This window comes from Peromyscus maniculatus, chromosome 14 (assembly GCF_049852395.1).
Source record: "Peromyscus maniculatus bairdii isolate BWxNUB_F1_BW_parent chromosome 14, HU_Pman_BW_mat_3.1, whole genome shotgun sequence".
Classification (NCBI taxonomy): Eukaryota; Metazoa; Chordata; class Mammalia; order Rodentia; family Cricetidae; genus Peromyscus; species Peromyscus maniculatus.
This window is the reverse complement of record NC_134865.1, coordinates 44680681-44752152: the sequence shown is the minus strand read 5'-3', so window position 1 is coordinate 44752152 and position 71472 is coordinate 44680681. Positions and strand designations below refer to the sequence as shown.

General features: G+C 43.5%; 2 protein-coding genes across 4 annotated transcripts in view; both read left to right on the top strand.

The window, feature by feature from the left end:
- The window catches only part of LOC102918219 (dehydrogenase/reductase SDR family member 7), an 18284-nt gene extending 1869 nt beyond the window's left edge, over positions 1-16415 (top strand). Inside the window, exons 2-7 of the mRNA XM_006992721.4 lie at positions 4785-4937; positions 7501-7607; positions 8706-8945; positions 13859-13981; positions 14821-15036; positions 16151-16415. Coding sequence (XP_006992783.1) covers positions 4785-4937; positions 7501-7607; positions 8706-8945; positions 13859-13981; positions 14821-15036; positions 16151-16195 — 884 coding nt within the window. The 3' untranslated portion in view covers positions 16196-16415. The remainder of the gene's footprint in view (positions 1-4784; positions 4938-7500; positions 7608-8705; positions 8946-13858; positions 13982-14820; positions 15037-16150) is intronic.
- A 19382-nt stretch (positions 16416-35797) lies between these two features.
- LOC102918527 (dehydrogenase/reductase SDR family member 7-like) lies at positions 35798-57942 on the top strand. Of its 3 annotated transcripts, XM_015986340.3 has the most exons (8): positions 35800-35958; positions 42390-42545; positions 47290-47396; positions 48054-48293; positions 52076-52198; positions 53175-53390; positions 54709-54785; positions 57563-57942. In XM_015986340.3, exons 1-7 carry the CDS (start codon positions 35835-35837, stop codon positions 54748-54750), a joined length of 1008 nt encoding a protein of 335 aa, XP_015841826.1. In that variant the 5' UTR covers positions 35800-35834; the 3' UTR covers positions 54751-54785; positions 57563-57942. The 3 variants fall into 3 exon arrangements, with proteins under 3 accessions (XP_076406981.1, XP_076406980.1, XP_015841826.1); XM_076550866.1 differs by lacking the exon at positions 48054-48293 and having other exon boundaries at positions 35798-35958; XM_076550865.1 differs by lacking the exon at positions 54709-54785 and having other exon boundaries at positions 35799-35958; positions 57563-57717.
- The last annotated feature ends 13530 nt before the right edge of the window (positions 57943-71472 follow it).

Sequence of the window (71472 nt, the reverse complement as noted above, 5' to 3'; positions counted from 1 at the left end):
AGTAAAATTACATATAACAAAACAGTAGTCAAGCAAGATTTATAGTTACAATATCTAGTCTATTTGTATTTGGCAAATTTAAAGAAAATATTCTATCATCTATCCCATATTTGTGAGTCTAAAGTTTCATATTTAATTTGCCCTTTATCATAACAAAGGAAAACTATAATTATAACTATCTAGTCTTCAACTCCATCAAAGACCCCAGAAGGATATAATAGTAATATCTGAATAAACAGGAAGTACATTGTAGGCAACTTCTAAACTTCAAGAAATGACAGACATCTGACTGCCTGGACAGTCATCCAAAGTTCCTCTGTAACACTGAGGCATCTATCTTCAGCCTACAGGCCTAGAGTCTCTGGCAGACTTTTCAGTGAAGCAGGAAATTTGAAGGACTGTTTCATCTATTGGCAAGGTTCATCAGTTGCTTTACTCTGTGTCCTGCGGAATGTCTGGCAGTTTCTTCTGTAAAACAGGAACCTGAAGGACCATCTTACCTTGTTTTGGCAAAGTTCAGTGGTCATTTTCCTATGGGTCTTGCATGCCCAGTTTATATAATATATTGTCAAGCAGTCCAGGCAAAAGCAGTTTCTTGCCCAAATTGCTAGCCTTTTCCACTTTGAAAGCAAACTCCATAACAAGTTTCTTGGATGTCCATCATTCTCTTTGAAGTAATTGGTGCTGTCCAGAAAAATCTAAGTTTTAAAAACATTTTAAATGCCATAATCTGTAGGTCTTTGAAGTGTTTGAAGATTATCTATCTAATTGAAATATATCTCTGTATACCTAAAAAACTTACTAACATGACTATAAGTTTGATTATTATAGATGACTACTAATCTGTATTTCTTAATAATATATTACAATTTTAAATGAGTTGCATAAACATAATGTCTTAAAAAAAGAATAGAGATATACATACAGTATAACAAAATTGACCCTGAATTTGTATTAATAAACCAAAATCCATACCAATGTAAAGTATTTTGAAATTAACAGTTGTTTTTTAGATTAAAGTAGATTTAATAATCTACTTTTTTTTCATCATCTCTATATCATATCCCCCTTTAAATAAAAACAAACATTCATAAACAATATTTTGGAAATTTGGGTGTAGCTTTCTATGCTACTTCCTGCTGATTGGTGACACTGGCAATCTTATGGTGATCCTGAGCAAATTTAGAATTATGGTCAAGTCTTGATTGTCGTAGTCTGTGTGGCTACATCATCTCAGCCAGTTGTCTTGAAGCTGTTCTGGATATTGGATCATCTGGAGACCTCTCAGGGGTTCTTCCTTGATGGAACCATATTAACCTGGAAGGAATCCACAACTTCTCATCTGCTGTGGAAACAGAAGCAAAACCTCTTTTCCAAAGCAACATGTCTTTAAACCCTAATTTTGAAGTTAAGATAATATATATATATATATATATATATATATATATATATATATATATTATATATATATGTTGGTTTAACTTAGCAGCCCCTACAATCAAATGTCTCCCTGCAGTTAAAGACCCCAAAGACAACACAATAATATACATATCCAGACTCTCTGTGTATTTTTCATCTTTACGTGCCTTTTTTTTTTCTATTTCTTTTTAAAGGACTTTATCCTTTTCTTCTCTCTCCCAAGCCTATGTATATTTTTAAACACACTGTAACCGGTTTAGAGGTTTTTTTTTTTTCTATCTGAATCTATTTTATTGTGTATCTTTAATCCTTTTCTGACCAGGAGAGTTTTCAAATTGCTAAGCTGCGTGGCTAGGACCGAAGTGGCTGCTCAGCTTTTCAACATGGCACCGGTACCAATGAGCCTCGCTTACCTCCCCAATTCTGGGAAGCAATGTTAAGTAGCATGCCTGTGTTTTTAAGCTCAAGGCTGTGCTCCCAAGCCCCCAGGCAGCAGCTGAGAGAAGCCTCTTTGTATTGTGGCCTGTGAGAGACCTCAGGAGTCTGCCATGTTGCTGCTGAAGCCCGCCTGGCCAGGAGACACGTCTCTATACCTCAGCCTGTAATGAGACCTGAATTAGGAAGCTGTTCTTGGCTCTGTTTTAGAATCTTTTTTTTTTTTTTTTAACTCTCAGGTTTTATGTGGAAATTCTTGCCAAACATCCGGGCGCCAATTGTAGACAGATGAATCTCTCCCACTCTGCCTGTTCCCGAATAACCAGTCAGAGGCTTAATATTAATTACAAACTGTTTGGTCTATGGCTCAGGCTTATTGCTAGTTAGCTCTAACATCTTAAATTAACCCATTTCTATTAATCTATATTTTGCCATTACCAGTCTGCTGGCATCTTGCTCCTTGAGCAGCTGGATGGCATCTGTCCTGCCCCTGCCCCTCTTCTTCCTGTCTCTCTGCTTGAATTTCCAGCCTGGCTTACCATAGGTCAAAGCAGTTTCTTTATTAATCAGTGGTAGCAACATATATTCACAGTGTACAGAGAGACCATCCTACAGCAAAAAGCTTTGCTTACATAATTTGGTTATTTACAGGACAAGTTATATGTGTTCAAATGTCTAAGAAACTGTTGAGTTTTAAAATACTATCTCTGTTTAGGGCTTTGACTGTAGTTGGATGGTATAATACATATGTCTATTATGCTTTGACAATAGTTGGATGATATAGTACATATATCTATTATGCTCACAGCATGGGTTCAGTCCTCAGCACTAGGGAACTAAATTGACCATATCTGAATTTGTACACCATAGGGTAGCAGACAGTGGGGGTTCTGTTTCTGCCAGGGTTCTTAGTATTTATTCAATTGATATGTATTTATGGAGTCCTTTCTATGTTCTAGTCTCTGCAAAGTGTTAGGCCACTACTGTGAAGGAGGACAGGGTCTCAGCCTCAATGGATTTAACAGACCTCATCTGTGGTTTCACTTCAGAAATTAGAGTTATGAAACTACAAAGTGGGGGTAACTTACTCCCGAAAAGCTTAGTTTTCTGAAGAACTCAGACTCCGTGAAGTTCTCATGAGGGTTTTAATATGGAATTGTGTTACGCTCGTAGACAAGAATGAAATAAGGCAAGCCTGGATAGCCTTATTACCCCCTGTCACAGGACAAACTAGAGTCCCGAAGAGACCAGGCATGGGGCCTGGTGAGTGTAACAGGGCCCCAGACCTTAGCACACCTGACTCCATGATGGAAGGACCATTCAGGCTGTAAAACTCAGCATGTAGACAGCACCACCTGCCAAAACTAAAACAATGACCTAATGCATCAAAGCCCATAGTTCTGGGAAAGTCTCTAAAGGTACCCACCTTGCCTTTTGGCTTCTCTAGTTCTGCTTCTGGCTAACTGTTCTTGTTGAGTGAAGTATGTCAACCCAGGACACGGTTTTTGTCCTGAAAAGTTTTCCCTGAGAAAGGCTCAGGGCTACACTGGGATCCTGAACATCCTGTGTAGTTGCCGGCCAGCCAATAAAGACTTCCTTTTGGTTTAAACCCAGAGCAAGCAGTCTGCTCTGGTAGATACCCCACAACCGGGAGACCGGCCATTAAAGCTGCTTGCTGCATGAGCTTGATGAGCCGAGTTCCGTCCTGGAAGCCACAAAAAGCTGGAAGAAAAGAACTGCCTTCTCCAGTTGTCTCCTGACCGCCAACATGCACAGAAGGCATGCGTGCATAGGCCCTGTCATGTGCTCACCTGTCATGTGTGCATACGCTCTGTCATGCTCACATACGCCCTGTCATGTGCATGCCCACACAATAGTAATCATGATGATGAAATTTAAAAAAATTAAGTCCAGGAAGAGAACTAGGGCACGGTATTACACCACGGTGACCCTGGCACTTATGATGTGGAGGCAGGGGGATGAAGAAATATGTGTTTCAGGCAAACATAGCAAGATACTGTCTAAGCAAGGACAAAAACCCAAGGTGATTATGTCATCCTCTTGAGCACCCTAGGGTGTTTCAAAGGCCTCACCTGTGGTTTCACTTCAGAAATTAGAGTTATGAAACTACAAAGTGGGTGGGAACTTCAGAATCCTTTATCCAAATCTCCCATTTAATAGAGAAAGCAATGAGTTTCTAGTCACTAGCTTTGATTTTCTTTGTCAAATAAATGGGTAAATTGAGACTTAGAGTGAAACTGTGTGGTTATGAGTCTTAGAGTCTTAGCTACTAATAGATTCTGGTACAGTCACCCGGATTCCAAAATATACAGTGTACCGTATAGATGACTAATTAATAACATGGTTTGTGTTCACCATTTTTAAGGAAACTCTGGTAGAAGATGCTTTCTTAGAATTCTTCCATTCTATTTCTTTTTTTTTTTTTCCTCCTGGAGCTGAGGACCGAACCCAGGGCCTCGTGCTTGCTAGGCAAGCACTCCACCACTGAGCTAAATCCCCAACCCCACATTCTATTTCTTTACTTATTTATTTTGTTGTTTGTTTCTTTGAGACAAGGTCTCTGCCTATTAAGCTGGCTCCAACGACTATGTAGCCAAGTAAGTACGGCCTTGAAGTTCTTTCCTCTTGTCTCCACGTTCAAAGTTCTGGGAGAACAGACATACACCACCACGCCTGGTTTATGGAGGTGCTAGAGACTGCTCCCAGACTGTGTGTACTCGAGGCAAGCATCCCGACAGCTGGGTCGATCCCCCACACTTGAACTTTTATGCTGCACATATTAGCCCTTCATAGTTAGTAGCGGTATATTAAAAAGTTTACTTATTTCGTTCATGTTTTACTACTCTTTGGCATATGGATATCATTCACCATATTCTGGCTCCCCTGTAACCCTCCTCCTTCCTCCGCAGAATGGGAGCTGACTGACATGGTGGTGTGGGTGACTGGAGCGTCCAGTGGCATTGGCGAGGAGCTGGCTTTCCAGTTGTCTAAACTGGGCGTCTCTCTGGTGCTGTCAGCCAGAAGGGTGCAGGAGCTGGAGCGGGTGAAGAGACGGTGCCTGGGTGAGTCAATTCCCGACAACAGCCGTGCGCCCTAGAAGTGAGAATCCAAACTCAAGTGCAGCTTCGGGAAGGGAGGGGAGGTGGGACTGTCCTGTGCAGCCCGCGCCGCCTCCGGAGTGTCGCGTGCACAGTCCGGCCTCCTCTTCTGCTACCTCCTTACCTTCTTTTCTGCCACCCTTCCACTGTGCTTTTCTACCAACTTTTGATGTCGAGGGGCGCGTAAGCACCAACCAGTTCTTAAGTGCTGCTGGATTTTAATGATCGAACGACTTACATCTTTGCTTTAGGAGAAGAGGCTGTTATCCACAGTGTTCCTGTGTGCAACCAATGAAACGTAGTCAGGAATGATCCTTATTAGGTTTTGCTTTATGTCAGATAGTAAAGTCCTGGGCGGGAGTGTGTGTGTGTGTGTGTGTGTGTGTGTGTGTGTGTGTGTGTGTGTGTGTGTGTTAGGATGATGAATAAAAAGAAAGGAAAGAAGAAATATGGTTTAAAAATGAACCTGAGGTAATACCTCCCTCTATATACACACAACAGATGACACTGTTAATATTGTCATTGGCTTGAGTTTTAATGTAGTCATGTTCACTTTAATGGTAGCCTCAGGGAGTGTTTAGCATTTAGTACTTTAATATAGTCTTAAATATACGTGTGCCTCTGCATGCGTGTGTGTGTGTGTGTGTGTGTGTGTGTGTGTGTAATCTCTGCCTGTTACTCTTTCACTTTTTTCTTTTATTTTGCTGACTGCATTCGCCCAATGATAAGAGTTCTTTGCCCCAGTAAATAATGTCACAAGGTTCTTTTCATGACGTTGTTTTCAAAAGCCTCTTGTGTTTTAGTTCTGTGCATTTTTTTTTTTTTTTTTTTTTTTTTAGGTAACGGTCATTGGTCCTGTGCCTCTGTGACTTGTAAGGCCTGCCCTAGCAGAGAGGATAAACCACATCAGCAGTGCTGAGGTGGTTTGAGGACCACTGGCCCCTTTTCTCTGTGTGGTCACTGGTGCAAGCCTTTCCATTTTTTAAAAGTTTAAAAGTTTTATGGTGTTTTTTCATCTCTTTGCCCACGAGACTTCTGTTCCGCTCACGGTCTATGTACTTGCTACTTTTTTCTTACTGGCATTTATTACTTTAGATTCAAGTTAAAGTCCAGAATAATTCATTCCAACTGTTCCACTGGTGACCAGAAATAGAAAGGATCAATTATGTCCCTGACTTAGTTAGGGTTTCTATTGCTGTGATGAGACACCGTGATCACGGCAACTCTTATAAAGGGAAACATTTAATTGGGGTGGCTTACAGTTCAGAGGTTCAGTCCATTATCATCATAACAGGGAGCATGGTGGCGTGCAGGCAGATGAGGTGCTGGAGTAGTAGCTGAGAATCCTACCACTTGCAGGCAACAGGAAGTTGACTGAGACATTGAGCAGTATCCTGAGCATAGGAGACCTCAAAGCCTACCCCTACAGTGACACACTTCCTCCAACAAGGCCACACCCACTCCAACAAACCACACCTCCTAACAGCGCCACTCCCTGCGAGCTTATGGGGGCCAATTACATTCAAACCATCACAGTCTCAGAATGTTTTTAGGTAGGAATTGTATGAAGGACTGAGTACTTTTCCCTATATACCTCTTAGAATCCTTGGCCTAGGGAGAGAAGCTTCTACCTCCCATCACACTGCTGGCCTTCTCAGCTTCTTCTAGATTTATAGTATGGACTTAAAAGATTTAGTTTTAATTGCATGTATGTGTGTCCGTCTGTGCATGTGAGTGCAGGTGCTCTTGCAGGAGCCGGCTCTCCCTGGAGCTGTAATTATAGATGGTTGTGAGACGGGTGCTAGGAATTGAACTCAGGTGCTCTGCCAATGCAGTGCACGCTCTTAACCACGGAGCCATCTCTCCAGCCCTAAGCTGCTGTTTTAAATGTGGGTGCACGAGCTATTGAACTTGACGAGTCTATTGATAAAAGTAACTCTATACTTGTAAAAAAAAAAAAAAAAAACCCGTGGTATAATTTTTCTTTCTTTCTTTTTTTTTTTTTTTTTTGTGGGTGGAGTTACTGTTTCTTTTTGATGTGCAACCTATGCTGGCCTCAAGACCCAGTCTACCTGGCTCCATGCTCTGAGTGCATTGCAGTTGTGGACCACTGTGTGCAATCTACTAGTATAATATAATATATTTTGAGACAAGGTCCTACCACATAGCCTCTGCTCATCTGGAACTTGCTGTGTAGACCAGAATAAACTCAAGTTTCTGCAGTTTGCCTCTGCCTTCCAAGAGTGGGGACTCTAGCTGCGTCGTCACATCCAGTTCATTCTTTGCAAAGTCCCTCTGTGTGTAGTCAAGGGGAAGGAAGCACGCTGTACTGCTTCCGGTCAGCTAAACCGCTGGTCTGAGACGGCGGCATAACATCACTGGTCCGCTTTCCTGCTCAGTGAGGGGTGCTTTGAGTCACCTAGAATGAGTTCATTGCCACCTTCCTGTGGGATAGAGGTTAAACTGAACTGTTGAGTTCAGTGGAACTGGGGAGTGTCTTGCTTACTGTTCGTGTGTCTTTTTTCAGAGAACAGCAGTTTAAAAGAAAAAGAAATACTGGTGTTGCCCCTGGACCTGACCGACACAGGTTCCCACGAGGCAGCCACCAAAGCCGTTCTGCAGGAGTTTGGTAAAGTAAGTTGCATTTTATATCCATGAAGCATGGATGGCGTCGCTTATCTGTCTTTGAAAAAAAAAAAAAAGACAAACTAGCTGGGCGCACGCCTTTAATCCCAGCACTCAGGAGGCAGAGCCAGGCAGATCTCTGTGAGTTTGAGGCCAGCCTGCAGAGTGAGTTCCAGGAAAGGCGCAAAACTACACAGAGAAACCCTGTCTTGGAGGGAAAACAAACAAACAAACAAAAAACCAGCAACAGAGATTTCCAGCTGTGGATCCCCTTCAAAGGGAAGGAGACAGACAGAGCGCATGTGGTGAGGTCAGGCCTAGGCTTAGCTTCTCCTCCTCCTCCTCCTCCTCCTCCTCCTCCTCCTCCTCCTCCTCCTCCTCCTCCTCCTCCTTCTTCTCCTTCTTTTTCTTCTCCTCCTCCTCCTTCTAAGATTTATTAATTTATTATGTACACAGAAGAGGGTGCCAGATCTCATTACAGATGGCTGTGAGCCACCATATGTGTGCTGGGAATTGAACTCAGGACCTCTGGAAGAGCAGTTGGTGCTCTTAACCTCTGAGCCATCTCTCCAACCCCTAGGCTTAGCTCCTTAACCGTTGGCTGTTGGGCTTCAGCTCCTTAGCACTTCTCCCTTCCCAAGAACAAATTCTCTATGAAGAATGAGAGAAGTTAACATCTGCTGATGCTTTTCTTTTCCCCGCTACTTGTTACTTTACTTCGAATGGAGAGTCTATGGGTGAATTCTTGCTTTTTCTCCTTCCTTCCTTCCTTCCTTCCTTCCTTCCTTCCTTCCTTCCTTCCTTCCTTCCTTCCTTCCTTCCTTCTTTCCCCTCCTTCCCTTCCTCTCTCCACCCCCCTTGACACAGGCTTGATGTAGCTCTCTTCTGGAACTCACTCTGTAGACCAAGTTGGCCTTGAACTCAGAGATCTGCCTGCTTCTTCCTCTCAAGTGCTGAGATCAAAAGTCTGCGCCACCACACCTGGCTTTGCTTATTTTATTTTTTTAGCTTCCACTAGAACCACATCACTGTCCCTTTTACTATTCAAGTTAATAACACAATCATTTTCTTAGGCTATCTCTAAGTACCCATTTTCTGATTTTTTAGATTGACATTTTGGTCAACAACAGTGGAAGAAGCCAACGTTCCTTAGTTCTAGAAACCAACCTGGATGTCTTCAAGGAGCTGATCAATCTGAACTACTTAGGGACGGTGTCCTTGACCAAGTGTGTTCTGCCTCACATGGTAGAGAGGAAACAAGGGAAGATTGTTACTGTGAACAGCATTGCGGGAATTGCTTCTGTGCCCCTTTCCAGTGGGTACTGTGCCAGCAAGCATGCTCTTCGGGTAAGACAGCCCAGACTCTGTGCATGACCTCTGTGTGTGCATGACCTCTGTATGTGCATGACCTCTGTGTGTGCATGACCTCTGTGTGTGCATGACCTCTGTGTGTGCATGACCTCTGTGTGCATATGACCTCTGTGTACACATGACCTCTGTGTGTGTTTGGGCCATAAGACTTTCAGTGAATATGCTGATTAAACCTGGGCTGTAAACGTGAGACTGAAACAAGAGAGCTTGACATCTCCCCTTAGATAAAAGAACAACCCTTTAGTCACTCCTGCCTAGAACTCCGTAACAGCTTGGCACACACTGTACCAGACCCTGGGGATGTAAGGATGAGACACGGGTTCTTCCTTTAGGATAATCTGCTCAGGATTTCACATTTCCTCTGACTCAACCTGTGCCCTCATGGTAATGAGGCTCTACCACTGGTTCCTCCCGCACGCGTTTTAGGATGTGTTTTTGTTGTCCCGTGTCTGTGACTTCTTTTCATCCCCCTTTCCTTGGTCTTTATGTCACCTTGTGCATGCACGTTAGAGACAGGTCCTGCAGCCGGGTGGTCGGTCCTGGGCCGGTCTTACTTGGGGAGCATGTGACTCTACTTCTTATGGTCTCTTTGGAAGAAGACCATCTGATCAGGGCAGTGAATAGGCTTGATTTGTATTCTATATCTGATGAGGCATAAACAGCAGAACTGAATGAATTTTTAATTTCGGCTTACAAGTAAATGTGAAGAAATAGTGAATTCAGTATGACAATAAGGCATTACTAAACGTTATAGCTCATGTCTCAGAAGGAGAATTTTAATGGCACATTTTACCCCTGGCCGAATGAGAGACAGTGACGCAGGTCATCATGCTTTCATGGAAACGGAAGTCGTGGTTCGGCAGGACCCATCTCTGCCGTACAGAACAGGTAGCGTCAGGTGATGAAGGGCTGCATCTGGGAGGCTTTCCTCGGACTTAGTAAGGGGCTGTCAATCAACCTCCCCTAGAGACAGTCCCATCTCAGACGGGCAGATGCAGTGGAGTACAGACCCCGCCGGTTGGTTGTTGGCACTTGGTCTAAGACATGCAGGATGCTTTCAGTAGAGCACAGTTGGAGCTGTCTAGTCTGCCCACTGAGACTCTCTGTTTTGAATTCTGGGCAGAATTCTCCGACAAAAAGCAGGCAGGTAGAGCAGTAGCTCTGTACCCAAATGCTGAGACTAGGAGGCTTTTTTGTTTGTTTGTTTTGAGACTGTCTCTGGGCTGGAGAGATGGCTCAGCCATTAAAGGCTAGGCTCACAACCAAAAAAATATATAAGAGACTGTCTCTTGTAGCACAGGCTGATCTTGAGCTCTATACCCTCCCTGCCTTTATCACCCAAGAGCTGGGATCACGGGTACGCACCACCATGTCCCAGGAGGCCTTTTTTTAAAGAACACATTTCCTTCTCATATTCCCGGATGTTACAGTGAACTTTTTCTTTTTTCTTTTTTAATTTTCTTTTTTTAAAGAAAGTATTTTTATTTTGTGTCTATGCACCACATGCATGCAGTACCCAAGGAAACCAGAAGAGGGCACTGGATTCCCTGGAACTGCAGTTACGCATAGCTGTAAGTGTTGTGCCCAGGTCGCAAGACCCCCAAGCAAGACCACCACAGAGCCAATATCCATACAAGCACACAGAGGTTTTTAATAGCAAAACAAGCAAGCTTGATCCGCGTCCAATGTCCGACACAGCAGGTGGAGGAGAACGGCCCTGAGTACTCACTTTGAGGGGTTTATATAGGAAAGGTTTACATGCAGTTTGGGATTGGACAAGGGGGCTAGGGGTGAGGCAGTTCTTTGAAGTTACTGGCTGAACTATAAGCATGAGGTTACTGATGGCTAACAGGATTCAGGGGAATCTACAGAGACATAAATGTTTACTCCCTATGTCCTGCTTTTGTTGAACCCAGGAGATATACATTCAGATTTATTGTTCCAGTCCCACTCTCCTCTAAGGTCAACTTCTGGTCAGTTGAGCCCATTACTCCCCATATCTTGTTTTGCCAAGCCAAGGATACATAGATTTATTGTCCCAGCCTTAAGTTCGACTTCTGGTCACTTTTAAAACTGCTGGTCAGCAAATACCTTTGGGGAGGGGAGGGGGAAGTGTCTCTCAAGATGGCTACTGACTTTTCCCTTTCATAAGCTGCCACGTAGGTGCTTGGGGACCAGACCTACAAGAGCAACAAGTGTTCTTCACCACTGAGCTCTCTCTCCCTCTCTAACAGTGAACTTTTTTTTTTAAATTTTTCGAGACAGGGTTTCTCTGTGTAGCTTTGCACCTTTCCTGCAACTCACTTGGTAGCCCAGGATGGCCTTGAACTCACAGAGATCCGCCTGGCTCTGCCTCCGGAGTGCTGGGATTAATTAAAGGTGTGTGCCACCACCGCCTGGCTAACAGTGAATTTTTAATCACTGTGTGTACATGATATGATAGGAAAGGATTCAGTGTCGTGCTGGTTGCTTGGTTCCCTCTGTCTTGCTACGGAGGGAAAATATTAAATGTACAGGAGTTCTTCATTCCTTTACCAAGCATTTTGTTTTGGAGCCTCTCTGAGGTAGGCACTGTGTGAGTGTTGTATGATACCATTTCTGGGAAGACATGAATAACATCTGCTCCCCCCAGATAGGGATCCCATGACAGACCAAAGTACAGATACTATCAAAGTCCAGCTTGGTGAACCAATGAGTTGTATTGGAATGACTTTAGGATATGGGTGAGGGGTTACTTACAGGAGCAGAAATGACCAAAGACAGCTGCATCGTGAAGTCCACCCCGGCATGAGTGACAGCTCACAACAACTGGGACCCTGGTGCACACTGCACAGCCTGCAGGCAGCTCAGCAGGTTGAAGAGTTTCTTCTCCAGGGAGCTCAGTTGGTCTAAGCCTTTCCTAGACAGCTCGGCTTGCCTGACATTGACTCTCAACAGTCCCGACAGCTTATATATGCTTAGGGTGGGAGGGGCCTAGTGAATCTGCTCAGTTTCAGGGACTTCCTGAAGCTATTTTGAGTTGTTTGCTTTCTGAATTTAAGGAGCTTTGCTGCGGGATGGAATGCTTCGTTCCCTCCTTAGAACATTCTGTTTCACCTCCTTTCAAACATTCTACATCTGAAGAGGCTTCCCTCCAAAGTGGAAGGTTTTAACCCCACAGGAAACTCTTATGTAACAGCCAGTCTGTCAGCAGGAAACCCCTCCGCTTCTGTGCTTGTTAGGAGTCAGTACTTAAGAGCTGACAGATACTTAATGGTCTTCGATTGTGCAGGAATGGATCACAATCTTTCTTTTTAGGGTCCTAAGTACTGCTTTGTTTGTTTGTTTTGCCCCATCCCCCCACTCCCCACCCCCATCCCCCAACCCCTGCCCCTCAACCCCACCAGTCTCCTGGGGCACATGTTGGCCTCTCACTCCCTTATTTGCTGAGGATAGCTTTGAACATCTGATCCCCTTGCTCTCCCTTTCTACTGAGGGGTAACAAGTGCGAGCCACCATACCCAACATCTGGTCTTTTAACATAATGCAGGAACATTGCCTAATTAAGGAAAAGAAATAAGGGGAAGCAAATATCTGCTTATTTCTGTTGCATTGGAAATGGCCTGTATCTTCAAGTGCAGATTCATCTTGGTCCTTGGAAGGTCCTGCAGTAGGTGGTCACCTCATATCTATACTAGTCTTATATCAGTCATTGGCTAGACAATGACTAATTCTACACTGAAATTGAAGTAGATCCCCCCTTCCCACTGCCCTGCCCTTGGAACAGTGGGGGCTTCCTTCCAGAACCTGCATTAGGCACAAACCACACCCAAATACCTGTTTTCACAGAGAGATCTTTTATTAAGTGGGGAAAAAAAAGTTAAAGTGGCTGCGTTCTGACTCAGGCAGAAAAAGAGCAGCAAATGACCTACAGGTGTAATTTTTAAGAGGGAAAAAAGGGAGATCTGTGTTAGAATGGGCTAGGATGGAGGTGTGTGTTAGGATAGACTAGGATGGAGGTGTGTGTTAGGATAGACTAGGATGGAGGTGTGTGTTAGGATAGACTAGGATGGAGGTGTGTGTTAGGATAGACTAGCATGGAGGTCTGTGTTAGGATAGACTAGGATGGAGGTGTGTGTTAGGATAGACTAGCATGGAGGTGTGTGTTAGGATAGACTAGCATGGAGGTCTGTGTTAGGATAGACTAGCATGGAGGTGTGTGTTAGGATAGACTAGCATGGAGGTGTGTGTTAGGATAGACTAGGATGGAGGTCTGTGTTAGGATAGACTAGCATGGAGGTCTGTGTTAGGATAGACTAGGATGGAGGTCTGTGTTAGGAAAGACAGGATGGAGGTCTGTGTTAGGATAGACTAGGATGGAGGTCTGTGTTAGGAAAGACAGGATGGAGGTCTGTGTTAGGATAGACTAGCATGGAGGTGTGTGTTAGGATAGACTAGGATGGAGGTGTGTGTTAGGATAGACAGGATGGAGGTGTGTGTTAGGATAGACTAGGATGGAGGTGTGTGTGAGGATAGACTAGGATGGAGGTGTGTGTTAGGATAGACAGGATGGAGGTCTGTGTTAGGATAGACAGGATGGAGGTGTGTGTTAGGATAGACTAGGATGGAGGTCTGTGTGAGGATAGACTAGGATGTGGTGGTAAAAGATAAGGGATGAAGGATGGAAAGGGAGCCGGGCATTTGTCCCTGAGGGATGAAGGATCACCTCTGGATAGAGGGGAGACAGACATGGCCCATAGAAAATAGGCTGTTTATAAAGGTAAGGGGGACCCCCTGTATTAGGAGTGTTTAATTTTAATTGGGCATGTATTTGGATAACATATTATACTTGCTTTTTTCTTTACTTTATCCTTTCTCTTTTTTTTATGTTCTTGTTTTGTGGTTCTTAGGGCTTTTTCAATGCTCTCCAATGTGAGCTTATCAATTATCCAGGAATAACATTTTGCAACGTTTACCCTGGGCCTGTGCAGTCCGACATTGTGAAGAATGCCCTAACTGAAGAAGTAACTAAGGTAAAATTCTAGAAGGGAAATAATTGAGTCCTATACTAGTCACGTTTGCTTAATCTTATAAGTCAGGGGCCAATTCAGGGCTACTCGTGAACTGTTCACAGAAAGCGACAGCGTTAAGAAAAGTGTTTAAGGGTTTGGGAATTGAGCTCAGTGGTAGAGCGCTTGCCTAGCAAATGCAAGGCCCTGGGTTCGGTCCTCAGCTCCGGGGGGGGGGGGGGGGGGGCGGGGGGGGGCGGGGGGGCGGGGCTCGGGGGTAAAGAGAAAAAAAAAAGTGTTCAAGTTACTTGGTAGTATTTCAGTGTCTCATTTTAACAATGGCTAGTGACATTGCCAGAGCGTCCCTTATAAGTTCGCCATTATAGATCCACTACTCTTATTAAGAAAGTCCTTTTATCTTTTTCTATTTCTTCCCTATTATGCCACTTGTTAAATATAAGTTATTTTTATGTTGTGTGGTGCTAGGGATTGAAGCCAGGATCTTATCCATTCTAGATAATCATCTCTGGACTGTACAGCCTTAGCCCCTAATGGAAATCTTGGTAATTTGATACTTCTAAAAATGTGATAATAAAGTAGACATTGGTGCCCTATTCTGAGATAATTATAATTAAAGGTAAAGAGCCTTTAGCATCTGCAATCTTATCTGATGAATGCATGACTTGGGCTCTTTGAAATATCATAAATTATAAACGTCCAGTACCTCCTATGAAGACTCCCAGTTGACAGACAGGTCACAGCCTGAAAGAGTCTCACTGCTGGATGACCTCTGGGTCCTTCTTGGTAAACATTCTCATGGAACAGTTTGGAATCTTCAGTACTCACTTCTGTTTGACTTGCAGCCCATGAAAAATGGTATAGATCAGTCTTACAAGATGCCAACGAGCCGCTGTGTCCAGCTGATGCTGATCTCCATGGCCAACGATTTGAAGGAAGTCTGGATCTCTGATCACCCTGTCTTATTGGGGGCATACGTATGGCAGTATATGCCAACCTGGGCCTTATGGCTGACCTCCAAATTGGGGAAGAAAAGAATACAAAACTTTAAGGATGGTTTGGTAAGAGCAATTTATAGATTTCTTCGCAGTATGTATGAATCCTGTGAAAATCCTGTTTTCCAAGTTCTTAAAGATTTTTTTTTCTGACTCCGTACCAGTCTCATGATTAAAATACAGAGAATGTGAAACATATTCTGTACCCACACAGTATATTTGATGGCTTGCCACATGATTTCTAGTCTGGAAGAGTCAAATTTTTATAAGGTAAAAGTCAAAACGAAGGCTGCCAGTCTCTCTTCTTCACTCATGGTCAGGTTTCAAAAAGTCCCTCACTCTGTCTGTTTCATGTTTTACTTGCTTTATGACTATTTCTAAATAAGCTGAGCACTTCTTATTTCCAGGCACCATTTCTGGATGATGATTACATCCAGGGCAGTAGCCACACTTCATCTTAGATTATCATTTTTTGTCTGTCTTTGTGCCAATTCTTGGATGAGCAAATGCTTACCCTTCCCAAAGAAAAGCCACATTTAGGGGTAAACAAGTTGCTTTGTTTTATCTTGTAAACAGTGTATTAAAAGTTCATAAGTGATTTTAGAGTAACATCCAAATACTTCTTTTCTTTTTCCTTTCTTCCTTTTTTTCCTCCCTCCCTCCTTCTGTCCGTCCGTCCGTCCATCCATCCGTCCCTTCCTCCCTCCTTCCTTCCTTTCTCATTACATATTTCTGGCTACCCTTGACATCCCTACATAAACCAAAACTGGCCTCGAACTCACAGAGACCCGCCTGCCTCTGCCTCCCAAGTGCTGGGATTAAAGGCGTGCACCACCACAATCAGCCAGATATTTCAATTCTAGGCACTCTGACCTATTGTGCACACGGTTAGGCTATCTATCAGTAGGTATGATCCAGAGGAGTAACAACAAGAGTACTTATTATTTAAGTAATTCTTGCCACGTGGAGCAGATAAAAATACTAAGCCCTAGGGCAATATTTGCATGCAGATCAAGAGTTTGGGCTGTGATATTTTACTTCTAATTAAAGTGTTTGCCCAAGGATTGCAAAGATCACTCTTGGTGAATGATGATACAGTACATACAATTGATTACACAGAGGAGCTTGGTTGTCAAACATAAGAAGAAGGTCTAGTTCATGTTACGTCATTCTTTTACAGGACCCAGACTTGTCTTATATACTCGGGAAGACGAAGAAGGATTGAAACAGCCCCTTGGGATGTCTGAGCCACTTGTTGAGAATGACAGACCGCATAAGTACAGTAAGCGTCACACAGAAGGAGGGTCAGTGACTGCTTTCTGGGTTAATTTTTTTTATACAAATATCTATTCACTATGTAATGAATAATAAATATACCTTGCCCTGTATCTTGCAAATGTGTATGAACATGCGTTACCTGCTTGAATAAAGTAATAGTCACAGTACTTTAGCACGCAGACTTAGAATCCTGGTTAGCAAACCTCACCCAGCAGTTAGAGCTGTTTTGGTCAACCTTGTCTTAATTCACTTGTGCTTCTAAATGAAATACCACTGACTGGCTCCCCGCAGACCATGCTAATTCGCCTTTCACAGTTCTGGGGGCAGGGAAGTCCACGATCAAGACATCAGCAGCACCGGAGTCCTGTGATTCTGGCTCCAAGGTGGTGGTATGCTGCTGTGTCCTCCAGAGGGAAGTGCTGTGTCCTGACCTGGCGGAAGATTTGGAAGGGCAGGGCAACTCCCTTCATCAGGCTCATTGCTTTGCTTGTCTCTTTTTCGTTTTCCGAACTGAGGGCTGAATCTCGGGCCTTTACACATGCAAGGCATATGCTCTGCCACTGAGCTGGACCTTTAGCCCATTTAAAAAAAAATCTTGTGTATCTGATATATGTGTGAGTACAGGTATGCGCATACCACCAGGTGCATGTGGCGGTCAGAAGATAACCTGAGTATCAGCCTCCAACCTTCCACCTTGTTTCAGATGGGGCTTCCTGTTTCCTGCTGCATACAGTAGCTGAGCTGGCCTGAGAACTTCCGGGAGTTCTTTCTCCAGCTCTCATCTCACCATCAGCGCACTGAGACAACACATTCATTGATGAGGCTGGTTTTAGATGAGCGCTATAGATCTAAGCTCATGCTCTCGTGCCTCTGTGACAACTTCTCAGGTTCTCGTGAGTCCCAGGTTCTCGTGAGTCTCAGGTTCTGGTGCCTCTGTGACAGTGTCTCAGGTTCTCTTGCCTCCATGGCAAGCCATTTCCCCAGTCCTATTTCTCATTCATTTTTCACTTTTGTCTTGAGACAGAGTGTCACTAATTTGTTAGAACTGGCCTTGACCTTGACCTGTATCATAGTCAACAGTCAAGCTTGCATTCTTCCTGCCATAGCTTATCATGGGGCTAGGATTAGAAGCCAGCGCCACCAGGCCTTATCACTCAGCCCTTTTTATAAAAGCACCCAATCCCACTCATGACTCAGTCTGCTCTGACAGGCCATATCTTTTGCTCTACCCTTGCACTGGGATTTTTCAACATCAATTTCGAAGAGAACAAACGTGATTCAAAACACAGCAATGAGTTATTGCACACAAAGTGGGCTGCTAGGCAGTACGTGGAGGTAAAGAATTATTTGGAACAATCCTTCATCCAAAAGCTTCCAGTGTCTTAAGGAGAGTGGGGAGGGACAAATGACTAGCTGGCAGCAGCCAGTAGGATGCATAGCGGCCTGGGATATGCATCATTATTAAACATCTGTGATATACCATTTGGCACACTGGACCACTTCCCTCACTCCACATAGCAGCCACTAAAGTAGGTGATGTTTTCTAACTTTTATATCCTCAAGAGATGCTTAAGGCAACGGCGTGTAACTTCTTCAAGATCCCAAAGCTATTTAGGCACAAGTAAACACCCCAGGAAGAACCCACTGGCAACTCCTCATTGGGATTACCATCAATTTTATTTTAGCATTCAGCACCGAACAGTCCAAAGTAAACACAGGCTAGGATCGAAAGGCAACGGAAAGCCACGGCTGTTTACCAGCACTTTGCCGTTCAGCTGGGATCGAATAGCACACATACCACAACTGTAGAATAGTTGTTAAGGCATGTGGGAGGCCACTCCAGGGCTATCCTTGGGAAAGGGAGAAGGTGACACACGGATATACTCCACAAAGTACAGTCGGTAGAAACGCTGGAATAAACACACACACAGAGTTCATCCCAGAAGCATAAAGCAGTACGGTTTGCCAGAACATGAGTAGACCACAGGCTCATCTCGTGAGAGAGCATGCAGTAGCAGAACCCTCGTATTCCTACTGCAGCTGTGTTATTAGTTGCTTAGGATGGGATGGCAATGGGGTGTGCCATGTGTACACAAGTAAGAAATGAGAGGGGACTGTTGTATGACCAGTGATAAAAATGGGAGTCATGATTTATTGCGCACACTGCATCTTAGGTAAAAAATGAGAACACTACCATGTAGTTGTTTTCTCCTTCCTTCCTTCCTTCCTTCCTTCCTTCCTTCCTTCCTTCCTTCCTTCCTTCCTTCCTTCCTTCCTTCCTTTCTTTCTTTCTTTCTTTCTTTCTTTCTTTCTTTCTTTCTTTCTTTCTTTCTTTCTTTCCTCTTTGGGGGCTCACCACCCAGCTCCCAAATAAATACACAGAGATGTATCCTTACTTATGAATGCCCACCCTTAGATTGGCTTGTTTCTAGCCAGCTTTTCTCACTTAAATTATCCCATTTCTCTTTAACTACATTTTGCCTCTGGGCTTTTTGCCTTTCTTTATTCTATATATCTTTGTTTTCTTCTTAGTCTGTGATTGGCTGTGTGGCTCAGTGGCCGGCCCCAGGCTGGCATCTTCCTTCATTCTCCTTTTCCCACTCCTCTTCTTCTTCTCCTCCTCCTCCTCCTTCTTCTATTTATTCCCTCTGCTTGCCAGCCCTGCCTATCCTTTCTCTTGCCTAGCTACTGGTCGTTCCGGTCTTTATTAGACCATGAGGTGTTTTAGACAGACAAAGTAACACAGCTTCACAAATGCAACCTAAAAGAAGGCAACACACCTTTGCATCATTAAACAAATATTCCACAGCATTAACAAATGTAACACGTCTTAAACTAATACTCCATAATAGTAGCATGCAAGAAATAATAGCACATATGTCATATGTTAGGAAAATTCGTCATGGTAGGGGAATAATTGAAGTTGTGGTGTGATTGTCTCAATGATCTTGAAGGAAGGGCATAGAGACAGATAAAGAGTAGTTACTTCATCTTATTTCCAGGTTAGCATTCCTCACTGAAGGAAGTCAGGGCAGGAACTGAAGCAGAGACCACGAAGAAATATTGCTTACTGGCCCATCCTCTGGCTTATGCCCAGTTAGCTTTCTTACACATCTCAGGGATGGTGCTGCCCACAGTATCCTGAACCCTTCCATGTCGATCATTAATCAAGACAGTCTTTTACAGACATGGCCACAGGCTAATTTCATGGAGGCAGTTCTTCAGTTAAGAGTCCCTCTTCCCAGAGTTGTATGTAGGTTGATGATCGGTTCTATAAAGTGGAAAAAAACAAACCCAAACCAAACAAAAACCAAAACTAAGATAGACCAAAAACAAACAACACAGCAACAAAAACAAAACAAACAAAAACCTAACCAGGACAGGAGGATTATTTTGTCCACAGTGCTTGGCTGGTATTGTGCCAGATGTATTTGCAGTGTGTGAAGCAGATGCTGGGCAGGCATTCTTTGCCTCCAGAGAACAGACCAAGGAGGAGAGGCTTGAAAAGAAAAACACCGTGGTCAGTTTGCAGCACTCTTTCTAGGAATGTGCATACAGATCAACTCGAAGAGTTTGTGCAGTTTCCCACGGCTTATGATTTGCAAACCCGAGTGCTTGGCATGCTTCTCCCTTCTCCCTGCCAGGTGTGCATGCTGTACAGGGTCAACACGTTTATGGATCATTATCATTTAAAAAACAATTTCCCTTGCACAGCTGAGGGCCAACCCCAGGGTCTAGCTCATGCCAGCAAGTGCTTCAGTCAGGACTGTGTCTCCCAGCCGCCCAAAGCGCCAACAATTATCTTTCATGGCCCTTTGAAATGGAGGGAAGGACTCACTGGGCCATCCGTGAAAGTGAGGCATAATTGTTGCTATGCAACGGGACAAATTGGGCAAACGGGCACCGTGTGAGACTCACAAGTTGCCACTTTGAGGATTGGTTTGCATAACCAGTTAGTGATTTGAGACCGCAGTTTACTTCTACCCCTGTCCTGAGGAACAGTGAATACACTACACTGAACATACATAAAGTGTCCACTTGGGGAGATCTGACCTATACATACATTTGCTGGCCTGGAAAGATGGCTCAGTAGTTAAAAGTACTGGTTGTTCTTCCACAGAACCTGGTTCAGATCCCAACACCCCCATAGCAGCTCACCACAGTCTGTGACTCCAGTTCCAGGGGATCCAATGCCCTCTTCTGGCTTCTGTGAGTTCACGTGGTGCGCTTACCTGCAGGCAAAACACCCAAGCACATAAAATAAAAAACAATCTTTAAAGGCCACCAGCAAGGCTATAACTACATCAAGAGGGCTAACTTATCCACCAGCCTGTAAAGTTCAACCTGTAAAGTTCTGCTGTGTCCTTGTGAATGGCTTCCAGTTGGAGGTTCCGTTGTGTGTGTGTGGGGGGCAGGTAGACACTGAAACCTATTGTTATTTGGGTAAGAAATTTATTAAAAGCGTTATTCACTCTATAAACAGCACAATGTCAAAGGCTCTTTGAAAAAAAAAAAGCCAATGGGGCACAGTCTTTTCTTATACATTTAAGAGGAAGGGGGAATATATATATATTCATCACATGGCTGATGGGCAGTCCATAGTACATGCTTGGTGGTCAGATTATCTGCGATTCTCGTCTGGTGGGGGGTTGAGGGTGCATAAAAGCGGGCGGGTGCTGAGTGGGAGTAGGGTTTGTTGGCCTGCAGCCCATATCAGCTAGGAAGGTGAGGAGAGTAGGAGTCCAGAGGGGAAAAAATTAATGGAATTGCTTTCCAATTGCTATGCCCAGATCGTGACCCCCCAGAGAGACCAGAAGAGCATACTGGGACGCAAGAGCAAGGCTTTATTGGGGAGCAATACAAGCCTAGGCAGGGACCCAGGCAAGCGCATCCAACGTCGACATGGCTATCCCCCTCCTGCTGTAAAGCCTCCACTCCACGGCTCCCTGATGAGCAGGGGCCTGGCCCTGAACCTACCTGTGGTGCTCACAGGCCACCTGGCCCACTCAGCAATGCCCCGGGTCCCTTCAGTAGCCCCTGGGCTGTGCAGCTGCGGCCTGCCAGACTCATTGCAGTGCATCCCCACCCTATTCCTGCGCTCTGGTCAGAGAGCCAGGAAGCAACGGGGGAGTTCTGTTCATCTGTCACAGTTCCATCAAAGGGACTTCCATCCCTTCTGCTGGCCCTGCGGCCCAGGAGTTGCAATGCATACACAAGCTCAGGCATAAAACAGCATGAAAACGCCTATATGTGGCCACACTTTTTACACACTTGTACATTTATATAGGTAGGACATTCCAACAGAAAGGTAAACAAAACTTTTTACAACATAAGACAACAAAACAGCTCTCCTAGCACCTGCAGACAAAAACCAAAAAGATGACAGCCTCATGCTGGTCCGTGGGAGCACCCCATGTCGTCTATAATACAGGTATGGGGTTCTACTACAGATGTGGGGTTCTCTGTCCCCGCTAAACCCACTAATGGGGTCTGAAACATCTTTCAGTCCCTTGTGATCACTGTCTGCAATGCATTAGCAAATGAATGATGAGCAGAAATACAACAAATCACACTGATGAACAAGACAGGCAGAAAGGAAGAACAAGGGCCCTTAAAAAAGTTCCGAGGCTGACAGATGGTCCAAGAAGACAGGTGTATGGAGAGGGAGCCTCGATTATGCCAAAGACCGTACAGATGGGACCTTATGGATGGGACCTTACAGATGGGATAGGGACAAGTCAACAGAGTCTCCCGATCCCCAGAGTTCTCGGATACACAGAAGGGACCTCATGGGTCCCTGGCAAAGTGGCCTTAACAGATCCCCGGGGTGCAACAGAGGGTCTCTGGCCTTTCATGTTAAGATACACAGAGCCAAGGACTATATGGATGGAACCATGAAACTCTAAAAAGAGTTCCCAGTCCCCTTCATGGGTTTCACAAAACATGAAGTGTCCTCTGATGAGGGGACTGTGGGAATCCTGCGTCTTTACGAGGGGTCTGGATGTCTCCCAACTCCTCCAGGGTCACCTTACAGGTGCGTCCGCCAAGGTGAGATCTTATCAGATTCAACTGCCAGCTTCGGATAAGAAAATTAAAGTAAAAAGGAACACAAAGACAAAAAAAATTGAGCACTGTTACCAATCGGTGCAGACAGACCTCCAGAACCCTTAGGGGTCCTGGTGGGGGTCTCTAGGGATCCTGGATGAGCCCCCAAATGCTGTGCCCAGATCGTGACCCCCAGAGAGACCACCAAAGATGAGCATACCGGAATGCAAAAGCAAGGCTTTATTGGGGAGCAATACAAGCCTAGGCAGGGACTTTGTCCAACACATCCAACACTGTGGAGGCTGGAGGAGGTGCCCGCCCCTCTGCAAGCTCAGTTTTTAAAGGCAAAACCCACAAGGTTACATCAGTTAGGAGTGCTAGTACAGGTACAATTCTGATTGGCTTGTTTCTGGGGACGTTCCAGAAACTTTATCTTTATCTTACTGCTAGATAGGTGGCTGTTTGTCAGCATTTCGTTTTGGCTGCATTGGGACATTTTATGGTTAAACAATCACCATGGAGACCAGGATTGGGACATGCCAATGGTCACACAGTCACCATCACATGATTAACTTGTTATTCTGTACTTTGTACTTCCAGGTTCCTGCAACTTGGGTCAACTGTGGGAACTCAAAACCTAAACCTAAAATAGAGATTCTTAAAACTGGAGGCCTTATTTTAAAAATGGAGGAGCTTTGATCTCACATTTCCCCCTTCTCATGTGCCTAATGGAACCCAATCATGGGTTTGGGGCAGTTAGCTCATAAGTATCCTTTTCTAATAATGACCATGTATAGTTGGCCATCTTGCCTCTATGCCAGGGGGTTTCATTTTGACCCAGTATTTCAGCCTTTTCTGAACAGGGAACATGGGATGACATATTCTCTTCTGGAACTGCTTTGAGCTTTGTCAGGGCCCCCAAAAGGCTGGAAGGCTGGTCAAAGGCTGGGCGATGGGATATTCGTCAGAAGCATGTGGCTCTCTGACCCTGTAGAGACAGGGAACAATCACATTGGCTGGGCTGGTCCACGTCAGCTTTTAGCAAGTCCAGAGCTCACAGTCGTCTGGAGCAGTGGAGTCAGCAACTGAAACTTGGAGGTGTCTGCCAGCCAAGTAGAAATCTGTTGAGACAAACTTGATCTAGGAACAGAATTTATGAACTTATTTGGAACACTTAGGCCCACATCCTTAGTAATTGGGAAGATCAGGAATCCCAAGACCAGGAGAGAGGAAAAATACCATCCTTAGGAATAAGCTGTACTTATCTGGGGTCCTTCTGACCTCTGTGAAGTGGACCCAAGTTTTATGACTCTTTTAATCCTCTGAGACCTACACAAACTATCTTATAAAATGACATAAAAATTTTAGATACATTAGTATTACCAATCTGTACTGAAATCCATATCATAGACAAAGCAGGTAATGAGTATCTGTAAAACAGCAGGAGTGGACTCATACCTTTGAGCCCCAACAAGAACTACAGATTACAATAAGCTGTGTCCCCTCTTATATTTTGTAATCCCTTGCCCAGCAGATGGAACCAATTGTGTGCTTTGCAATTGTATAGATTTGCTTGTGTTGTGTACCCAGAGTTCACCAAAGACCACCAAGAGACCGAATCCAATGCAAAAACAAAGCGTCTTTGTATTGTTATGAGTTAACTCAGGATTCTCCATCTGTTTGACGCAGCAGCAGAGCAGGAGAGACCCTGAGTAGCAATGTGGGTTTTTAAAGCAAAGGGAGCTTGGGTCTACAGACTACATAGGAACAGACTCAGGATTGGTTGTGGTTACAGTTACCATTTTTGGGCGGGTCTGGACAAGTCTCAAGGTTTGTCCTTGAGCTGCCATGGAGGCTGACTGGCCTAGCACGTACTGACTGTGGGGGCTGATTCAGGAGCCCAGGCTCTGTCCTTGAGCTGCCATGGAGGCTGACTGGCTTAGCACATACTGACTATGGGGGCTGGCTCAGTGGTCCGGGCTCTGTCCTTGACTCATGCACGTAGTTCTAAGTTGGTGAGAGATCAAAGATGATAAATAATTGGCTGAACCTTGAGCAGTCAGGGTACGTGTAGAAAGGGAGCTACTGCAAGGACTATGTCTTTTGCTCATGGCCCTCCCAGAAACTGCTTGCTCAAGTCTCAGGAAACTGAAATGGAGGCCTGATCTCTGAGAGAAGACTGAGCAGCCTGTTATGGCATCTGCTTGGTCCTTTCACTTGCAACTTATGTAAAATTAATGAGCTAGGGGTTATAGGCCTGGAGATTTTTCTTTCTTTCTCTTTTTGGTGTGACAGAGTCTTGCTCTATACCCTAGGCCAGCCTTGAACTTGTGACAGTCCTTCTGCTTGAGATCTCTGAGCACTGGGATTACAAGCATACACTGTCCTGTCTAGCTTTAGAAGTTCCTATTTTCAGAAGATTTAAAACTATTGGTTCAGTTTCTTAAATGACAGCAAGGCATTCAGATTGTCTATTTCATTTCAGTTGAATGTTAATCATTTGAAAGAATGAATAAACAACAACAAAAAATACTTCAGTATCCATTTACCAATATTAAATTGGTAAACACAATTTTCTTCCTTGGCAATTTTTTCAACTAAATGAGAGTTAAGCTTATTTCACTTTAAAGGAAAAGTAGTAAGCCAGGCGGCGGCGGCGGCGGCGGCAGCGCACGCCTTTAATCCCAGCACTCAGGGGGCAGAACCAGGCAGATCTCTATGAGTTCAAGGCTGGCCTGGACTACAGAGCGAGATCCAGGAGAGGCACCAAACAGAAACCCTGTCTCAAAAAACAAAACAAAACAACAACAACAACAAAAGGGAAAGCAGTGATTTGAATGAGATGTCTCCTATGAGTCTCACGCTGGTAGGAGAGGACTGGGAGGTGTGGTCTTTCTGGAGGAGGTATGTCAGTAGGGGTCAACTTTGAGGTTTGAGAAGTCTCTAGCTATTCCCCGTATGTTCTTTGCTTCCTGTTTGTGATTGGAAATGTAAGCTCTTAGGGGCTGCTCTGACGCCTGCTGCCTGCATTCCACCATCATGGATTATCATCCCTCTGTGTTTTAGTTTGGGTTTTATGTCTCTGAAGAGACACCGTGACCACGGCAACTCTTATAAAGGAAAATATTGAATTGGATCTGGCTTACAGTCCAGAGGTTTTAGTCTATTATCATTGGCAGGTAGCATGGTGGCGTGCAGGCAGACATGGTGCTGGAGAGGTAGCTGAGAGTCCTACGTTTTGATCAGCAGGCAGCAGAAAGAGGGACACTGGGCCTGGCTTGAGCATCTGAAATTTCAAAAGTCCCCATAGTCTATCACAGTCTCAGCAATGTTTAAAAGTTCAAATCTCTTCTGAGATTCATGCAGTCTTTTAACTGCAATCCCCTGTAAAAATCAAAATCAAAAAGCAGATCACATACTTCCAACATATAGCAGCACAGGATATACATTACCATTGCAAAATGTAGGGAAGGGAGCATAGTGAGGAAATACTGGACCAAAGCAAGACTGAAAACCAGCTGGGCAAACCCCAAACTCCGCATCTCCATGTCTGATGTCAAAATGCTCTTTAGATCTCCAACTCCGTTCAGCTTTGCTGACTGCAACACACTTCTTTCTCTTGGGCTAGTTCCACTTCCTGTGAGCAGCTCTCCTCGTCAGGTATCCCATGACTCTGGCATCTCTAACGTCTTGGGATCCCCAAAGCAATCCAGGCTTCAGCTTCACAGTTTCATGCAATGGCCTCTCTAGGCCTCCATTCAGGGACAGCCCTGACACATGCCTGACCTCATCCTTAGTCTCAGGGGCAAATTCCACAGCCTCATTCTTCTATCCTTAACTCCAGAACCATGTGGATGAAGCTGCCATGTTCTGCTGCTTACTGGGGCTGAAACATGGCCCCCTTGTTCAATTACATCTTCACCAGCTTTCTGTCCTTGACTCCCTAAGCTTGGCTGTCCTGGCCTTGAACTCAGATCCACCAGCCTCTGCCTTTTCAGTGCTGGCGTTAAAGGTGGACACCACCATGGCCAGCCCTAAACTTCCCTTTAGTTCGTTTTCACAAGTTGGAAGCTTAGCTGGGTGGGGTCTTGCTCTAAGGTCACCACTCCCTTTATTCCACTTAGCATCAGGCTTTTCTTTAACCTGTTTACACTTCCTGGGGCTCCCTTTCTCTTCAAATGGTCCACTTTGTATTTTTCCTTGCTCAGCTTGCTCCTTTTCATTATAGCTCTGCATGAGCCTGGCCACTAGTAACCACATGACACAGTCCACGCTAGGCTGTTTTGAAATCTCTGCAAACATAATTAACCTAAAACTCTACAATTTGGCCTTAGGAAGGTTTTTTTTTTTTTTTTTTTTTTTTTTTTTTTTTTTTTTTTTTTGACAAGGCCAGAAGGCAGCCACATTCTTCACCAAAATATCGCAAGAATGATCTCTAAGCCACATACTAAAATTCTTCTCCTCTGAAATATTTTGTGTGTGTGGGGGGGGCACAGTTCAAATCACCTTCAGTAACACTGTCTTCCATGCTCTTACTAGAATGGTCCATCAGGCCCTGCCTAAAGTGTCCCATAGCTTCTCCAGTCCAAAGTCCCAAAGTGTTCTCCAGACAAAAGCATGATCAGGCCTGTCACAGCAGTACCCCAGTCCTTGGTACCAACTTTCATCTAAGTTAGGGTTTTTATTGCTGTGAAGGGACACCATGATCTCGGAAACTCTTATAAAGGAAAACATTTAATCAGGGCTGGCTTACAGTTCAGAAGTTTTGTCCATTATTGTCACAGAAGGAAACATGGTGGCCTGCAGGCAGACATGGTGCTGGAGAGGTAGCTGAGACCTGGATCCACCAGCAGCAGGAAGAGAGTGACACTGGGCCTGGCCTGAGCATTTGAAACCTCAAAGCCCACCCCTAGTGATACATGCCCTCCAACAAGGCCACACCTACTTCAACAAGGCCACACCTCCTAATGGGGGCCATGTTCATTGAAACTGCCACACCTGTAAACCCAAAATAAATGCTTATATACGTTGCTTTGGTCTTGATGTTTTATCATAATAATCAAAAAGTAACTGATAAAGAAGGACCTGCAAAATTGGTGTTTATGGGGGAGAGACGGCTCAGTGGTTAAGAACACTGACTGCTCTTCCAGAGGACCCAGGTTCAATTCCCAGCACCCACATGGCAGCTCACAACTGGTCTGTAACTCGAAGATCTCACACTCTCACACAGACATCCCAGCAGACAAAACACCAATGCACATAAAATAAAAGTAAATAAATTATTTTTTTAAAAAAGAGGAAATAAAAAATTAATGTTTGTTCTGTGTCATACTAAAAAGAGATCTCACTGACAGCAGTGGCTGGCACAGGAGGTAATCAAGAGACACAAGGAACTCTGTAGGACAAAATGGTCCATTAGATGGACTGAGAAAGAAGAAGCTTCAAGTTTCGTCATAGTAATTGCAGTCCCCCCTATACCTGGCTTCAGACAGGTTGCAGCCAGTGGTGGAGCCTAATCAAACCAGTTGGTGGATTTTTCATCAGAACTGTCAGCTCACCAATAATGACACGGAGACTTATTATTGATTATGGAATCTTGACCGGTAGCTTAGGCTTGTTTCTAACTAGCTCTTATAACTTAAATTAACCCGTATCTTTTAATCTACATTCTTTTACGTCTCTCTGTCACCCTTACTTTGTAATGCCCATGCTGTTGGCTCTGAGTCCTGGTATCTCTACCTTTCTTTTTCCCAGCATCCTCTGTGCCTGAAAATACTGCCTAGCTATTGGACACTTAGCTCTTATTAAAGCAATCACAGTGACATATCTTACACATAGTCAGTGTAAAGGAATATTCCAGAATAGGTGGACACCTCTACATCATGATTTTGTCAGCACTGCAATTGATTGTGGTAAAATAATGAACACATCAGGCTTTGTAACACCATGACTAAAGTTCTTATCTAGAGTAAATAATACAGAAATAGGTCTTAGATCTCCCAAACATCAGTGCTGAGAATTCTCCCCACCTCACTCCACCTCTTCATTGCTGAGGATTTTAAATGTTAACTTTATTATTGTTTCTACATTTTATTTATCTTGATGTGGGTTGGGGAAGGAATGTGCCAGCATGTCTATGTAGAGGAGTCTGTTTCTTTTTCCATCATGTGGGTCCCAGGGATCAAACTCAGATTGTCAGGCTTAGTGGCAAGTATCCTTGCCCCCAGAACCACCTTACCCCCCTGAGTCTACCTTTAAAACAGGACAGGAACTACAGCTGTAACACGAAGATAAATTATTCAGATTGTTTGTCTTAGGGTTTCGATTGTGTGAAGAGACACCATGACCACGGCAACTCTTTTTTTTTTTTAAAGATTTATTTATTTATTATGTATACAGCATATATGACTGCAGGTCAGAAGAGGGCACCAGATCTCATTACAGATGGTTGTGAGCCACCATGTGGTTGCTGGGAATTGAACTCAGGACCTCTGGGAGAGCAGTCAGTGCTCTTAACCTCTGAGCCATCTCTCCAGCCCCAACGGCAACTCTTATAAGGAAAGTATTTAGTTGGGGTGGCTCATTTACAGTTTCAGAGGTTCAGTCCATTATCACCATGGTGGGGAGTTTGGTGGTGGACAGGCTGATGTGGTGCTGGAGAAGTGGCTGACAGTCCTACATCTTGCAGGCAACAGGAAGTTGCTGCGGGCCGCAGGAAGATATCATAAGAACTCAGCTGGTTATGGCAAAGTCACTACCCAGAGGGATCAGGGAATTCCTCCAGAGGAAGCCAAATCCCAAGGAGTTTTGGTGTTATTTGACTTATTTTATATCAGCTGCCTTCTCTTATGAAAATCATGTGTGCCTTCATAGTTTTCCCAAAGAAGGGCTAACAGTGTGGACTGATCACTCTCTGGACATACACATTCCAGGTGTTTGGAGAACTGACTCAGGAAAGGCTTTCTCTGGAATCAGATATCTCCCTTGGCCACTTTCAAGGACTAGCAGTAATAACACTCCACATGCAAGTCTCCTGATTTAAGATAAATTCCACAAGGAGACACTGCCTAAGTCAGGTGGGCATTAAGTAATAGCTTTACACAATTTAGCTTAGATCCTCCTTTCTTACATCCTTACTAACTTTATAGACCTTTAACTCCTTACCTAACCACTTCTAGGAATATTTAGCTAACTTTCTGTGCTGACAGCTATGCTCAGCCAGAACTCCAGTTCAAGCCTTCCTGTAGTTATCATCATTGGCAGTATCCGGCCAGGTCCATCCCCAGGTGGAGGAAAGTACCTTATCAGAGACACCTCTGTATTCTCTAAGAACAGACTTAAGCATCCAGGCTACCTGTTTGAGAAGGCCTGGCGGATGTGCCAGTTAAGCTTTACTTCCTCCTTTCCCAAACCTTACCTCTAGTTCCAGATTTCCCTTTAACTATCACCAGAGGCATCCAGCTGTATACAGGTTGCCTAGCGACCAAGCACACTTTCCCCCACCCTGCAGAAAAACAGCAGATAGCTTGGACAGATAGGAGCCACAGGAAAAAAGAAGACAGTTTTATTTTCTCCCATTGACCTAGCAACTTATAGATTCTTAACATTTTCTACCAATCACATTTAAGATTATAGTTGAGCACATACGATCCCTCTTCTTAGATATTACCTGAATTTAGCCTTTAGTTAATTCATTTCCCCATTGGTCACTTCCCTTTGGGGTTGCAAATGATAATTAACGGTTATTGCCTCTCAGTGTGATTCTTATCACCCCTCCGTTTGACCCTGGAAGCCTGGCTTTACATACCAGGACTTCCAGGGCACAAGAGAAGGAGAAGAGAAAAGAGAATGGAAGAACTAGATGGGTAAGAACTTGAGAGGAACAAACTGAGATGGGGAAGAACCAGGTTGTAGGGCTAGAAGAGAGGACTAGAGGAACGAGATGGAAGATGAGGAAGAGTCAGATGGGGAAGTACTAGCTGGGTAAGAACAAGCTGAAAAGGACCTAGATGAGTCAGAGTTAAGACGAGAGAATTAAGATAGAACTTAGAGGGAGCAATAGATAAGTATAGAGAGAAATCAGGCAAGAAAGGAGCTAGACATGAGAACAGAACTGAAGCTGTGTATAAAGGATGTTATGCCAGAGGAATTAAAGCAAGTGGACTATACAGCTTGGTGTGCTAAGATTGTATTTCCCGAAAATAGTCCTCGCCATTAGTAGTTCTCTCTCCTGAGCCCCTGGGATGTATAATATTAAGGCTGGTCCCTCTAATATTATACAAGAGGAAGTCTACTGAGACACTGGGCAGTATTCTGAGCACAGGAAACCTCAAAGCCCTCCACAGCGACACACTTCCTCTAACAAGGCCACACCCACTCCATCAAAGCCACACCTCCTAACAGTGCCACTCCCTGTGAGATTATGGGGCCAGTGACGTTCAAACTGCCACTGTTTTATTTAAATCTATTAGTAGGCATGCTTTTGTTTTTGTCATCATCATTATTATTAATTTGTCACTGCTGGTATTCAATGGTTACAACCTAACGCTACCTTTCTTTTAACCTACCCTACCACAAGATTATTTCTTCAGATCATTCTTTGTGTCCCACTACGTTCTTAATATAAAATCACTAGTATGTGTTTTGCTTTGTGTCTTTTTAATTCAAAAGGTTATATTCCCCAGAAGCACTCTGTGAAAACAAACATGATCGTGGCTTACCTGTCCCTCCCTCTTCCTGAGATCAATGGGGGGGACTCATCTCATTTAAATCTTGTATTCTAATCTTGAAACATTTGTGTCTTCTAGGATAGGTAACAATTTCCAACTATGACACAGGCATGCCAGCCAACTCCTATGACTGGAAATCCAAAGCTTCTCCAACTAATGCGTACAACAGGGAGAGCATCTCCCAGTTACCTGTTGACCGCACAGAAGCTTAATGGAAAGCTTGATTATTGCTGTTTTAGTCGGGATTTCTATTGCTGTGATGAAACACCATACCAAAAAGCAAGTTGGGGAAGAAAGGGTTTATTTGCTTACACTTCCAGATCATAGTCCATCATTGGAGGAAGTTAGAACAGGAACTCAAGCAGGCAGGAACCTGGAGGCAGGAGCTGATACAGAGGCCATGGAGGGGTGCTGCTTACTGGCTTGCTCCCCGGCTTTCTCAGCCTGTTTTCTTACAGAACCCAGGACCACCAGCCCAGGGAGGGCACCACCCACCATGAGCTATCCCCCCCCCCCCCCCCGGCCTCCATTATTCACTAATTGAGAAAATTCCTTACAGCTGGATCTTGTGGAGGCATTTCCTAAACGAGGCTTCTTCCTCTCTGATGACTCTACACACAAAACCAGCCAGTATAATTACCCCTTCTGCTCCCTTGAAAGATATGTTGGATGTCAACACTTGATGTCTTAGGGTTTCTGTTGCTGTGAAGAGACACCACAACCCCGCGGCCACTCTTCCAAAGGAAAACATTTTAATGGAGGCTGGCTTACAGTGCGGAGGTTTTTAGGCCATTGTCATCATGGCAGGAAGCATGGCAGCGCACAGGAAGACATGGTGCTGGAGAGGAGGAGCTGAGTTCTACATCTGGATCGGCAGGCAGCAGGAAGAGAGACACTGGGCCTGGCTTAAGCATTTGAAACCTCAGAGGCCACCCCCAGTGACACACTTCCTCCAACAAGGCCACGCCTATTCCAACTAGGCCACACCTACTCCAACTAGGCCACACCTCCTGGTGGTGCCACTCCCTGGAGACCAGGCATTCAAACACAATCAGGAGGGGGCTTCTATTCAAACCACCACACTTAGGGGAAGCCTTGAGGATGGACACTAGGAAACTGGGTCAGCAGGTTCTCGAGATTAACAGGTAAAAGACAGTAGGAAGATGACCAGCTTACCTGGGCCAGAGACAGAATATGGGGAGAGGAGAACCAAAGGATGGAAGGGCTCCAGGGCCCCTATAAAAGGTCAGTCCAGAGTCCACGGACAGAGGGCAGCCCTGTGCCCCGCCCTTCTGGACCGGGAGCTTTGCTCTTTGCTTCTGATTCAGTAAGTACGTGGTTTTCCCCTCTCCTGAGTGAGAGTATTTACTTCGTTTGGCTCTGATAAGAACCTGGAAACCTGAAGCAGATATGGAAATCAAAAACCCATTTCCCCGCTGGAGGGCTGGGGGTTTGAAATGATTTTTGGTAGCTTAGGATACGTTTCCATCCTCTTAGTTCAGATTGATCAGTTTAGACAAAAAACCAAGAAGCGTCGTGGGGTGGAGTGTGGGATGTTGGTGACTGATGGGCACACAACTTCAGATAAACAAGTCCAGGCCTGAACTTGAAAGTGTCTTACTTGGCTGGATAGGAGGGAAGGGGGCAGGGCAGGCCTTCTGGCAGAGAAAACTTTCACCAGGTCTTTGCATCAGTTAGGAGGGTGAGGGAGAAGTTGGAAGTGGGTTATCTGCCCGTTGGGGTCCGTGTAGCTCCTAGTCTCTTACTATGCCCCCCAATTAGGTGTTATATCTTACACAAAACCAAAACAGAAATGGGCTACTTAGCAAGGATACTACAAATAGATTCAATAAGACAAATTGTCCTAACCATGTAAGAACAATTTGTGTGTGTGTGTGTGTGTGTGTGTGTGTGTGTGTGTGTGTGTGTGTGTGTGTTTGTGTCAGGGGTCAGGGCCCGGGGAAGGGGAAGGGGGGCAAGGTCTCTCTTTGTACTCCTGCTGTCCTGGAACTTGCTCTGTAGACCAGGCTGGCTTCAAACTCACAGAGATCCACCTGCCTCTGCCTCACAAGTGCTGGAATTAAAGGCGTGCACCACCACCGCCAGGCTAAGAAATTAGTAGGTGTCTTTACGGTCCCTTAAAAGACAGGCATGGACTGCTCTAGATAATGGTGCCTTTATAACACATGTGCCCATTTGTCTTACATAGGTAAATGAAGTCTGGAAGTAAAAACGCAATCCTAAGAGCCTATTGATTCTATTGCTGTAATAATCCAGGAAGTAAAACCTCGACACCGCCCTTCTCTAACAAAGGACAGGCTCAGTCTGAGAAAAAGATTAGCACACACCTCCTTGCCATGGATATAAATACCTTCTGTCATTCACTGGCATGTCCTCAGGAAAGAAGTCTACCCTGCCTAGACTGGACTCCAGTGGAACCCCATCTATCTGTCCCTCCTGAGTCCTTACAGCCTCAGTACCACTCTCAGGATCCTAGGATGCATTCTAACACAGCTTAACCCCCCTACCTGCTACGAACAAGCAAAAACAAACAAGAAAACCTCTTAAAGGTCTAAGAAATAAAATCTGTCGGTTTGTTTTCAAAACTGCTCGGTGTGCTTTGAATGTCCCGTACAGATATTCCTGGACTTCTGCTGGAGTCGGATGCTCTGACAACCCCCACCCCCAACTACTAAATTACCCCTCCCAGCCAAACTAGACATTTAGAGTAAAAAATTATTAACCCCCAAACTCCCCTGCAAAGTCATGTGTCCGACAAGCGTTAAAATAAACAGGTTGTAAAATATTTGGACTCCCACACAGTTTTTATTGAGGGGGAAAAAAAAGAAAGGTAAACCAATGGAATGTAAGATTATAGCCTGATTACTCAATGAGGGAAGGTTTTACTCATGCATTCAGGGTTATTGAGATCATTTCCTGACTCAATCAGTGCCCTTACTTGACATTGTGGTCTGTGTCTGACTTTGCAAAGCCAAAACGTAACCCATCTCTAAGGGAGGATGGTTATTCTTGCTAAAAGTTTCTTTGGACACATAAAAAAAAAGTACTGCTTCTATAGAGCCGAGTCCACTTCTAATTCATGTCTAGCCCTAAGTTTTCTTCGTGGTTTGGCATGCTTCCTTGCTTCCCTGTAGGCACTGACTGTTGCTACAAGACACACCCAGTAATTAGAACCTCACACTATTTTCCTTTAATGTAGTCCATCACCTGACTCCTTTTAAAATTTATATTTTCTGCTTTGCTGCATTTTTGATATATAGCTCTACATGTAACTATCACTACATCTTGGGTGTGTTTTTTAACAGTCCAAGAGATCTCTCTTTAAGAGCTAAATGACGTAAGCAACTCTACCGCAAGGCTTACTGGCCCTTGGCATCCTACATCAGCGCAAACAACCCGGTGCCATTATTAAAGAACCTTGACACCTTAACACCTAATGTAGACACCTTGACACCAGGGACAAGGAACCCGGCAGTCCTCCAAGGTACTGCGCTCTGTCTGTCAGACTCTGACTTATGTCCCCATGATTTAGTAACATTGTAGTCTCTCGCACCCTAGAATAAAGAGGCTCTGCTAGTTTTGGGTGCTCATCTGAGCGGAAGTTATTTGAGCGCTTCATTTGCTTAACAAGTCTTGACCTAACAATGGGTTTAGACATTCCAGCAGGTGGAGAAATGAGAGCTTCGCTTCACAGTTGACTCCGACCTGTCACTCCGCCAGCTGAAGGAAAGGTTCCTGCCTCTGTCTGAACCAGGCAGGTTGCCTTTTCCTTCAGTGTGCAGAGCTAACTTATTACTAGCAACCAAATAGTTCGCACTGCAGGCAACCAGGAACACCATCATTCCACGCCTTGGTGTCAGTTGTACCCTGGGTTCTAGTGTGTGTGTGGGGGAATTACATTGGCTTTGAAAGACCCAGAGGAGCCCTTGTATCTCGGTCATACCCAAGCCCATGTCCCTCCTTCAACTACTCTAACCTCCAACATGGGGGTTGTCTCCCTTCCGCATTCTGGGGCTTGGTTGATTGGTTGGCTGGTTGGCTGGTTGGCTTTTTTAAATAATCCACTGCCTTCTGGAATGCTGACTGCCCTGTTTGAGTTGACCTCGTGCAGCTCTTACACAAGTAATCAGAGCTGCAGTGAGTTCATGAGTGCAATGGCCCTGTCATATTTAGAAGACACATCATATTTTTTTTCAAAGATCCTGAAGATAGAAAAAAAAAAGTCTACTAGCAATGCACCCATTTTCCGGAATAACGTAGGTTTTGCGCAGTCCGTCTAGTTAAGAAAAAGTCTCTGGCGGGATGGAGGCTGCTGGGAGTACTGGGGCACCTACCCAGCCCTGGCAGAACCCTGGGTTCCATCTCCTGCAGGGGCAGGGGAATGAGAAGAGCGGCGAGCTCTGGGCCTCTAAAGTTTGGATATTTTTCTTCTACCAAAGTACAGACAAAGTCTTGAGAAGAATTCACCCGCAAAACAACTCTGAAAGTGACTTCTTCCTGCTATTGACGAACTCTTCATCCTTAAATCCTTAAGTCGTCCACGTGTTTTTGCTCTCATTGCAACATTTCCTTAGACATCCTGTCAGTGTCTGTGCTTCCTTGGAGCCAGCATCCCTCCTTCTTAGATCCCTAGGCGGTGCAGTCCAGGACAGAGCCGGTAGTGTGCACCTGGCAGGCCAGGGACACTCACCCCTCCCATCCGCCTGCCCTCGGGGCGGAGCCAGAGCTCAGGCCGTGTACTTAGACGCGGCCAGAGCCAGCGGTCCCCAGAGCTGCCTTCCAATCGCTGCGATGAGCGGGGAGTTCTGGCTGTGGGCGTTGTGCGCCCTGCTGCCAGCCTTGTGGCTGCTGAGCTTCTTGCGCACCGATACTGACCTGATGCTGCTGTGGGCTGCGTGGCTGGGTCGGCGTCCAGGTGAGGACCTTCTATGATCTCCAGCTTCAAAGGGGGGAGTCCTGATCTCGGCTGGGTTCCGGGTCCTCCCGGGCCACCTCTGGTTGTTGAAGTCTCAGTGATGCCAGCCTGAGCTTTGCCTAGAATTGGGGGTCAGGGAGGAAGAGCAAAGGGGGCAATTTGGCGTTCTTATAGCTTGTCTTGATCTAAAGATGGAAAGTTTTCGCCTTCTAGGCTGGGAAACCTCTCTAGAGGTTGCCAGCCAAACTGCTCCCTAAAGAGAACATCCTTAAGACCTTGCCTAACCGGAATTCCAGAGATCCAAAGCAATATCAGACACTGTGGGGAACAGCCAACACTGCCAAGCTAAGGTGCTTCATTGGAAAGGCTCAGGGTCTCTTCATTCCAAAAGTATTTGCCTTAGGCTTCTCACTCGGCGAAGTTTTTAAGTGGAATCTTAGACAACCCACCCTTTGGCTGCTTATGAGCCTAGAAGCTCAACGTAAAGGACCCAGGCGCTTTTTCTGAAGTAACATGATTTTTGTGCACTAGTGGGGATTGGTCTGTGTCTTGCTTCATGTTCCATGGGACTATGTACCTGTGGGTTAAACACCTATATGGTGTGGCTAAACACATACTGTGTGCTCTGTAGGCAGTGGGCTCAGCATTTCCCAGCCCCCCGGTGGTTCAGCACAACTCTAGAAGCTGCTTGGCAAACAGGGGGATCACATCCCCTTGAATGACATGGCATGCCCACGGGTAGACTTCGGATCCTAAGAATTCAGCTGAATATTCCTAGTCTCTTATGACAGTACCCAGAGCATGCTGTGACATTTGTTTGGAAGTGGTAGCTCAGATGACAATGTTATCTACGCTAAGTGGGTGAAAACTGGCTGGGAGGGCCTGGGGGAGGGCAGGACAGGACTGATGAGATGTTTTTGCCTTCCTGCCTTCCTGCCAAACTCACTCCTACAGGCCAAAATCTTACCACTGGATGTTTCATTTTTGGGGGGCATAACTTGTGCAGACTTGTCAGCCAGTTTAAGTGCACATCAGGTTGGGGAAGGGTGGGGTGGATCTGGGAGAAGCTAGGGGATGGAAGACGGATATGATAAAAATACATCATGTGCATGGAATTCTTAAAAAGTTAATAAAAGTATTTTTAAACCAAGTGGGATTTGACCCAAATCAGCAAACAAAATATCACATGTATTTTGATTTTAATTTGGGTTTAGAGGTGTTGAAATCTGGGATCTAGTGTGCTGTTTCAAACTGGCTCATCAAAGGAGTTTTTGAGGTTAAGCTGAGCTACATAAAACCCCAGCTTAAACAAACAAACAAACAAACAAACAAACCTATCCACATGGCTCAGGGACCATCAAGGAAGAGAAGACAAAGATGGTAGGAAACAGAGGTCTCAGAAGACCTGAACAGAAGCTGTCTTCTATGTGTAACAGGACCTGTGCACTCAGGAACTCACAGTATCCGAGGTAGACTGCACAAGACCTGGACAACAAGATCAATCAACATTAGAGCATGGAAGGGGTTCATGTGCCTCCATCCTGGGGTGCTGGTGTGGTGATATTTTATTTGTGCAGAAATGTGATATTTTATTTGTATGTTAGTTAATAAAGTTTGTCTGGAGATCAGAGTCATAGAGCCATAAACAGAAGTCAGGCGATGGTAGCACCCACCCTTAATCCGATCACATGGCAGGTAAAGTCTCTGTGTGGTCAAGGACCCAGGCGCTTTTTCTGAAGTAACATGATTTTTGCGCACTAGTGGGGATTCTTTTGGTCTGTGTCTTGCTTCATGTTCCATGGGACATGAAAAACTTAGGGGCACAGGCGGCTGTGCTGGGTGAACTTTCTCTGTCAAGTGAAAAGGGCTGACACCACTTTCTTATTTGATAATAGAACCTTCTCTCGATCAGTTGCTTTGATTAACCAAAGGCTCGTGGGTGTTTCATGTTGGATGGTTTTGTGTAAACTTGGACTTAGAGAAGGAAACAAAATCATTTTTTTTGAATTATGTAATTCTATAAAAGTTATTCAACCCATCAAAAGAAAAATTGTTGACTAACAGTTACAAGATCGGGAAAAATGAATTATAAGACATTAGTTTAATGAGATATAGTGTCAGGAGTCATTTAGAAACATAAATAACTCGTAAAATGTTAATGGCCTTTAAAATTTAATTCAATCTTAAAAATTAGTCATTCATAAACCTACATTAACAGCAGAGTAAGTTTCATCAAATTTCCTTTATATATATATGTATATATATATATATATATACACACACACACACATATATATATATATATATGAAAGCATAGTTCTATATACAGAATATAGGTGAATATATCATGCATTTGTAGAATTAAAATTTCATGGAGGCAGTTGTAGGGAAAAATGTCTCGTAAACCCAGGGTGGGATGAGGGTTGAGGAAAATAATACAAATAACACAGAAATAGACACAGATTCCTAAAGCAGCATAGACTGGGATATGGACATGGTTTATGAAGATTTTAAAAGGGGAAAAAAACTCCCTTTCTCTAGAAAGTAAAATACAAAATTCTAGAATGCAAAAGGATAAACAGTAAAAAGCCCAACACTCTCCCGCCCTAGCCTTCCTACCTCTCAGTATGCCCTCTCTAGTGGCAAACTTCATTTCTGCTTCTTTTGAAACCTTCTGGAAAGAGTTTCTGCATCCCCAAGCATAAATCTCACCGGTAAAATTGAAGATTTGTTTTCAATGATAAATACGGTTGGCATTTCTTCAGTGCCAACTTAATGCTCTGAGAGTTTTGCAGCTTTAATTTATTTCGCCAACAGTCCTGTGAGGGATGGTTTATTATTTGCTCTGCAGTTGTGAGAACTGGAGACCCTCAGCATACATTCAGGACATGCAAACTTCTGTCCCCTGCCATGGAGCTGGAAGCTGAGCCTTGAGCAGGCTCCGGAGATGTTCTGTTCACAAGACAGAATTTATTAAAACTCCTTTGATGAGCCAGTTTGAAACAGCACACTAGATCCCAGATTTCAACACCTCTAAACCCAAATTAAAATCGAAATACATGTGATATTTTGTTTGCTGGTTTGGGTCAAATCCCACTTGGTTTAAAAATACTTTTATTAATTTTTTAAGAATTCCATGCACATGATGTATTTTTATCATATCTATCTTCCATCCCCTAGCTTCTCCCAGATCCACCCCACCCTTCCCCAACTTGATGTTATTTTTCTCTTTGCCTTCTTTTGTTTGTTCTTTCTCCTCCCAGCCCTGCCCCAACCCACTGAAGCCAAAAATCTGTGCTTCTCATATATTTATGGGCATGGAGCCACTCACTTAAGTCTGGTTGACCTTCCATGGGGCCATATCTTTAAAGAACACTGACTGTTCTGACCTTTCCCCAGAAGCCATCAGCTGTCACTAGCATGTAGACGAATTTCTAAACAATCTTATTAAATAAGAAACATAGAGCCAAATACAGGGGTAGTAGCTGAAGAGATCAGAGAAATAGCGAATAGCCACAACTAGCCTTAGCTTACTACTGCGCTGTAGCTTCCCCAGCAAGAGAGCCTCTTCCTGTCTAACCTGCGCTCTTATTGCCTTCCTGTTCTGCCTTCTCATTGGTTCTAAGCCCAGCCACATCACTTCCTCGTTACTGCCTGTCTGTACAAACCTCCAGGTCTTTATGGTTGGTACTAGGATTAAAGGCACATGTCACCACGCTTGGCTGTGTCCTTGACCACACAGAGACTCTACCTGTCATGTGATCGGATTAAGGGTGGGTGCTACCATCGCCTGACTTCTGTTTATGGCTCTATGACTCTGATCTCCAGACAAACTTTATTAACTAACATACAAATAAAATATCACATTTCTGCACAAATAAAATATCACCACACTAGCACCCCAGGATGGAGGCACATGAACCCCTTCCATGCTCTAATGTTGATTGATCTTGTTGTCCAGGTCTTGTGCAGTCTACCTCGGATACTGTGAGTTCCTGAGTGCACAGGTCCTGTTACACATAGAAGACAGCTTCTGTTCAGGTCTTCTGAGACCTCTGTTTCCTACCATCTTTGTCTTCTCTTCCTTGATGGTCCCTGAGTCATGTGGATAGGTTTGTTTGTTTGTTTGTTTAACCGGGGTCTCATGTAGCTCAGCTCAACCTCAAACTTGCTCTGTATCTAAGGAAGGTAAGCTTTGATTTCCTGATGTTCCTGACTTCACCTGGAGTGCTGGGATTGTAGGTGTGTGCCACCACAACCATCTTATATAGTGCTGGGGGTTGACACCAGGGCCTAGGACATGCTAGAGGAGAATTCTACTGGCTGAGGCACAACTAGTGCCCCCACAACGCTGACTTTTTTAAAGATAAGCACTGCACACCACTGTGTATTGTTTGGATGTTGCATCGCAGGTGCCGCCGTAGAGAGAGAGGCTCACCAAGATGCTGAGCCTTCATTTTCCGATGGAGCAGAGGGGTACAGCCTTCTTGGAAAAGACTGGCACCCAGCTAGCTCACTCCAGTTACTTTATTACTATATATACAAAGTTAATAGGGGCTGGGAAAGGTTCCAACTACCAAAGTCACCTTGCTCTGGCTGCCCGTGAGAGCAGACAATCACATAAAATTAAGGCAATGCTGTGGGATGTCTTTCTGTATGCTGTGAATATGTGTTGCTCTGGTTGAGAAATAAAGCTGCATTGGTCTATGGCAAGGCAGCTTAGAGACAGGCTGGAAATCCAGGGGGAGTGACAGGAAAGGGAAAGACGGAGGTGGGAGGAACGCCAGCCTGCTGCCCAAGGAACAACATGCCAGTAGACTAGTAAGCCTCAGAACACGTAGCAAAACATAGATGAATAGAAATGGGTTAATTTAAGACCTAAGAACTAGCTGACAAGAGGCCTGCCATAGGCCATACAGTTTCTAAGTAATATATGCCTCTGTGTGTTTACTTGGGTCTGAGCAGCTGCGGGACCATGGGTGAGACTTATTTGTCTGGACTGTGGGGGGCCGGGCAGGACCGGAGAAAACTTCCAGCTACAAGGCAAGCCATAATCCAAAGTAAGAACTCCAGGTCTGCCAGGAGTGTCTTAGGACCCAGGTCAGTGCACCCACAAGCTCTCAAGTAGCACCAAGTGCACACTCTCCAGTGAGAAAATTCTTCAAGGTTTAAACAGTCTCAAAACAGTTTCTCAGACTCTACTGATTAACCCAAACATAGCAAAGGCTTCACTGAAACATTTCTTTCAAAGCCTGACACAAAGTCTCTACTGTGCATTTCACTTAAAGGCGGACATAAAGGCTTTACTTTCATATCACTACAACTGTGGTCAAAGTTTCAGAAGGACACCAAGTTTCAGCAGGAAGTTTCCTGTTCCCCAACACCACCCCCTGCCTTTTGTGTGGCTACTGTATCATTTTGGCAGTCTTTCTAGGGACAGAAAGGCTTGGGGAACATGAATTACATTTCTGCCTTCTACAATACATCTTGTATGAACTACTACATCCTCCTAAGATGACAGCATGTACATTGGAGACTTGTTTATGATATGATATTGCTTGAAAGATATCAGATATGATTAGCAAAAGAAGAAAATACTACTTCTAAGTGCAGGATGAATATATCATACCATTGACTAGAATTTGGTAAATCCAGATCCTTACCAACAACTCCACCACAAAAAATTTGGAATAACAGAACTGAAAACTGGATGGAACCCAATTATGTAATCTGAATCTCTCATTAAAAGGGTAAGACAATTGAGTCCAGGCAATTAGTTTCTACTTAGCAGCTTTAATTTTATCAAATATATACTGAGAAATAGAATCTTAGTCAAATGAAACTATTGGTTAGAATAAAGTCTGAAAAACTTACCAAAAATCTTGAAATATATAAAATATTGGATGGGTAGGAAACATATTTGTGCTTTTTTAAGAAATTGTAGGAGATTTGAAATTTTAAGTTCTGCATAATAGGTTGTCATATTTAATGACATGGTTTAAAGTCTCTTTATTCATTTTTTTGTTTGTTTTTATTTTTTGAGACAGGTTTCCTCTACATATCCCTGACTTTTCTGGAACTCACTATGTAGACCAGGCTGGCCTCGAACTCACAGAGATCCACCTGCTTCTGCCTCTCAGGTGCTGAAGTTAAAAGTGTGCACCACCAGCCAAACAGTGGTGGTGCATGCCTTTAACCTCGGCACTCAGCAGGCAGAGGCAGGTGGCCTGCAAAGCAAGATCCAGGACAGACACCAAAACTACACAGAGATACCCTGTCTCAAAACAAAACAAAAAACAAAAAGAAAGAAAGAAAAAAAAAGTGTGCACTACCACCGCCACCCAGCTAGTTTATGTTTTGCTTCTCTTTGATGTATGAGTATCACTATCCCACGCATGTTCCTGGAACTCTCTCTCCTTCTTCGTCCACAGAACAGGTGCTGACTTGTGGCATGGTGGTGTGGGTGACTGGAGCATCCAGTGGCATTGGCGAGGAGCTGGCTTTCCAGTTGTCTAAACTGGGCGTCTCTCTGGTGCTGTCAGCCAGAAGGGTGCAGGAGCTGGAGAGGGTGAAGAGACGGTGCCTGGGTGAGTCAATTCCTGACAACAGCCGTGCGCCCTAGAAGTGAGAATCCAAACTCAAGTGCAGCTTCGGGAAGTGAGGGGAGGTGGGACTGTCCTGTGCAGCCCGCGCCGCCTCCGGAGCGTTGCGTGCACAGTCCGGCCTCCTCTTCTGCTACCTCTTAAGCAGCTGCACTTGCCTGGTGTTTCCTTCTTTTCTGCCGTCTTTCTACCCTCATTTTTATGCAGATTCTCCCCACTTCTCTCAATGCTGGTTAATGATCAAATGACTTAAAACCTGCTCAAGGGGGAAAAGAGTGACCATTGGAATACAGCTCAAGGGGCAGCCATACAATTTTTGCTGTCTTTGAATTTTAATGTAACCGTGTTTGACTAGAAAGGAGGCTTATTGTTACCTACAGAACATCTTGTTCCTAAATTGAAATAATTGTGAACTTTTCCCTAGAATATATTTTCGGATGACTTCTTTTTCTTTTCATTGTTGACTTTCCTGGCTGAGCTAACTACCCAGCAATGAGAGTTTGTTGTTCTATCACTGCTCAAGGAGGCCACATACTTCTCCCATGATCCTGCTTTCAAAGGCCCTGGCACCCGTGGCTAGTGCTGGTTCTTGCGATGATCTGCCTTACCGTGTACTTCCTGCTAAGGTGGGACAAAGGAAATAGTTTGGCCATTCTTAGCTGGCTTAGCTGGTGAATCAGGAGGTACAGCCTTTTTGTTGCCTTTAAAAAATGTTTTACATGTTTGAAAGGTTTCATACAACTGTATTGTATGTTCCTTCCTCCTCCTCCACTTTCCTGTTAGTTCACATTCTGCCCCTAGATAGTTTTACATCTGCTTTCATCTCTCTCTCTCTCTCTCTCTCTCTCTCTCTCTCTCTCTCTCTCTCTCTCTCTCTCACTCACTCACGCACACGCACACCTTTATATCTGTTCCTTATTTCTAGTTTTATTTCATTATGTTCTTTAAAATACAAGGTCCTCTGAGTTTTTAATATCAGTTTTAGTGGTCTAAAATGTTATCTGCATTTAGAGGAAGTATGATGGGCAGCTAATAAGAATGCATATTCCACAGCTAGTAGGTGGAAGGGCCTGCAGAAGCACATCAGTTTTATCTGAGGTTTCAATGCAGTTTCTTTCTTGTCTTTTTTTTTTTTTTTTTGGTCTGAATGATCTTTCTGTTAACAGTGGGGAATTAAAGTCACCCACTATTATTTTATTTGGACCTAGCTTCCCTTTTATGTCCTGTTATATGAGATGACATACCCCATTATTCAGTTCATAGATATGTACACTGCTCTATCCTTGTGATGTATCATCCCTTTTAGATTATAGTAATCTTCTTCTTACTCTAATTTTGGTCCAAGGATCCTTTATCAGTTACACATTGTCTTAGTCAGTGTTCTATGCTGGGAAGAGGCACCATGACCACAACAGCTCTTGTAAGAGGAAGCATTCAGTTGGGACTGGCTTACAGTTTCAGAGGTTTAGTCTACTGCCATCATGGCAAGAAGCATGGCAGCATGCAGGCAGACATGGTGCTGGAGAGGTAGCTGAGAGTTCTCAGTATAATTCACAGGCAGTAGGGAGTGAACTGGCTTGAGCTTCTGAGACCTCAAGCCCATCCCCTAGTGACACACCTCCTCCAACAAGGCCACACCTCCTAATAGTGCCACTCTCTATGGGCCCATGGGGACCATTTTTTTTATTCAAAACACCACATACATATAACTAATGTTTGATTTTAGGTCACATTATTTCTCTCTCTCTCTCTCTCTCTCTCTCTCTCTCTGTTTCTTATAAAAAATGGTTGGATCTTGTTTTTTTTTTTTTTTTTTTTGGTTTTTCGAGACAGGGTTTCTCTGTGTAGCTTTGCGCCTTTCCTGGAACTCACTTGGTAGCCCAGGCTGGCCTCGAACTCACAGAGATCCACCTGGCTCTGCCTCCCAAGTGCTGGGATTAAAGGCGTGCGCCACCACTGCCCGGCGGATCTTGTTTTTTTAATCCAGTAAGGTGGTATGCATCTTTTTAGAGTGATTAAGGGTCATTATTGAGAGGGTTGTCTTCATTAGTTCTTGAAATCTGGTCATTTGTTTTCCTAGTTGTCTCAATTGTCTTTCCCCTTTGTTTGTCTTAGTTATTTGCTGGTCTACTGAGCTGGATGTGACTGATTCTATTTTAGTTCTTTTTTTGTTCATCTGTTCTTCCCAGGAAGTATACTGTGTTGCTCTCACTGATTAAGATTATCTTTTTTTGTCCTCTGTGTATAGAATTCCTTCAAGCTTCTTTTGCAATGAGGGAATGGTACTCAGGAATTGATTTAATTTATGTCTATCCTAAGAGGCCTTTATTTTGCCATGAAAATGCCATTTCTGGGTATGGCAATCTTACTGCTAATTATTACTTTCAGGATGCTAAGCATCCATGCTTCTGATGTCTAGGGACTCGGCTGAGAGGACCAATGTTATCCTCCTGTGTTTACCCCTGTAAGTAAGTAGAAATTTTCCCCTCATGGCTTTTAATGTCTTTTCTTCATTTTGTAGTTTTCTCATCTCGACTATAATGTGTCAAGGGGGCAGTCTTTCTCTGCTCATGTCTTCTTGGGGTTCTAAGGACTCTTGGTCTTGAATGCCCATCTCTTCCCTAGATTTGGAGAGTCTCTCTAGTTTGTTGAATAGATTTTCTATAGCATTCATTTTTGTCTCAGATCTTTCCTTTCCCCCACAAATTCTTAGGTTTGAGCTCACGTTTTGGATGTTGTAGTTGTGTTTCGTATTTTTTAAAATTTATGTTTGAATGTGGCGCTGCCTCCACCTTTACTTTTACCCCTCCAGTTCTTTCTTCCACTTGATCTGGTCTACTGGGAGTGTGTTCCGTCTACTGGGAGTGCGTTCCACAACATGCTTTTTCTTGGCTTAGCTGACATTCATTTTTGACATTTATCTCTTGGTTTTTGTCTGAATTTCTCACTCTCGCTGATGTCTTTTGCTTTTCTGTTGCTGACCTTATATAGGATGGTATAATTTTAAAAGAGTACATAAATGATAGAATTAGGTAAATGTAAGAAGGGTAATCCAAAGAAAAACCACAGTGCTCATTTTTATAAAAGTGAAATATTGGGGTTGGAGAGATAGCTCAGAAGTTAAGAGCAGTGGCTGCTTTTCCAGAGGACCCAGGTTCAGTTCCCAGCAACCACATGGCAGCTCACAATTGTCTGTAATCCATCTCAAAGTGAGTTGACACCTTCATACAGACATAAATGTAGGCCAACACCAATGCACATAAAATAAAAATGACTAAAAAGACAGATACCCTACTCTTCAAAAAAAAAAAGAACAAAAGAAAATATCAAAAATACTAAATGTATAGTGAAAAGAAAAAAGAAAAGACGTAAATACATAAGGGTGAAAGATGGTGTGGTGGTTTGGAAGAAAATGGTCGCGAAGGGAGTGGCACTATTAGGAGGTGTGGCCTTGTTGGAGTGGGTGTGGCCTTTGTTGGAGTGGGTGTGGCCTTGTTGAAGGGCGTGGTCACTGTGGAGGTGGGCTTTGAGGTCTCCTACGTGCTCAAGCCACACCCAATGAGACAGACCACTTCCTGCTGCCTGTGTAAGTTGTAGAACTGTCAGCTACTCCTCCAGCACCATGTCTGTCTCATACTGCCGTGTCCCACCATGATGTTAATAGACTGAACCTCTAAACTGGAAGCCACCCAATTAAATGTTTTCCTTTATAACAGTTGCCTTGGTCATGGTGTCTCATAACAGCCATGGAAACCCTAAGAGAGATGGAGAGATGGAGTATGAGGTATCTCTTTCCTTGGACCTCTAAAGTGTAGTCCGCTAGGTGCAGGGAAGGAACAGAGTCTTGAAGTTGGAGCCTCTTATTTTTCTCTACCAAGTAGACTGGTGCTAACCACAGGTCATGTGGCAGATGTCTAACAGAGCTTTCTTCCTTGTGGGAGCTTCTCTTTTCATACCAGGAACCTCGGATGGCTGCTTAAAGCTTTGCAACCTCTGAACAGGCAGCTGGTCCCATGCTACATAGACTCCCCAGTCAGTTCCCTTTGGAGTGAGTGACTTTATATACAGGACTTGTCTCCTGGCTTGTGTGGGGCTGGAGGAAGGGAACAGAATACTGACTGGCATCTGTTCAGGCAGTCTAGTCTCCACGCTTCATTAATCACTTCCTTAAAGGCTTGGGAGAGAGTTCTGTGGTAGAACACCTGCTTAGCATGAGTGAGGCCATAGGTTCAATCTCTAATTCTGCAATGTAACAAAATGCACTTCTTAGTGTCTGGCTGTTATATATAATTCAGCAAAGGGGCTCTGAAGTTCAACCTAATCTAAATGTAACTCACTGACTTTGGAACTGTGCAAAAGAGCAACTAAATGTTGAGGGGTGGGGACTGAGTACTGCTGTAATGTGCTTCTTGGCTGGGATGAAGTTCTGGGTTCAGCTGCCAGGCCAAAGGAAACAGAAGACTAGCAATGCTACTTTGTGAGAGTGTTTTAAAACAAACATAACTCTCTATACTTCTAAAGGCACTGTGGTGTTTCTTCTTTTCTGGTTTTTGTTTTGTTTTGTTTTTTCCTGTAGGATAATCTTTATTTTGCCAGAGTTCTTTCCCAAGTTCCACGAGATCTGTTCACCCCTTTGGGAAGGTTCAGGGATAGACTTGGAGGGCAGGAAAGAGCTTGACTGAATTGTAGCGCGACTTTCTCACTAAAGTGTTGATGTGTCTTCATTTAGAGAATGGCAACTTAAAAGACAAAGATATACTGGTTTTGGCCCTTGACCTGGCTGACAGAAGTTCCCATGGCGCGGCTGTGAAAGCTGTTCTCCAGGAGTTTGGTAGAGTAAGTAGCAGTTTTTTGCTGATAGAGTATGCGTTATATCACTTTTCCCAGCTCGGTGAAAACTGTCAAAGAGATTCTTGTCTGTGGTGTCTCATTCAAAGAGATCCAGGCACAGGGGGTGCATTAGTGGGACAGGGCTGTCACTTGGACTTCTTGATCTCTGGGTCTTGGACCTAGGTCATTAGTATTTTTCTTGCCTTTTAAACTCTCAATTCCTATTGAAGGCAAAAAGAGCTAAAAATCCACCACAACTTTGATATTTATGAATTTTGCTATATTTTGTGAAATATTAATTAGTAGGTGAATAGGTGAATTGTGTTGATTTTATTTATTTATCTCCTTTTATTGTTTGCTGTGCTTTGTTTTGTTTCAAGACAGGGTCTCACTATATGGCTCTGACTGTCCTGGAACACGTCATGTAGACCAGGCTGGCCTTGAACTCACAGAGCTCTGTCTGCCTCTGCCTCCCAAGTGCTGGGATGTAAGGCTTGAGTCACTATACCTGGCTTGATTTTATCTTTTTATTGTTGACTTTAGAAGTGTAACACTGCTCTAGGGAAAGCTCAAATTAACAACCTAACTACTATCTCTAGGAATTCCATCCGTCCATTTGTAGACCATCGCTAAAAAGTCCTCTTTCTGATTTTATTGAACTAGATTGACGTTCTGGTCAACAATGGTGGAATAGCGCATTGTTGCTTTGCTGTAGATACCAACCTGGATGTCTTCAAGATGCTAATAGAGGTCAACTACTTAGGGACGGTGTCGTTGACCAAGTGTGTTCTACCGCACATGATGAAGAGAAAGCAAGGAAAGATCGTGACCATAAATAGCCTTGTGGGGATTGGACCTTTACCACTTTGCAGTGCGTACTCTGCTAGCAAACACGCCCTTCGGGTAAGGCTGCTCGAACCCAGCTCTGTTAGTATTGACCACGATGTACATGAGGGAACTGTCCATCATTGGGTGAGGTCTGGGGCGCTAAGGGGCCACAGAAAGAGAAGACCTTTGAGAGGCCAGCACCAGTAAATGACCAGAAATATTTGAGCTGCACATGCCTCTTACTTATCCAATGGATTTTTATTGTGCGCCTGCATGATGCTGCACTCTGAGATGAATTCTGGGGAGAAAGATTATTTCTGCTCTAGCAGGGCATATATTGTATATTGCCCGACCTCTTTTTCTACTGCATTTTTCACAGCAAACTGTGAGTCAACCCTCTCTTATCTGGTCTAATTCTGTCTGTATGACCACCGAATGATTGATCCTGGGCTACATATCCCCCCTAGGGAAACATGGACTCTATTCATTCTGGTTTCGTGGAAAGAAGAAAAATCTGATCAAGGCAAAGAGTAGGAGAAAAGACTGACCTGTTTTATCTTTAGAGTAATAAATATCAGAATGGGATGATTTTTACATTGGCTTAATAGTAAAACTAAAGACATGATAAGGCCAGTGATTAAGAAAACATAAAATTTAATTCATCCCATTAAAAGTTAACCCTTCTCCCCCTGCTTTTTTTTTTTCTGAATTAAGTCAGGATCTCATTCTGCATGTTAGCCTCAAATTCTCAATGTATCCAAGGTTGGCCTTGAACTCCTGGTCCTTCTGTCTTCAGCTCCCAAATGCTGGGATTGTAGGCATAGGCCAACACACGTGACTAGAAAGTAAGTTTCAGTGGAATATTTTACCATTGGAATTGTATGATGGAGTTGTTCAGGTCACCAGAGCTCCATAGAAATTGAAGGTGTGTTCCAACAGGACTCTTCTCTGCCACACAGCGCAGGCAAGTACCTAGTGATGAAGGGCTGCGGCTGGGATGCTCTCCTCAGATTCAGTAAAGGGCTGCCAGGCAACCTCCTGTAGAGTTAGGCACACTTTAGGCAGGCAGGTGTGGGGTGTCTGGGAGTGTATATCCCGTCTGTTGAGACCCAGCCTTATAAGACATGTAGGATACCTTTTGCAAAAACAAACAAACAAACAAAAGAGAAGAGCCACCTCACCTGTTCCCAAGGCTCTGTTTTAATTGGATTTAATCAGCTGGCAAAATGTGCCCAGTTGACAGGCCTGTGAGACAGTGTAGCTGATAAAATCACTTGCCCTGCAGGTTTGCTTGGGTCACCTGAGTTTAATTCCTCAGTGCTCAAGGTAGAGGAAAGAACCAACTACCCAAAGCTGCCTTCTGACCTCCACATGCATGTGGAGACGCGCACGCGAGCACACACACACACACACACACACACACACACACACACACACACAATTTTAAGTCCAGTTTTTGAAAATGTGGCTGAAGACTTTGTTAGTTGCCGCAGTGGTTTGGCAGGTGAACACTGAGGTCAGGGCTTGTAAAAAGCACGTTTTCCTTCTCAGTCCCCAGGAAGCGTTAGAGTGAATTTATCACTGGAGTGTATACACCATCCCTGATATGGTTTTACACACCGAGAGGGTTCAGTGCTCCTGGGCTGGCTGATTGGTGGCGCTTTCTTTTGCTACAGACCAGCAGAGGCTAAAGGTATGGGGGGTTTCCATACCCTCACAGGTATTTTGTTTTGGTCCACCTGTGGGTCATCAGTCTCTGAGCGCAGAAGCCTTCCCCATCCCTGGTCGGGGGAGGATGTCACATTTACGGCCCTCAAACCTTTTAATGTTACTGAATCAGATATGGATGCCCCTTCGGTAAAGAGCAATAGAATGGGCTGGATGTTCATGTTCAGTTGTTAAGAATGACACACACTCCTCCTTGATTTGGCTAAAACCTCCTTCCCTTTTGCCGTGAAAAGCAGACACTTGCAAACTATCTTTAGAAAACAAATGCACTACAGAAACCACTTGAAACCTTTTTCTGCTCTGCTTCTGGAAACATGCCTAACCACAAGGAAGCTGGCCCTGAAATTCCAAGGCTATCTGCAGAAGGTCACATAGACCACACTTGGAATCCAGCAACATCGCAACAGTTAAAAGTTACCAACGCTGAAGACTTATCAATTCAATGGGAATCTATAAGCCAGGGCTCAGTCTCTCCGAAGATCACAATAAGTTCTCCAACCCCACAACTGCTGCTTGTATTTTCTAGAACCTGCTTTCTCAAACACCTTGAGTAAACAATTTAGTCGTTTCATTAGCTGGCCTAGTGTTAAAACAATGCGGTCTGGGAATAATTGTTCCTACTTTAGAAAGAGATGAGGAGAAACAGATCTCTGTTTATTCATAGTTGGTCTACAGTCTCCAGTATCTTTAAGTCTGGAAGGTCTAGCTAGCTATTCTTTTTTTTTTTTGCATATAATATTTTTATCAAGTTTTTTAAAAAGAATTTCATGCATGCAGACAAATATATTCTCATCATATGCAGTCCCCGTTCCTCCCTGTGATTCCTCCAAGATCATTCCCACACTCCCCAATTTCTTGTTCTTTTCTTTTCTTTTCTTTTTTCTTTCTTTCTTTCCTCCTTTCTTTCCTCCTTTCCTTCCTTCTTTCTTTCTTTCCTTCTTTCTTCCTTCCTTCCTTCCTTCCTTCCTTCCTTCCTTCCTTCCTTCCTTCCTTCCTTTCTAAAATAACTCACTGAGTCCAATTTGTTATTTACAAGAAGCTTCTCTGATGAGGTCTTAGAGCTGTACCAATCTATGGATATATAGACAAAATATGCATTGGGCTGGGAGGTGGTGGCACTTGCCTTTAATCTCAGCACTCAGGTGGCAGGTGGATCTCTGTGAGTTTGAGGCCAGCCTGGTCTACAGAGCGAGATCCAGGACAGCCAAGGCCACACAATGAAACCCTGTCTTTAAAAATAAAAAAAAAATTTAAAAAACCCGCAAAATGTATATTGGTGTGTTTTGCCTGAATATATGTCTATGGACCAGGTGTGTGCCCGGTGCTTGCAGAGGCCAAAAGAGGATGTCAGATCCTTTGGACTGGAGTTACAGATGGTTGTGAGGTACCACATGGGTACTGGGAATTCAACCAGGATCCTCTGAAAGAGCAGATAGTGCTCTTAACCACTGAACTGTCTCTCCAGCTCCTAGAGATATCAATTTAGAGGGCAATTTGATACTATGTCCATATAGCAAAATAAGATTAGTGGGTTCACTCCTGGTCTAGCCTTTTAAAAAAGTCAGTCAGAAGGCAATCACATTGTAATCATGACTGGCTATGCACTAGCCATCAGTCAAAATCTACTTCATGAAAATTAATTCAATAGTTAAAATGGTAATATAAATCAAAAACTGGATTTATCTGTGGTAGTTATTGTAAGATTCTATTCCTGTTTTTTGCCTTTTGCCCCAGCTTTTTTTTAAACCTTGTCTTTTAAAATCTAACCAGGGAATAAAGAGATGCCCCTCTGCTCCTCCCAGGGATGCTCTGTCAAACATACACATTTTTGGAGAGGGGAAATGAAGATTGTTATGAGGAGGGTATATGGGGGTCTTCAGAGAAAAGTCTAGTTCCTGCTTAATGCTTGTCTGCTGTAGAAGCTCTGATGTCAAAAGCTAGCATCCTTTGAAACCCTGGGATCGGACAAGATCTGAGAGTATCAGCTTTGGCTGTTCACGGTCCATGGCCTGTGTGTATACTATCTGTCCTTTATTCAAGCATTTTAGAATATAGTCCCTCAAATCATGAGGCTATGAAATGAGACCTGTATCTATGTTTAATTTCCCTTTTCTTTTCTTGCCTGCTAGGGGTTTTTCAATACCCTCCAAACTGAACTTTTCAACTATCCAGGTATAACAGTGTCTACCATTTACCCAGGACCTGTGCATTCGAATATTTTCGAGAATACTTTAACTTCAGATGTTACCAAGGTAAATGGTTGACAAATAGTTGGAATGTTTTACTATTTATCCTGCAGTGTTGAGTCATTTAGGACAGGGTCTCTGCTAGAAGGACTTATGAATTAGCTGCATAACTTAGATTGTCATGAGACAGGCTAAATTTAGCTGGCAATGTTTGGCTTCCAGGTATTATAAAGCTACTGAGATTGTTACAGTATCAGTTCCAAGTTGGCTGGCCTGTCCACTGCTGTGCAATAAACTTGTAGTCAGGAATAAAATCCCCTTTACCTTCTTTCCTCTCACCACAGATTGGGGGGGGGGTGGCTTTTCATATGCTTTTTGAGGTGATAACCATCATTAGCCATGGTAGTAAAGAAAATGAGGAACTTTGACTTTTCAATTAGCCAGAACGATCTCAGCCAGTCCATACATGACTGCTCTGAGGGACAGTGGACTACCATGGAGGTTTGTGACTCCCGCTAACACCTGGAGAGACTTGGAATAGGTGCAAGGCCCCATGTTGCGTGGGCCTCACTGGCACCCGGCCTTTGGCTCCTTCTTAACATAACATTTCTGTAAAAGAGATCAATAAATCTTTAGTATCTGCTGTGGATATCGTTCTGTATAAATAAAACACTGATTGGCCAGTGGCCAGGCAGGAAGTATAGGCGGGACAAGGAGAAAGGAGAATTCTGGGAAGTGAAAGGCTGAGTCAGGGAGACACTGCCAGCCACCGCCATGACAAGCAGCATGTGAAGATGCCAGTAAGCCATGAGCCACGTGGCAAGGTATAGATTTATGGAAATGGATTAATTTAAGCTATAAGAACAGTTAGCAAGAAGCCTGCCATGGCCATACAGTTTGTAAGCAATATAAGTCTCTGTGTTTACTTGGTTGGGTCTGAGCTGCTGCGGGACTGGCTGGTGACAGAGATTTGTCCTGACTGTGGGCCAGGCAGGACCAGAAAAACTCTAGCTACAGCATCCATTTTATTTTCAATTTTTAGATTTTAGGGATTAAAGCGGACGATATTTCCAAGATGGCAACGAGCCGCTGTGTCCGGCTGATACTAATCTCCATGGCCAATGACTTGAAGGAAGTCTGGATGGCTAAGCAGCCTACCTTGTTTATGACATATGTGTGGCAGTATGTGCCAATCCGGGACTGGATATTTTCAAGGAAGACATGGAAGAAAATTGTTGAAGGCTATAGTGTGGATATGGTAAGTGACTTGCTTTTTTTTTTTCTAGCAGTATGTATTCATCTTGTATGAAAACACAAAGTCTTCAAAGACTTTAGAATGGTTTTTGCTGACTTCCAGACCAAGCTCACAATACAAATACCAAAAACATGTAAGAAGTATTCTATCACCACACATAGCTGATGGTTTTCCATAAATTGCCTGTGGTCTAAGTGCTCCACCCCTTTAATTCCAACATTTGGGAGGCAGAGGCAGAGGCGGAGGGATCTCTGTGAATCTGAAGCGAGCCTGGTCTATGTGAGCTAGCCTGTTCTTCATAGTGAGTTGTGAGTTCTGGGATAGCCAGGTCTACCTAATGAAGAAACTCTGTTTAAAACAAACAATCAGAACAAAGCAAACCAATGAAACAGGCAAACAACAACAAATCAGATAAGTAAACAGCACTATCAAAGAGGGCCATACCTTACAGGGTGTGTTACCTGCCAGTCATTAAGCAATATTCTCTATTTTTTAAACAGCTCATTACTTCTGTCTTTCTATGTTGTAGTAAAAATGAATCAGGTGAGAGAGAGAGCCAAGAGAAAACGTTAACAGAATGCTTAAAGATATTAAGATTATAAAGCATTTACACGGTGTCCTAAAATGTAGAGGTTGAAATGTCCTGAGTCGTTTTGGGTCTTGGTGATGTGAGATGGTTCTAATGGCGGACTTCACGGGAAGCTACCTGTGTTTTCAATGAGGAGGATGGTTTAGGAAGTGGCCTGGAGCTCAGTGACAAAGAAGCCCTGGGTCAGAGCTGGGGCCTGGTGCTGGGATGTTTGGGTTCAAACACCGGGTCTAAGGTCTATTTGCCCATGACCTTAGGCAGGTCACCCCTCTGACAATGGGTAGTAGAAGGTGGTAACAAGTCACAGGGTTGTGATGGGCATTAAGTAAGAAGAGAGGGGCAAAGGCACTTCCTAAGCACGGCCTGGAGTGTTGTCCGGGCTTCTTTTTAGTCTCCATTTCAAGCTGAGTTTGGGAGTAGCAAGGGCAGAGGCTTAGGTTGTTTCTCTGTTCTGACTCTTATAAACGGTCACAAGAAGATGGGGGTGCCACATTGCTTCACTATCCTGGTTTCAGTTCTTTTCGGTATGTAACCTGATACACTTTAGATAGGGTTTATCCTCCAAAGCTTTGTTCCCAAGCTGAACTTCTGATACGAGGCCATGGCGGCATCGCCCTTGGAAGGGATTAATGTTTTCTTGTTTTCCACGGGACTCTGGCAGTTCTAGGGAGAGTGAGTTGTCATACAGCATGGCTACCCAACATGCCTGGCTTCTTTTCCAATTTTCTGCAGGAAGACCTAGAAGACAATCATCACAAGAGGCTGAGTGAATGAGGCTGCCTAATCTTGCACTTTTAGCCATCAAATTGGTGAGATGAAAACTAATTTTCCTACAACCAAAGGGATGGACTAATATATGATTGGGGTGCTGAACGTTACCTCACACAATCTTGACACCAGTTAATATTTTCAGTGCTTTGTGATAAGGCAGAGAAGGAAGAGGTTGAAAAGACTGCCCATCAGAGGGAGAGAGGGACCAAGCATGGTACTTTCAGGTGCACAGTCTTTCAGCAAGGTGCTCCTCAAGGCTATTCAGAGCATCTGCTGTAGTTGCTTACTTTTTACTTGTTTCACTTTGGTTCTTGGCTCTTTGCTTTTGGGGGGCCAGCTATCCAGCTCTCTCTCTCTCTCTCTCTCTCTCTCTCTCTCTCTCTCTCTCTCTCTCTCTCTCTCTCTCTCTCTCACACACACACACACACACACACACACACACACACACACACACACAGACTTTTTCTTACTTATAAATGCCAGGCCTTAGCTTGGCTTATTTCTAGCTAGCTTTTCTTAAATGATCCCATCTATCCTTTACCTCTGGGCTTTTGCCTTTCTCTATTTCTGTATACCCTTCTTTGCTTCTTCCTTTATGGCTGGCTGTGTAGCTGGGTGGCTGCCCCCTGAGCCCTCCTCCTTCCCTTGCTCCTCTATCTTTTCTTCCCACATATCTCCTCCCTGTTTTTCTCTCCGCATGCCATCCTGCCCTATTTCTTCTCTTGCCTAGCTACTGGCTATTCAGCTCTTTATTAGACCAATCAGGTGTTTTAGACAGGCAAAGAAAACACAGCTTCACAGAGTTAAACAAATGCAACATTAAATTAATACGATACATCTTTGCATCATAAACAAGTGCTCCACAGCATAAACAAATGTAACACACCTTAAAATAATATTCTACAACAATCTATCTATAAAACATAAACATCACATAGAACACTTTGCTTTGGATTTCATTTAGTGATTTCAAAGGATATAGTCTTTTCTTCCCCAGATCAACTCTTTTTCGTTTGTTTTGTTTTTCGAGACAGGGTTTCTCTGTGTAGTTTTGGTACCTGTCCTGGATCTCGCTCTGTAGACCAGGCTGGCCTCGAACTCACAGAGATCTGCCTGGCTCTGCCTCCTGAGTGCTGGGATTAAAGGCGTGCGCCACCACTGCCCGGCCTCTTTTTTTTTTTTTTTTAAGTAAATTAAAAGCACTTATTTTATGTATAGCATTACCATGCACATATTAAATAGTACTGTAATAGAATGATTTGACATAGTGGTTCTTTTTCTTTTCTTTTTTATTTTTTTAGAGAGGGTCTCACTATGCAACCCTGGCTGGCCTGGAACTCACTATATAGACCAGACTGGCCTCCAACTCACAGTGATCTTCCTGCTTCTGCCTCTGCCTCTAGAGTGCTAAGATCAAAGGCATACACCACAGACAGTTTTAAACAGAAGAAAAAGGACAAAAATCTCAGATTATAAAACCTGTCCCCTAAGAACAAATTTTGTTTTTAAAAAGTCAATTTTCCCAAGTGGTCAATGAGACAAATGTATTCTGTGCCAACATCATCATCAATAAATTTATTGAATAAATGTTTCTTATTCTTCATCACTGCTTTTTATGACACACTGGACATTTTCTCATTTCTCAGGATTATTTCCTGGATATGATGCCTCATTTTAACCCAGCACCAAAGAACAATAGTCACAAGAATTTTTATTTTGCATAATTATTAAATTTTAGCCTTTCTTGGTGCATATTTTTGGGGGAAGCAAATGGTGTTATTGCCCCAAAATAAAGTCACATCATGGGCACACGATCAAAATTTTTTGTTTTGCTCTTTACATAATATATGAAAAACTTATACATGTTTTATTATTTTTATTTACATTTGAAACATTAAAATATGATTACATTTCCTTCTTTCAACTTCTCTCCTCAGTCCCCTTTGTCCCTCACAAACTCCTTGCCTCCTCTTCTTTAATTATTATTGTTAAATACATTTACATATAAAATTGTTATTATCGCATGGATATATACATAAATATATAGGTATATTCTGCTGAGTCTGTTCAGTGTGGCGTGCACATGATTTCAGGGCTGACCATTTGGTACTGGATAACCAATTAGGGGACTCCTCCCTGGAGGAAGACTGCCTTTCCCTTAGTGGCTATAATTCTTTGTTTAAGGGTAGGACCCTGTAATTCTCCTCTTCTACATCACCATGTATACAGGTGATGTCCTTGTTCAGGTAGACTTATTTTCTTTTAAATATTCCAATTCTAAAGACTCAAAATCATTGCATATAGTTAGAAGGGCAGTCAGCATGGATGTGATGTACAAACCAGAACAATAAGAAAAGAGAATGCTTGAAATGCCATGCGTAGACACTAACCAATGGTATTTATGCCACATACAGATTATAGTGACGCTAAGCCCAGGGGTGATATTTGTGTGCCAATCCACAGTTTTGAATGTGATTTTAAAAATCCAGTGTAAGCATTTGAGCAGGGTTTTAAATATTCTTGTTTTTAAAAATTTTTTAGCCTGCATGTATGTCTGTGTGAGGATGCCACATTCCCTGGAACTGGAGTTACCGACAGTTGTGAACTTTCCATGTGGGTGCTGGGAATTGAACCTAGGTCCCTTGTAAGAGCAGCCAGAGTGGCCAGTGATCTTATCTGCTGAGCCATCTCTCCAGCCCCAGGTTAAGTCTTCTTAACAGGGAATGTTAATGATGTAGATCAACAGAGCAGGATTTCATTTCAAACACTGGGTGAATAGGAGGGACTTAGTCATCTTACTGTTAATATTTTACAGATTACAGACCCCTCTTGAAGCCTGGAAGACAAAGGATGATTGACGGGAGCCCTAACCATTTCCAAACCACCAGAAAGGAAGTTGGGGAACATAAATACAATGCTCTCATGCACCAAAGACTGACGGAAGACTGAAGTATAATTTTATGCTTGTTATCCTTCAAAAGAAGTTTGGCCAGGTAGCCCAGGCTGGCCTCTAAGTCAGATACTCCAGCCTCAACCTCCTGAATGCTGGGATTGTTGGCATCCTCTTTTGTGCTTCATTTTGATTTTTTACCTAACTTCTTCAACATGTAATAAATAAAAAGTAAAATATCACGATGAAGATTGAAAAAAATGATGATGTATATGACAAAATTGAATAACATAACAATTAATTAACATGTGTGTGTATGTGTCTATTTATGCTTGTAGGCCCGAAGTCAATCTCAGTTGTCATTCTTAAGCACTATTCACCTTTCTGTTTCTGTTGCCTTTTCATTTTTAAAAAATTACTTTATTTTGCCGGGCGGTGGTGGTGCACACCTTTAATCCCAGCACTCGGGAGGCAGAGTCAGGTGGATCTCTGTGAGTTCGAGGCCAGCCTGGGCTACCAAGTGAGCTCCAGGAAAGGCGCAAAGCTACGCAGAGAAACCCTGTCTCGAAAAACCAAAAAAAATAATTACTTTATTTTATGTATATGGGTGTCTGTGCATCATGTGTATGCCTGATGCCCAAGCAGGGTGGAGAAGGGTGCCAGATCCCCTGGAACTGGAGTTACAGACAGCTGTGAGCTAACTTGTGGGTGCTGGAATTGAACCCAGGTCCTCTGGAAGAGCAGCCAGTGATCCAAACCACTGGACCATCCCACCAGCTCCCACCTTGGTTTTTGAGACAGGAACTCTCCTTGGCCTGGAGCTATTGACGAGGCTAGGCTGGCTGGCCAGAAGCCCTAGGGGTCCAACTGTCTCCAGTTCCCTGGCGCTGGGATTACAAGCATGTACCGTGTTTGGCTGTTCTTTTGGTTTTTGCTTTTTTACATTAGTTCCTGTGGTGATTCCCTTGCTGGCTTTCCAGCAGGCAGGGGAAAACAGTCAGGATGAGGTAAGACTGAAACTCAGTTCGGCCCAATTTTATTGTAACCAGTGCTGGACCAGGACTTCTAGAGTCTGGCCCAGATAGTTTTACGTTAGCCATATTTAAACACAGCACAATTTTGGAAAAAAGTATGTAGGCACCAATTAACTCAGTTCCAAGTGCACAACAATTTAAGACATGTTTACATTGAGATTCCTTACAAAGTACATCTGGCTTCTTTCCCAAGAATGGGTACTGTTGACTCAGAGACTGTGCCCACAATTTAGGGTCTAGGGAACTTGACTGAGGTTAGCATAACACCTGTGGGTGACAGGCTTGGCCTGGCCCTAAGATAACATAGTGTAGCAGTAACACCCGCATTACCGATACCCGTTCACCATGTCCGAGCGAAGGGCTGCGGATTAAAAATAGAGACAAGAGACAGCGAGTCATTCGCCATGGCTGAATGCCGAATGCCGAATGCTGTTTATTGAAAGAGGGAAGAAACCTTAAATACAGGCTTACAACACAAATGGAGGAACCCCTGGAGGGCAGAAGTTCGCTACCAATGGTCTACATTCCAGACCCAATGTTCTACATTCTTGCATCTAAGTTGTTAACGCCCAATATGCAGGATACACAAACAAGGAACTTCCCTTAAGCATTCAGAAGGGTGGATACCGGCAGGGAATCTGAATAGGGAGGACATCTGATCAAGGTCAGCAAGCAAGGTGGCAGTCACTCACAGTCGGGGGCCAGGGCCCATGGCGCCCACAGGTCCCCCCTTTTTATTAAATGAGCTTCTGACTTAGGTTGCGTGGGACGTCAGCAGACTACCTTACCCGTCATAGAGACACCTGCCCAGGCCACACAAGTGCTCTGTCTTAGGTTGATGGCCGCCCCCCAAGCATTACCCATCTCTGAATACTCATTATCATACAGATTCAACCACATGAGCTGTAGAGTGACTGCTGCCAAAGATCACAAAGTGGCACTGGACTTGCAATCTGTGTGACACAGAAAAGACCAACAGAAGTCCTAACCCACCCATAGCCAGGAGGCTAAAGGCAATTGAACCATTCCCTTCTTAAACGAGCCTTACTGCAAATTGGAGTCTTGTAAGGTGGTATCCCATAAGCAAATGGAACTTGAGTTTTAATAATTTACAACTTTCAAAGCCAATTATAATGTATAATAGTGGAATTAAATTTATCATGCCCAATAAGAAGAAAGATTAACTAACTGTGGTAGCTACTTTTGCTGCCAGGGTCTCCATTGTGCTAGCTGTAGTAACCAATTATGAAATAGCAATCCCAGAAACAATAGCAGCAGTGGCCACCACTGCTATAACAGCAACAACGGCAACAGCGATGTCAGAGTCTCTTCTGGAGCATGTGAGCATCATCTGTGTCTAGCTGCCACGGTCCACTGGCATGGACACGGCTCCTGGAACACGAACCACCAAGGCCCATTTTTCTTGATCCCAGCACTACTTAGGCTGGCAGGTCTGCAAGAGAACAACTGAGAAACATAAAGAAAACAGAAAACAAAAACAGCAAACAGGGAGCAGAACTAATGGCCTCAATAATGGCTACATTCAGGCTCACAAATTTTGAGGTATCTTCAAAAAGGCTAGATGAATTTCAGGAGGCAAATAAATGTTGCACAGAGCCATTCCTGAAAAGTAGGTACTACACCAGCTTGAGGGGGGTTGCAAAATGCGAAAAAGGCTTAGCTGGCATGCTACTGTTAGCAAATGAAGTTCATTGACCTTCAGAGTTATCCTTAATCTCCAAGGTGTGATACATTCCCAACGTTTTAGAAAGAAGTTACCATACATTACCTTCTGAAGAATCCAACCACATGACTACAGTTCCTAGGCTTACAATAATGTTTGCCAAGGCTGGCCATATTGGGCTCTCAATCCCCATTGGCATCAGAAGGGGAGAGTTTTTTACGAAGGCCCAATAGGTCTCTGCCATGTTGGGATTTAGCAGCAGCCACAGGGCGCACACAGCATTCAGGAACCCAAAGAGGAACTTCATTGTCTTGCGGAAAGACACAAACAGATCCCCGGGCCCACACCAACACCGGATCGGGTCCCCTCCAAGTGCCAGTAGAAAGATCTTTCCATCGCACCAGAGGATGATTTGCAACAGGAGCCCTCCAGTGCTTATCTGCAGCAGATACTCCAGCAGAATCCACCGATAAAAAATTTAAAATATATAAAACAAGGGAAAGAATAGAATGTGGAGAGGAGAGATGAGCCCCTAGCTCCCCCCTTTTTACTTTAGCAATATAAGTTTTTAAGGTACGATGGCAGCATTCTACTATAGCCTGCCCTTGAGGATTATAAGGAATACCAGTCTTATTAATAATAGAAAAGTCTTGGCAGAATTTCAAAAATCCCGTACTACTGTAGGCGGGACCATTATCAGTCTTTATGCATTTTGGCACTTCCATGTAAGCAAAAGCATGAAGACAATGATTCTTTATATCCTTAACCTTTTCCCCTGAATGGACAGAAGCAAAAATTAGAGAATATGTATCAATAGACACATGGACATATTGTAATTTTCCAAAGGAAGGCATGTGTGTGACGTCCATCTGTCACACATGATTAGGTAAAAGTCCTTGAGGATTAATTCCCAAATGAGGAACAGGTAAAAATTCCACACAAATAGGGTATGATTTAACTATCTGGATGGCTTGTTCCCGAGTTATGCCTGTATGATAACAGAGAGATCCAGCATTAAGATGATAACGTTGATGCAACTGAGTAGCCTTATCAAAGGCAGAACAGACTAACGTGACAGCCATACGAGTAATGGCGTCAGCCCTCTGATTACCTTCACTTAGAGGTCCAGGCAATTGAGTATGAGCTCTAATATGGCCCACATAAAGGTTATGTGAGCGGGACCATATAAGTCCTTGCACTTGCAATAAGTATTCATGAATGAAAGAAATGGATGGTATGTAGGCTGTTGTTTCCAAAGGCATAATGGCATGTGCCACATATTGACTATCGGTATAAATATTTACACTCTCATCAGAAAACATCTGTAAAGCAAGCAACAGTGCCTGTACCTGTGCCACCTGGGCAGAAGTGCCCTGAACTTTTATTCTCTTTACTATGTTACCAGAAACCACCACAACAAAACCACGTGAAGTGCCATCAGTAAATACCACACGGGCCTGAGGAATAGGAGTCATTTGTACTATCTTGGGAAATATAACAGGATGCAATTTAAAAAATTGACACACATCATTGGAAGGATAGTGAGTATCAAACCAACCCTGCATGGAGCATGTCAATATGGTCCAATCATTATCATTAGCTTGCAACCATGCTTGAGACTGGGTGTATGGGGTCACCACAATATCTGGCTCCTTACCAAAAGTTTGAACACTGATCTTGATTCCCTTAAATATAATCTGAGCGACAGCCTGTGGATAAGGAGTGATGATTTTTGCTGTAGAAGCTGGGGAATGTACCCAAGAAATAGGACCTGTTTGCGAAAACACTCCAGTAGGTGAATGAGTAAAACAAAATATCAAATACAATAAGGGAGAATTAAGATCTATATACTGCACGTGAGCCTGTTCCAGGGTCTCTTGCACACGTTGTAGGGCTACACGTCCTTCAGCTGTTAATTTACAGGGAGATGAAGGGTCAGGGTCACCCTTTAAGACATCATACAAGGGGCGAAGCTGACCTGTTGGAATCTTTAAAGTGGGCCGAAGCCATTGAATATCTCCCAGAAAGGTTTGGAAATCATTAAGTGTGCATAGCTGATCCATACGCAGAGTAATCTTTTGTGGGCGTATGCTCGTGCGTAACAATTCATGACCTAAATAATGATAGGGAAAAGATACCTGTACCTTTTCTGGGGCTATCTGTAAATTAGCCAAGCTAAGAACCTCTTGTAAATAAGAAAAGGCATCAAAAACAAGTTTTTTATCTTTAGCAGCCATTAATATATCATCCATATAGTGAATTATATAAACACCTGGAAAAGCTTTTCGAACTGGAGCTAGGGCCAAAGACACATAAATTTGACATATAGTAGGGCTATTGGCCATTCCTTGAGGCAATACCACCCACTGATATCTCTGATAAGGTTCCTTAAGATTTTCTGAAGGAACACTGAAAGCAAAGTGAGGACTGTCCTCGGGATGCAAAGGAATGGTGAAGAAACAATCCCTCAAGTCAACCACAATTAAATGCCAATGTTTAGGAATTGCCACAGGGGCAGGCAAGCCAGGCTGTGTTGCTCCCATGAGAAGCAGGGTTTTATTTACAGCTCTAAGATCCTGTAATAGCCTCCATTTTCCTGATTTATTTTTAATAACAAATATAGGTGAGTTCCAAGGTGAAGTGGAAGGAATGATATGTCCAGCATCTAACTGCTCCTTAACCAATGCATACGCAGCCTCCAATTTTTCCTTAGTAAGGGGCCACTGCTCCACCCATACAGGGTCATCACTTTTCCAAGTGATTTTTATCGGTTGTATTATTGAAGGCTGCTGTGCAGTGACCCCTATGGAAAAGACACTAATCCTCTAGTATCCCCGGGACCCCTAGTGACACAGTTTTTGTCTGTCGCAGGGAGCGGGTCTCCTTGCAACATTTTCCCTAAGCCTTTGCCTGGGCAGTAGCCCTGACTCTTCAGCATCTGTTGTACAGGCTGTGTAGTAAGTACAGCTCCAATACCATCTAACACATCCCGTCCCCACAAGTTCACTGGAATGTCAGGTAGCACAAAGGTTTGAAAAGTTCCTGCATGACCTTCCTCATCCTTCCAATTTAAAAGTAGCCTGCTCTGTAATGGCATCTGAGCTGTGCCGATACCTTGTAGGGTAGAGGTAGAATTTTTAAGTGGCCAATTGGGATCTCAGGATTCTTGTGAAATTATAGATATACCCAGCAGCAGAATCCAATAATCTTTCAATCTCAATCCCATATAATTTTATTTTTAATTTAGGCTGTTTATCATTGATAACTGTTTGTTAAAACACCCTTTTTTCCTGTACTTCCAAAGCCTCCAGTTCTATATATTGGTGCCATTTTGAATTTAAAATATGAAAGCAATAATAATTGAGCAATTCTATCACCAGCTTCTGTTTCCATGGTCCTTTTTACATGTGCCAATTATAAAAGCATTAAATACAATCTCTATAGGATTTGAAAAGGTAAACTTTAGGTAATACTCTTCAGTAGTATTTTATAAAATCTTAAAAAGAGGATTCTTTTTTATAGATCCCAAATAACACATTAGCACAAATAGCCAATTATTAACAATGTGGACCAAACAATTTACCTGTATTTTATTTACTGGAAAATAATTTTGTAACCTCTTTATCAGGAAGAGATTATCATTTATGGATTATCTTAGCAACATTATTTAATAGGCTAATAACCCAATTCATTTCAGGTGTTATATTTTTATAAAATTAAACCAAGAATTTCTAGAAAGCAACTTAAATTATAGAGCCAAATTTTCAGTAATGATCAACAGACAAGACCATACCTAATATATAGTTTAAAATTATGAATTTTGTTCCTCTAGTTTATCTACAATGAGGATCCAAACATTCATCCAAACATTTATCAAGACAATCAAAAGAACAGAACATCCTTTATTCAAACAGTATTGACTTAGCATTCAATGTCCTGACTGAAACCATTTTTCACCAGAAGTTAGGCCCGGTTTAAACTTTTAGTGCTAGTCCCTTCCTGGCCCCAGCTCGCTGGCTCTGCCCAGTGCTCAGGCTCTATTGTCAGTGCCTGCCTGGGCCACGTTCCATCACGGCTCTGCCTCTTACTGGCGTGTACCTGTCCACCCGCTGCTTCGGGCTATCTTGTGCACGCCTTTGTCTGCCACCGCCACTGGGCGTGTGCCCGCACATACAAACTCACATTTAAACTTTCTACTCCCACGAAGGGACTACCTAATAACGAGTTATTCCCACTATAAGGGAAAAACAGAAAAACATTTCCCACGAAGGGATCCTAAATATTGAATTATTCCCACTCTGAGGGAAAAATACAAAACATTTGAATCAAAATTAAGCAAACAGACAGAAAAACTTTAAGCTCTGGGCTCGCTTGCTGTTCAGCCAGCAGCAATGAGGCCTACCTGCCGATTCTTTGTAATTCAGATGCTGCCGCTCTGCACTTGCAGGAAGAAAAAACTCAAGAGTTTTCAGCTATCCTGAAAACTCTACAACTGGAAAAAGTCTTTACATTCTCCATTACCACTGGGAAGAGGCTTCTCTCTTTCCTTCATCCTTCCTCTACAGGGCCCCAATCTTTAGGCCTAGTTTCAAAAAATTTTTCCCCTTTTTACGGGGAAAATTCTTTTTTCTTGATTAAAATTTTTCTCCCTTTTCTAACGGGAAATTTCATTTCCTTCCCTCTTCTCTATTGGGAAGATTTCCTTTTTCATTTAAAATCTTGAGCTGTCTTGCCCTTACTTAACTTTGGTGCCTTCCTGCTTCAACAGTCCAATTAACTGACTGTGAGCTAACTGCACCCATTTCAATTCACTCTTACCTTTTTTCTTTAAAATGCCGGCCGGCCTTCCAAGAGTGTCTGTCAGCTCGTTCCTTCTTTCTCAGATCTCGGTAGGAATCTCCATTTGTAGCGGTAACGCCCGCATTACCGATACCCATTCACCATGTCCGAGCGAAGGGCTGCGGATTAAAAATAGAGACAAGAGACAGCGAGTCATTCGCCATGGCTGAATGCCGAATGCCATTTATTGAAAGAGGGAAGAAACCTTAAATACAGGCTTACAACACAAATGGAGGAACCCCTGGAGGGCAGAAGTTCGCTACCAATGGTCTACATTCCAGACCCAATGTTCTACATTCTTGCATCTAAGTTGTTAACGCCCAAAATGCAGGATACACAACAAGGAACTTCCCTTAAGCATTCAGAAGGGTGGATACCGGCAGGGAATCTGAATAGGGAGGACATCTGATCAAGGTCAGCAAGCAAGGTGGCAGTCACTCACAGTCGGGGGCCAGGGCCCAGGGAGCCCACAACATAGAAGTCACTTAGGCTGTTGTACAGCACAAGTGACATCACTCCTAAGAATGGGTATAAGGTCTGGAAGTAATACTCAAGGTTTTCAGGGGAAAGGGTCTGAGATAAGTAAAAACAAAAATTCTGGAAGATGCAGGCAGTGTAGGCGAGTGTTGCAGCTCTTGGGGAAAGGTATCCTGACTGCTCAGGAAGCTGCTGGAACAGCTCTGGTGGCTGGAGCTGCAATGGGACAGCCCAGCTCTGGAGGGAAACGTATCCTGACTGCTCGGGGGAGTCAGGCTATACCTGGAGTTGGGGTGCAGTGGAGGATGGTCTCCCCTCAGAATATAGCAATCCTGCTCTGCTGTGGCCACATTGCATGTGGGAGCCTGTTCTCGGGTTCCTCCTGGCTTTACCCAGCAGGTCCGAATAGAGGATGATCAGGACCACGGGCCTGAGTGCAGGTGTCTGAGATGGTCTGCACTTGGCTGTGCTGGGGGAGGAGGTCTTTTGCTCCACCCCTTGGCGTCTCTGTAAAAACCCTGGTGCAGAGACAGTCGGGGCCCCCATTGGAAAAGGTTCCTGGCCCTCTCGAGGCTATCCTTTATTTTCTATCTGTTTATCTCCGCAATAAATCCTTCTATCTAATATTTCCTGCTACTCACACTCAAGAAAACTCTGGGGAAATGTGGGGGTGGTGGGTAAACGCCCCACAGAATGGCGCCTGAACAGGGACTAAAGAAAAAAGAAAAAAAGGGACTAAAGAAAAAAAGGGGGGGACTAAAAAAAGGGGAGACTAAAGACAAACGAACAGGGACTAAAGACAAAGTAATAGGGACTAAAGATAAAGGAAAATAATAGTTTTATTACAGAGCTTTTGGCAAAAAATTGAGAGGCAGGGGTTTTATCCTCGAGAGAAAAGGAAAGCGGACTGGAAGGATGTCCGGTGCTGCAGCGAAATTCTCTTCTGTCAAAATTTTCTATCTTCTATCCCTTTCTCAGTTTCTATCTGTGAAAAATAAGTATAAGGTATAGGGTAGTAATATAGTGTAGGAAAAACTTAGAAGTGTGTAGAAAAAAATTAAGATAAGTAAGGCAATGACAGAAAAACTCAATTTTCTAACTTTGGGGGCTATGAATGCAAATTGGGGGGAAAATCTTTCTTTGGACTTTACGGGTAGTAAAAAAGCTCTTCTCTGAGCTTATGGGGAAGAAAAAGTTTCGTATGGAAGCTTTTGTCCTGGGGACAGCTGAAATGCTAAGTCCAAGCAGCAGGAGAAAGTAATTTCTCCCTGAGGCAAAAATGGGGGTGTAAGAAGTCAAAGTTTAAAATTGGCAAGTTTGGGGGAAAGTTGGTCTGTCTTTCTCCTGAGGAAAAAAATCTTTCTCTTAAGCTATAAAGCTTTTCTTGGAAAATTTTGGGGGAAAAATCTCTCTAAAAAGCCTTAATCTTTCTCAAAAGCTCTTAAACTTAAAAACTAAAGCCTTTAACTTTCTCAGAAAAACAAATTAGAATCACCTTAAGATATTAGTATGGGGACCACCTGTGACTAGCTCAAAGGGAAAACAACAAACCTCTTAAGACAGCAAAACCTCTCAATTCTTTCAAGCTTTAAAAATCCTCCCTGCAATGCAAGAGGCAGGGACAAGTTTCTAAAAACCCCTTCTAAGCTCTGTCTCTTCAAGCTAGTAAAAGACAGTGGGTCAGAGTACCCTGAGGGAAATGCTTGGGAGAGCAAGGGTGAACAGCTACAGAGAGCCCCAAAGGGCAGGAAACTTTGCCTGAGAAAAGCAGAAAAACTAAGCTCTTCAGTTACAGCCGAGCTGAGGCATCAAGGGTTTTGTCTGAGTGAGTGTTTCAGAATGAAAAGGTGCTCCTAATCTTCCTAATGCAAAGATCCCCTGAAGCAATGCAAACTGTTAGCATTGTATCCTTGCTTCTGACCAAAAATCCAGAGGCGACTGGCCAGCTTCTCTGAGTTGGAGTGCATTTTGAGGATACTAGGGTTCCTGCAGTTGTAAACTTCTGGAGCACAGAGCTGAGGCAGGAAGGTGCAGGACCCAGGGGAAAACTGTAAATGAACAAAGTTAAAGCCGGTGGGAAAGGCACAGTTGCCCACTTTCCTACAAGTCCCGGGTTGATAGGTCCACAGCTGCAAAAAGAAATCTGAGAAAAGCTTTCCTATCAGAGAAAGGACCTTTCTGGGAAAACAGTAAAGCTGAACTGGGTCTGAAGCAGTCGTGCTGCCGAGTCAGAACGCTGTCTGGGGAAAGAGCCCAGCCAGGGCAGAACAGAACTATCCAGGAGTAAAGCTTTCTTTTCTGTCAGAGAAAGCACCTCTTTGAGAAAGCTTTGTTTCAACCGACTCCCTGAGATGAGGGAGTGTAGCCCTGAGGGGTGATTGCCTCTGGCATAAGCTCTGTCCTTGAGCACCAGACAAGCAAACCCAACCCACTGGGGGACTGGGCCAGGTGAAGGCCTGATGATGCAAAGCACCTGTCCTAATGTGAGTTTAGAAATGGCAAAAACCTCCCTTGTTAGATTTTCAGTCTGTACGCAAACCACACAGACCCCGAAAACGGAAACGGACAAAAAGCCCCTACCTTCAGTATCAGGGAAAGCTGCCACTGTAGTGTCGGAAACTGTTTCTGGGGTAGAGGGGCTAAACTGAGACCAAACTGGATACCGTCAGGGAGAAAGACTCTGAAGAAACAGAGGGGACAGATTCCTCCCCAGAAAATGCATGACCTGACAAAGCTGCTAGAGTTTGAGGCAGATTCAGGGGGAGAAAAAAAGCCCCTACCTCTAAAGGCAGCTTGCAGAGGTACAGAGCCGCAGACAGATAGCTGAAGCTCTGCATCTGGCGGGGGGGGGGGGGGGGGGGAGGGGCAGGAACAAGCAAAATGAGAATAAGATCAGTGGGAGAAAATCTCTCTGAAAGAGCTATGGAAAAGCTGTTGTACATGATCTTGTTTTTCACCGACTGGCTAAAACAAACACACGCCCCGAGGAAAGTTGCTATCAGGAATTCCAGCCTCAGTGCATGCTAATGAGGCAGGTGCAGTTCTGATCCTGGGCCAATGTCAAATGAAGGAGAGACACCTGTTAAAGCCAGCTGAGGAGAATAGAAACCTCCCAATGTGCCATAGCTGAAAATGTAAAATGCTTGTTCAAATCTCCGGTTGCAAAGGCAAGAGACTTTGTTCAAACCTCCCAGGCAAGTCTAGTAAAAGAGAACCAGTTGACTCTCAGACCCAAAAAGAACCATGAGAAATGAAGTCCAAAAGCTAGCTTGCAATAAGGGACTGATATAAGGGAAATGTATTCTGGGAAAGGTAGTTTTTCCCCTAAAGATGGAGGAATTGCCCTGAAACACTTTTGTCAGTTCGAAAATACGTTCATGGTAAACTTAAAATACAGCTTTTAAAAGAATAAGGAGGAAAATCGTCTAAGGGTTTAAGTGTCAGTTCCAATGAAAAATTGAAAGGATATGGAACCAGGTGCTTCGCAGTTTGGGGCTCCATTGGTTAAAATGCCTTATTTACCCTAATAGCTGTGCAAAGTTTTTACGGTAGTTGGATGACAAAAAGCTACCTTTAAGAGCAAACAAGCCACTTTAAAATCCTTAAAACAAGGGAAAGCAGTTTATACACTGAACGTTGTCTTAGATATGAAGAAACTTATGTTGAAATTAAAAAATTTCTTTGCCTTTTGAACAAACTGCCTGCAATGAGTAATTCCTTTGCAAATCTAATAAGGAGACAAGGAAATAGGCATTCAAAAAAATGACTGCTTTATAGATGGGAAACTTCAGAAAATCTAGCTGTCTTACAAAATAGTTGCTTTACCTGAAAGTTCCTTATAAGAAATCAGTGTTAAATATCACAGCTGCTAATAACATCAGGAGTTAAAGCTAATGAAGTGAAAATACTAAATTCGGAAAATGCTTTTTCTCAAAGTAAGCTAATGAAGGATATGTTTCATGAAAGAACATCTACGTTCTTGACTCCTTTGAATAGTAACAGTTTTGATGAAAATATTGGAACTAACAGCAATCAAGCCAAAATGTTTCGACAAATTCAAGACGCTATTCCACAAAAGAAAGCTGCCATGCTTTGTGGGCCATAATAGAGCTCAGTCCAATCTTCCTGGTCCTTTAGCTGAGGGTAATGCAATGGCTGATAAGTTAACAAAGATAGTAGCATTATCCCAAGTGGAAATGGCTCAACAGTCACATGCTCTTCATCAAAATAGCAAAAGCTTAAGAAAGCAATTCAATCTTACCAAAGAAGCAGCTCGTCAAATAGTTAAATGATGTGGGGTATGTCCAAACATTTTCCTATCCCTCACTTAGGGGTAAACCCTCAAGGTCTTCTTCCCAATTATCTATGGCAAATGGATGTTAGGCATATTGCAGAATTTGGCAAATTAAGATACGTACATGTGACCATTGACACTTATTCAGGATTTTTAATGGCTAGTGCACAACCTGGGGAAGCTACAAAACATGTAATTTTGCACTGCTTTGGAAGTGTTTTTCGTATATGGGTATACCAAAAATTATTAACACTGATAATGGTTCTGGATATAGTAGTAAGGCATTTCAACAATTTTGTACCCAACGGGAAATCGTATATAAAACAGGTATTCCTTAGAATCCTCAGGAACAAGGTATTGTGGAAAGGGCTCATAGCAGTCTTAAAATACAACTTCAAATAACAAAGGGAAGAAATTTATCCTCAATTGCCACATAACGCATTAAATCATACTTTTTGTTCTGAACTTTTTGAATATGGAAATCTATGAACAGTCTGCCACAGATAGATTTTGGCACAGTGGCACCCAAGCGACTTCTGCTCAAGTGAAATGGAAAGATCCCTGCTCGGGATTATGGAAGGGTCCTGATCCAGTGTTAATATGGGGTCGAGGACATGTTTGTGTTTTTTCACAAGAGAATGAAGCTCGGTGGTTACCGGAGCATCTGGTAAGGAGCATGGAACTAAGAAAGGTCAGTTCCAATGACGTTCCTATAAAGGAACCAGAATGAAAGTGGCTCGATTAGTGTTTCTGAGGTTTTGTCACTGGTTTAATGCAAACAGTGAGGAAATAGAGTTCGGAGCTGTGCTGCTTTTGGCTTACTAGCTCCTTTAGAAAAATACTTTATATCACCTAATAGCTGTGCAGTATTGGCGAAGAGCTTTACAACAGCTAAATACGGTAATTTCACCCTCAGTGTGAAGTTTTTGGTAGAACAACCAAAAGTACTGCTGTAATAGACACATTTGTCTGAATTGAAGTACTTAGGGGACTATTATAAATTTGGGTGAAGGGACAGCCTCTAGTTAAAAACCGTCTACCGCTGACAGTGCATCTCTGCCGGTTCGGAAAGGCCGAGAAAACTCGGCAACTTTGGGGTGTGGCTTTGTCTTGAGAATGTTACAATCCCCTAGCAACAAGTATCACAACTCTATAATGACAACACTCACTAAATCCCAGTGCTTTATAACAAAGCTGACTATAAACTCTAAACTTTAGAAATGATGTATGTACTTCCTGTCTAGTTAAGAGAATCTTTCTAATAGAGATGGTGATAATAATTAAGAGTAAGAAGTAGAAAGACGAAAATAAGATATGTGAGTTTGTAGAAATTATTCTGTCTTGTTAGATCTGTGTTAAGAAATCTTTAGGTGTTTGCTAAGTTAGATATATGCTAATGGTAGCCCTATATAAGTTTGTAAAATAGATCTATAGAGTTCCTTTAAGAATATAAGCTTGCAAGAAATATCCAAGGTAATCTTAAGACATGTAGTAATAAGTTTGTAAG

Bases quoted from the DNA above. Each gene is read 5' to 3' on its own strand.
- LOC102918527 (XM_015986340.3), top strand. From the start codon at position 35,835: ATGAGCGGGGAGTTCTGGCTGTGGGCGTTGTGCGCCCTGCTGCCAGCC. The intron at 47,397-48,053 runs GTAAGTAGCAGT...TTATTGAACTAG, and splicing joins TTCTCCAGGAGTTTGGTAGA to ATTGACGTTCTGGTCAACAA. The intron at 53,391-54,708 runs GTAAGTGACTTG...AATTTTCTGCAG, and splicing joins AAGGCTATAGTGTGGATATG to GAAGACCTAGAAGACAATCA.